At 35.2% G+C, this 71,094-nt stretch overlaps 4 protein-coding genes across 5 annotated transcripts; 2 read left to right on the forward strand and 2 right to left on the reverse strand.

The window, feature by feature from the left end:
- Window positions 1-28,452: 28,452 nt before the first annotated feature.
- On the forward strand, window positions 28,453-32,281 carry LOC133852422 (uncharacterized). Its single transcript, XM_062289180.1, has 5 exons — window positions 28,453-28,567; window positions 29,781-30,254; window positions 30,359-30,442; window positions 30,580-30,651; window positions 31,786-32,281. Exons 1-5 carry the CDS (start codon window positions 28,520-28,522, stop codon window positions 31,984-31,986), a joined length of 879 nt encoding a protein of 292 aa, XP_062145164.1. The 5' UTR covers window positions 28,453-28,519; the 3' UTR covers window positions 31,987-32,281.
- A 797-nt stretch (window positions 32,282-33,078) lies between these two features.
- On the reverse strand, window positions 33,079-35,238 carry LOC133852032 (uncharacterized). 2 transcript variants are annotated; one of them, XM_062288697.1, is made up of 6 exons: window positions 35,140-35,238; window positions 34,819-34,989; window positions 34,602-34,724; window positions 33,866-34,075; window positions 33,604-33,768; window positions 33,079-33,522 (listed from the first exon to the last, which is right to left on the reverse strand). In XM_062288697.1, the coding sequence occupies exons 1-6, from the start codon at window positions 35,182-35,184 to the stop codon at window positions 33,220-33,222; spliced, it is 1,017 nt and encodes a 338-aa protein (XP_062144681.1). In that variant the 5' UTR covers window positions 35,185-35,238; the 3' UTR covers window positions 33,079-33,219. The 2 variants fall into 2 exon arrangements, with proteins under 2 accessions (XP_062144681.1, XP_062144682.1); XM_062288698.1 differs by lacking the exon at window positions 35,140-35,238 and adding an exon at window positions 35,068-35,110.
- A 15,878-nt stretch (window positions 35,239-51,116) lies between these two features.
- Window positions 51,117-54,088, forward strand: LOC133850987 (chloroplast stem-loop binding protein of 41 kDa a, chloroplastic). Its single transcript, XM_062287270.1, has 6 exons — window positions 51,117-51,552; window positions 51,677-51,798; window positions 52,735-52,837; window positions 52,917-53,055; window positions 53,185-53,462; window positions 53,833-54,088. The coding sequence occupies exons 1-6, from the start codon at window positions 51,169-51,171 to the stop codon at window positions 54,013-54,015; spliced, it is 1,209 nt and encodes a 402-aa protein (XP_062143254.1). The 5' UTR covers window positions 51,117-51,168; the 3' UTR covers window positions 54,016-54,088.
- A 1,138-nt stretch (window positions 54,089-55,226) lies between these two features.
- On the reverse strand, window positions 55,227-59,888 carry LOC133852021 (RAN GTPase-activating protein 1). Its single transcript, XM_062288683.1, has 2 exons — window positions 59,695-59,888; window positions 55,227-57,200 (listed from the first exon to the last, which is right to left on the reverse strand). Exon 2 carries the CDS (start codon window positions 57,187-57,189, stop codon window positions 55,570-55,572), a length of 1,620 nt encoding a protein of 539 aa, XP_062144667.1. The 5' UTR covers window positions 57,190-57,200; window positions 59,695-59,888; the 3' UTR covers window positions 55,227-55,569.
- Window positions 59,889-71,094: the final 11,206 nt, after the last annotated feature.

Raw genomic sequence — 71,094 nt, forward strand, 5'->3', positions numbered from 1 at the left:
ACGTATGCGTGAACACTCTTATGGTGACGCTATAATGGGTAGGCCTAGGTGTTGAGTCACTTAGTCTTTTAGAAGAGTCTAGTCTAGTAAGGATGTGTCAGGCTATAGGCGATGTAAGAGAGAGCTTCTTGTAAGAGATAACGACTCAGCTAGAAGATCATGCGTTTGATAGTACATGAGTCCCTTTGGAGTGAGAAGTGAACGTCATCGTCTACGCGTCAATGAAAAAGTACGAGACCAATTCAAGGAGGCGGCCTAACTGCAGCAATGAGGGCGACACCCTAGTGTGGAGACTACCGTCAACCGAGACAACTACTCAAACAACGAGAGATGCTTCCTCTAGGGATGAGACCTATAGATACGAGTTAAAATAATAAAATGTTAATGTGAAACAGACTAAACAAGTGAATGACTAAAAATGATAAATCTTAAGATGTCTTAGTTTAATAAATCATGAATTGAAGAACAGTTTTAAAACAAGCAGTTAAGTTAAGAATGAATACTTAATAAGGTTTAAGAGCTAAACTAAAATACTTTTAAAACACGATTTCTAACACAAGAATTAGTTTAAAAGTTAGAAGTTCAAATACATTTTGTGTGTAAGACGTGAAGTTCAATACAGGTGACTATTGAAATAAAAGGGATAGTTTAAAGAATAACTCTTAGTAAAATTGTAAGTGTCGAATAACATTGTTGGAGATAGGTTCAATGGTTAGGAAAGAGTTATTTGATGACGTACACTTTGATAAAATAATGGTGCCATAAGCATATTTTCGATGGTAAAACCAACATATTTAGAGAAAATATATGTTTTGAAGGCATTGATGACGGTAGAATAGTTCGAAATTAATGGATCGAATCAATAGTATGATGAGGATAAGCCACCAGTCATGAATAAGAGCAAGATGAGGCATAATAATGTTAGGTTAAGCATGACAAATTCAATGGTATACCTATTTGAGGATGGTAGTACCTATGATTAAATGAGAAATAGGTCATAATATCATATGTGGATAAGTGAATTTTTGAATATTGAGAGACACTTAGTAAGCTCACACGAGATCTTTGATGGCATGAAGGTCATAGTTGATGGCAATTGGAGATGTTCCAATATGATTTTAGAAATTATAAGGAGAATGATAGAGGAGATACAAGTGAAACAATTAAATTGTTTATTGAGGTAGCTTACGGAATAAGTTTCATAGTTAAAGTTTGAGGATAGTTTGCCACAATGACTAAGAGTTTGAAGTACTAAGGATAAATTAAAGTATATGGTAAGAAGAAATGAGAATGATTCGCTTTTAGATATAGTTGGATAATAAGTTTTGAACTAAGGAGGGGAGACTTAGTAAACTGACTTGGACTTATGATGAGCATTTGCAAAGAAGACACAAGTGATGATAGTTAAATCGTATGTAGTAAAGTGATGTACGAATTAAAGTGATTGATGATTATAGAGGACGAAGTAGGGATTGCCAAGTGTAAAGCTTAGTTATGACTTTGAAGTTGAAGATTGAATGCTTATTACAAATTATCTTTGAGAACTATAAGGGTAACTCATGTAAGCATGTGAGATCAAAAGAATTGTTTGCAATTTCGATGACGAAATTTTATAAGGAGGGGAGGATGTAAAGACCAAGAAAATAAATATGTAACTTAGCAAATTAATAAATATAATTTATTAATTAGATGGGACCAATAGTTAGATTTTAAGTAACAATATTTATATTATCAACGTATAAATGATTTTAGATAAAATAATGGAATTAAAAAAAATAAAAATATTTCTAATGGGTCTTTAGAAAATAATAATACATAATTAATCTCATTAGTAAGATGTAGTTGAATAAATAATTAATTACATTAATAAAAGTGTGGTTTAAATATATGTGGGGTCAAATATTAATTATCAAAAGATAAGATTTTTAAATTAGTGGGTCCTACTGTAATTTATATAAGCTAGAGGTTTTAAAAATAAAAGTAATCTCCCTTTGCCACATGTCATAGCCTGATTGGCTGTGGAAGATTTCATCATCTCTTCCCATCCGCTCACAACTTGCTACGTGTCACCTTATCTTTTCTCTTTTTCTTTTTCTTCCCCTTTTTACCTTTTGATTGAGTCTCTTCCCTCTCTCATTCTTTTTCCTTCCTTTTCTTCTTTCTCCCTCTCCTCTCTATTCTGCACAGCCCCCCTTGTTCAATGCACGGCCTGACCCCCACCTCTCCATTTCTCCTTCCTTCTTCCATCACACAGCACCCGAACCCCTCTATTTTCTTCCTTCTCTTCTTCCCTTCGTCTTCCTCCTCTCTTCACTCGCTGTCACACACACCCAGCCGGGAGAGAGATGAATAGAGAGAGAGAGCTACTGAGAGTGAAAACCTGTGAGTGTGGAAGTGATTTTTTGGCCTTTGGAGGAGCGGTTTGGAGCTGGGTGGTCGGACCACCATCATAGCGTGGAGGCAGCGGCTGGCATAGTGGATTCCGACCTTGTTTTGGTGAGATCCTCTTTCCCCTTGTCTTCGATTTGCTTGGATTTCCATTGATTTTCTGTAGAAACTGATTGGGTTGATTTTCGAGGGATGAAATTTGGTATTGTTAGGGCTTTGATTTGGATTTTGTTTGAGAAGAAAATCTAGGGTTTTATGGAGATGGATTTTTGGGGTCCTCTTATGGGTTATACTGAATGGATTTCTCAGAGTGTGATTTGGTCTATGCTTTTGGGTTGAAACTGAAAATGGAGGGTGATTTTTCTAGTGTTGGCCGAATAATGTGTGCCTCTTAATGATTTCGGTTTGTGAGGGTATTTTTGTGCTTTAATGATTTTAAATCAGATTTTGACTCTGTATTTTAGGGTTATGTTTGATGAGTTTCTTAGAATTTGATTTTGATTATGTTTTTGGGTTGAATCCGAAAATGGGTATAGATTGAATGGGTTTCCTTTGTTAATTGTGTTGTGCCATTTCAAGACGATTTTTGGTGGATTAATATTAGTTACATTCCCTTGAATTTTCTATTGTGTAAATAGCCAAATGTGAATAGAAGCTAAGTTAGGATTGCGCTTGTATGTTGACGGATAGCCATAGATATTAAAGGTTTAATTTTTGAGGGGTTGTTTATGGGCTTTGAGTTGCTGTCCCTAGGCTGGACCGTGTGGATTTTCTATTAAGATTATGCTAGATGCATGAGTGTGATTGTTATTGAGATTTTGATTAAGTTTTGCGGGGTTTCGGTTTTGGAATGTTTGTAAAGGATTTTTGAGTTTCATGTGTTGGGTTGATTATGAATTGGTGTAAGGCAGGTGCGGAGGGATGTATAACGTTGGCCCCCCCCAAAAATTTCAGAGCCTTTAAAATATTATTTATTTAATTTCCTTTTAGGGTTAAGCAGCTATGGCCAGGGCAAAATAGAATTTAGGCCCCCCCCCCCCCCCAAGAAAAAAATTTACTCTACTAACTACTGCTATAATTTTTTTTTCTTTTTTTTTTTAAAAAAAAAAATTATTAAAAACCCAACAAGTCCACAACAACACGCAGCAGATATTAAACTTAAAAAAAAAAAAAAAAAAAAAAAAAAAAAAAAAAAAACCTTCGTAGACACAGTAGAAAAAAAATAAAAAATCAGTAGTCAGCATATCTTCTACAACACGACAACCCAATGTCAATAAAAAGGCGCACTGCACAAGCGAAAAAGGGGGCAAAATTTATTTTACAACTCTCAAATTTCCCTCAAACCCTCAATCTCACATTCAATACCAAAACATGTCAAAAAAAAAAAAAATTCAACCCCAAGAAAAAAAAAAAACGCAATGTTTGAAAATACTGAGAAGCAAGAGAATTGAGAAGAATGACTTTGGAAATACCACGATCTGGCTGTGCATCCACCGTCGTCATTCATCACTCATCAAGCATCGTGAGTTATCTGCTCTCACTACTATGTAGGCACTAAATCTCTAATATAATTTTGCTTTGAAATTTAGGACTTTTCTAAGAGAAAAATCCATAAGTGACCATAAGACTCTAAGAGAATGAGAAGATTAGAAAAATGTGGGAAAAGCCGAGTTGGAGTGGGGGTTGAGGAGAAAAACACCATTTTTTTTTTTTTTTTTGCTGTGTTGTGTTTCACAGTTTCAGACTTGCCATGAGACTTGAGATGAAGAGTGAGGATTGATTTTGAGGCCCAGATAAGCAGAGGCAGTGACTGTGAGGGAGTCGGAGGCGTGAGAACCGTGAGGTTGAAGAGAGTCTAGAGAGTACTGATAAGTCTGATAGCTTGATTAGTGGTAAGAAAGGACAGCTACTGAGCCACAGGACTCAAATCTCAATATTCAAGATTCCAAACACCAGTTACTTTTTTTTTAAAAAAAAAAAAAAATTAGAAGATGGGGGAGTGGGACCATGGGTACTGGGGAGAGAATTTGAAATACGAGGAATGTGGATTAATCTGGAAGGTCCTAGATTCTGAGAAAATGGCCAGATGGGGCGTGGGACCATGGCCATTGGAGTATGATTTCTTTTTTCTTTTTCTTTTTTTTTTTCCTTTTTTGTTGTTGTGTGTTTTATTTAATATGTTAAGATGAATTAGGTGTTCAGCAATTTCTAGATTATTCTTTACAAGTTTGAAACTTGATTGGAGTTTTAATTTTAGATGGAAAAAATTTATCCAAATTAAATTGGACTTTTTTTTAATTATTTTATTAAATTAATATTTGTCTTTAATTTGTTTTATTGTATTTCATCATTTCTTCTTCTAATTTATTATTTATTTTTATTGATTTGCAGCATTCAACTAGCATATTATTATCTTTAATTCCTAATAAAAAAGATTTGCTTTCGAGATTATATGATGCTACTATATTTTTCAAATTTGATATGAAAAATGAATTTTGGAAAATTCAAATAGATGAAAATGATAGAAATAAAACTGTTTTTACAGTTCCATTTGGACACTCGAATGGAATGTCATGCCGTTTAGACTAAAAAATGCTTCCAGTGAATTCCAAAATATTATGAATGATATTTTAACTCCTTTCACTAATTTCTCCATTATTTACATTGATGATGTTTTAATCTTTTTCCAAATCTTTGAACAATATTGGAAACATCTACTCACATTTGTTCAAATCATAAAAAATAATGGATAGTAGTCTCACATACTAAAATTAATTTATTTCAGAATAATATTTGTTTTATTAGCCATAATATATTTCAAAATATCATTACTCCCATAAATAGATCTCTCCAATTTGCAGATAAATTTCTTGATGAATTAAAGACAAGAATCAATTACAAAGATTTCTAGGAAGCTTAAATTATATTTCTGATTATTATGAAAATCTTAGAACCATATGTAAACCTCTTTATCAGCGATTACAAAAGAATCCTCCTCCTTGTCTACTCAACATACAAATATTGTTAGGCAAGTTAAGCCATAACCAAATAAACCTAAAAAAAACCCTCTACAATCCACATATTTGCTATAGACATCAAAAGCTCCATCAAGCACTTAACAGAGGGTCGGTGCCCTTCCAAATTCCATCACAGCCAAACCAAACAACTTAAACAAAAATATTTATTATTTAATAAAGAAAAAAAAAACTGAAACATCAAACAAGAATACCTCTTCTAGTCTTCTCCACCCCTCTCCTTCAAATCCTAACCGTTTTGTTAGCCGACCCATACCCACCAAATTCGCCTATCACCACTTCTAGATTTACCATCTTTCTCCGACACAAGAAGCGACCATTTGACCGATCACTGCATCGGAAATTTCAAGGACGGAGTAACGGAGCCAACAGACCCATCGCCCAGCCAGCACAATATCGCTTTGTAAGTTCTCAAATCTGAAATCCCAAAAAAAAAAAAAAAAAATCATTTTGTAAAAAAAAAAAAAAAACCATCTTTCTCCGACACAAGAAGCGACCATTCGACCGATCACTGCACCGGAAATTTCAGGGACGGAGTCACGGAGCCAACAGACCCATCGCCCAGCCAGCACAATATCACTTTGTAAGTTCTCAAATCTGAAATCCCAAAAAAAAAAAAAAAAAAAAAAAAAAAAAAAAAAAGAAGAAGAAGAAGAAGAAGAAGAAAGAAAACTGAACGTGAAGTCTGAAGAGGAAGACAAGAAGAGTTTACAAATTTAGAAAAGTCTAGACTAGAGAAAGAGGATAAGTCAAGGAAAGGTAAGGAAGTCAAAAAGTGTAATTGTATAATAATATAATTTGTATTTGCTTTTTAAGCTTTTCTCCATCTACTACGGTAGTACAGTGAACGGATGGACAACAGGACAAGCAAAGCAAGTCATGTATAAATATAATTTGTCCTTCAAAAAAAAAAAAGAAAAAGAAAAAAAAGTCATGTATAATTTGTATTTGTCTTTTCAGTTTTTCTCCATCTGCACCGATGGACAACTAGACAAGCAAGTCAAAGAATTAGGAGAATTAGGACAAGTGTCTGCATTGCTCAGATAATTTAGTTACTCCAAAAATTTTAAATCTCACATCCACAGTAAAAGAATCAGGAGAAACCAAAAGTTCAAAACCGCTACTTTTACCGTGTGAAGTTGATAACATTGAGAGTGGGACTGATTATTTGTGTCATTTGTGAGATTAATTTGTGTTATTGATAAATTATAATAATGTTTAAAGTTGGGGATCGGAAAAGTGGTCCAAGTAGAGTTAATAGGTTAATTAAAAAGAAAAAATTGGTAAGGGTGAGAATTATTAAATAACTTAAATAGTTTGTTTAATGATTATTGAATGCCTTGTTGACGATTTTATTATTAATATTATTTTTAGTTTTTACTTTACAATATTATAAAATTTTGATTTTGGAAATTGTTGATTTAATTTGATTTTTACGACATAGAACAACAATTAATTCGCAACACAGGCTTGTTCATGTCGCTAATACTGCGGCACCAACCCTACAAAAGGGTATATATTTTGTATTGTCTCAACAAAAGTTAGCCATTGAAAATATTCGAGGGTAAGGATATGGCAGTGCAAGTAACATGCGTAGTGAGTGGAATGGGTTGCAAGCTTTGATTTCAAATGATTGTCCATATGCCTACTACATTCATTGTTTCGCACATCGTTTGCAATTGGCATTAGTGGCGGCATCAAAAGAAGTTTTCTTGTTCATCAATTTTTCACTAATTTGAATTCTATTGTCAATATTGTTTGTGCCTCATGCAATCGATTTGAAGAATTGCGGATTTCTCAAACTACTGAAATTGCTTACCTGATGGAAATTAATGAGATTGAGAGTGGAAGGGGACTTAATCAAATTAGTACTTTACAATGGGCTGGAGATACTCGTTGGAGTTCTCACTTGAGATCAGTTTTCTAACTTGATCAAAATTTTTAGTCCAGCTTGTGAAGTTATTCTTAAAATCATTAATGTGGGAACTACTTCTTCCCAATGAGCAGAAGCAGATTCAGTTTATCAGGTAATGACTTCATTTGAATTTGTCTTCATATTGCATCTCATGAAAGAAACGGTGCAGATTACTGATCATCTATGTCAAGAATTGCAATCAAAATCTCATGACATTTTAAGTGCCATGAATCTTGTTTCATCAACTAAAGCATATATCCAACAATATAGAGATGATAAATGAGATGATTTACTTACCAATGTGAAGTCATTTTGCGAGAAACGCAATATAGATGTCCCAGAAATGAATGCCCGTTATGTTGAGAGGCGAGGTCGAGCTCGCCATCAAGAAGCCGACTTTACAATTGAGCAACATTATCGAGTGGATATTTTTTGTGTCTCTATAGATTCTCAATTGCAAGAATTAAATCGCCGATTTAGTGAACATGCAGTGGAGTTGCTTATTCTCGGCTCAGCTCTTGATCCTCGAGCCGCACGTGAATCTTTTAGAATTGATGATATTTGTCAGTTGGTAAACAAGTTTTATCCGCAAGATTTTACTGATCTTGAAAAAGAACAGTTGGAAATAGAACTTAACCATTATAAGCTTAATGTAGTTCAACATTCGAGTTTCCAAGCACTGTCAAATATTTTTGAATTGTGCCAATGGTTGGTTAGTACTAGAAAATCAGCTATCTACCAACTTGTTTTTCGAGTTATTATACTTGTGCTTACTCTTCCCGTTTCTACCGCAGCTGCAGAACGAGTATTTTCAGCCATGAATATTGTCAAAACTAGGGTTCGCAACAAAATTGAAGATGAGTTTCTGACGGATTCTTTAATGGTGTACATCGAAAGAGAAGTTGCTGCTACAATTAGCATAGATTCAATCATAGATGATTTTCGGGATTCAAAAAAACGGCGGGTTCCATTTTAATTGGTGTTTTGGATGAAATTTGATGTATTATGAAACCCTTATTTTCTATAATTACTTTTGTTTAATATATATATTTTTTTGGTTCAAAAATGCCTTGGCCCCTGCTCAAAATACTTTCTGGCTCCATCCTTGTATGGAGGTATTCTTAAACAAAAAATTTCAGATTCAATAGATTCCAAAGAACAATTAGGTCGTTATCATTCTGGCATATGGAATACTGCACAACAAAATTATAGTATTATCAAAAAAAAGATTTTAGCTATTGTATTATGCATTCATAAATTTTAAGATGATCTTTTAAATCAAGAATTTATTGTCTGTGTTGATTGTAAAAGTGCAAAAGATGTTTTACAAAAGGATGTTAAAAATATAACTTCTAAACAAATATTTGCCAGATGGCAAGCAATTTTAAGTTCTTTTGATTTCAAAATTGAATATATAAATGGAGAATCAAATAGTGTTCCTGATTTCTTAACCCGTGAATTTTTATAGGGAAAATGAGTAAGCCAGACAGATCAAAAATTCAGAATCATGGCAATTATGCCATGAATAAGTCATTTTCTCAAACCCCTATAATGATGTTGAATTATAAACACAAGAAGACAAAATACTTTCGGCAAGAATTGGCTGACAAGGAATCATCAGCATTGGCCGACAAGAATCATCTGCATTATCACGCCGACAGAAAATGACGAAATACGCAAACATAGGCCAAAGGCATCAGAATTGTTACTATTTATGTACTGTTCACCCGTGAATTATTTTATGTTTCTTGTAAGCTTATATAAAGGCATCATAATGTAAAAAGAAGGTAGAGCGATTTTCAGCAAAAACACTCAAGCCTTCGACAACTCCTTTGTGTTCCCTTTTCTCTGTGTATCCAATCCCTCAAGCTTATAACAATTTCTCTTTTTCTCAATAAAATCTTTCAAGTAAGTTTGTTTTCATAAAAATGTTTATATGTTCATCTCGATTTCCATTGTATGCATCTCCTTTATTATATGTTGAATTAGAAGTATATTTATTTGTTTATCCTTCAAGAATTTCTACTCATGTCTCTGAATTATTCTACTATTGATTTAATTTCAGTATTATTATTTTGCATCTCAACATTTTACATTCATCTCCATTATTTCTTTATCATTTTCTTTATTATCACTTAGGTCGGTTTATGGTATTAGAGCAAGTTCTCTTAGAGAAAGGGTTCAGTGTTTGCAATAATACTCAAAGTATAAATCATCAGTCCAAACTGCTAGCGTTGGTCATCTTGAGCCCGTTGGTCAGCCCGTTATTGCCAAGAAAGCTTTTAGGGTGGTCCCGGCAGTGGTCTCGATAGAGTTTGAAACTGATTATTAAAAACTTAGAGTTTTAGTGTAAACAATGAGTTCAATCTTTAGGAGCTCTTTCTATAAATCACATATGCCTTCTTCTTCTCATAATAGTGACAATGTCATAAATAATGAAGAAATTAATATCATGAATCAAGAACGAAATTTGCAAGAATGGAATCTACCTTTAGTCCCTACAAGACATATTTACAAACAATCTACTTTCTCAAATATGTCTTTCCTTTTGAATTATACTATTAACACACCTCATCTTCATCATCTGATAATTGAGATAATGTTTCCAACAAATGCTTTATGAATTATTGCTTAGAACTGGATGGGGCTATCTTAGCCTGATTAATGCTTTTCTTTTAAAAAAACTGATTTGATGCTAAAAATTGATCTGTACATAATCCGATAATTTTTGTAATAATATCATCATAGGTGTACCTATCTCACCACTTGACCACAATAGTGCGGAAAATATATTTAATATTATTGTTAGGGGACTGGAGAGTATACACATTATTATCTGGGGGAAAAGAAATTATAATCTTAGGACATGATCCAAGGAATACTAAAATGAATGAAGAAAAAAAGTTTAGGGGAAAAGTTGCTAAAACGAGATGGAGAGGGATGATTTTTTGAGTATTCCAGGAATGTTTTGCAGAGAGGAGGAGGCAAAATACTAGTTTCAACTTCGAAAAGCTTCCACCAATGATCAAACCATAATGGTAATGAACTAATGATCGGATTGCATGGATTTTATCAAAGGTAAAAAACCAAGAATGTTGGTAACGATTATTCTTGAGGAAGAAGGTGTTACACCAAGTTTTCTGATAATCCAAATAATTATAAGTATGAGGAATGAAGGGTTGAGAAAATTGTTTTCCTTGCCAATGGTTATAACTCTATTAGACTGGAGAAATAACATTTTTAATTGTGTATTTAGAAAAGGCAATTCTTTTATATATATAGTATAAGCATATAAGTAAATGATATAAGTATATTCAATAATTTATGTTATAAGTATATAATATATACTTATAACACTATTACACTAAACAACCCATCTCGTGTTGTCATTATCTCACACGGACATTTAGTGTTAACACTAAATATCTTATAGTTAAAATATTAAGAATATAGTCATGTAGTGTATAATTATTTATAATTAACTAGTCCCCCATGAGTAACTTAATCAGCTGGGACCATGCCTTATGAAGCGAAGGTCACTAGTTCAAATCTACCCTCCCCCTCTTGTGTGGACATGTCAAAAAAATATATATTTATAATTAACTAGTGTATTATATGTATTTAGGGCTGTAAACGAGCCAGCCGGGCTCGAGGTCCTGCTCGATACCCGCTCGGTTAAACCCGATCTGAACTCGAGCTCGGCACTATTGAAACCCACTCGATTAGTTAGTGATACATGCTCGACTCGCCTGACATAACTCAATGGAAACTCTTGAGCTCAACCCTCTCAACTCGCCCAGTTCGATTGCCCAACTAGTTAGCTCGATATATATATATATATATATATATATATTGAGAGAGAGAGAGAGAGAGAGAGAGAGATAAATAGGTATTTATATAAGTTACTTAATATTTGTATATTTGTATATTATCATATTTCATTACTTCTTATTTATTATAGATAATCTCATATCATATGATATTATTATTTTTTAATTCATAAGTTATAAGTATAATATTATAACTATATAATGTCACACAAGTATATATACAACTTCATATGAATAGTATATATATATGGTTAGTTAGTTCCTTGATGTATGTATGAATATATGTAAGTACAATGACAATGTGATTTGTATATTGTTAAATTAAGTGATTAGTATTGAAGAAACCAATAATTTAGCATTGGGCCATATGATCATATGATTTATATAAGTATCACACGATCATATGATATAACATTTTATCATTATATTATATCATATGCATATATTAATATGATCATATATGTGATCCAAGGTTTATCATTAGACTCTCAAAAATCTTTAGATCACATAATTCATAATTCATAACTCATAAGTACTATAATATTATAGGTGCAGAATGTAACAATAGTATAATGTATACAAATTTATATTAGGGATAATTGCACCATTGGTCCCTAGGGTTGGCCTAAATTACAAATCACTCATTGTGGTACAAAAAGTTCATGGAGGGTCCCTGTAGTAAACTATAATTATGAATCACTCCCTGAACCATTTTTCCGTCCACCAAGTTAATAGATTTTGTTAGTTTGTTATGTCATACATAATAGGAAACCAACACGTGGCCACCCCAGGCTTAGGGAAGGCCATGCGTCACCCCACCCCCCCCCCCCCCCCCCCCCAGACGTGGCCGAGCCACCCCCGGCAACCACCCCTTTGTAATTTTCTATTTTTTAAAAAAAAATAAAATAATTTTTAAGTTTTATTTATTTATATTTTTTTTATTGTAATGGACACGTGTCGATTTCTTATTGGGTATGACGCGACAAACTAACGGAATCTGTTAACTTGGTGGACAAAAACGGGTTCAGGGAGTGATTTGTAATTTAGGCCAACTTCATGGACCAATGGTACAATTATCCCTTCATATTAATACCATATATAGTTTCTTAATGTACGTATGAATGTATGTAAGTGCAATAATGACATTGTGATTTACATAATATAAAAAAAATGTGAATATAATACAACTTAATCATTAATCATTAATTCATTATCATAAGTATTAATATATTGAATAAATACATTATAATAACTTAGTTAATATATGCTAGATTAGATAACATAGAATATAAGTAATAAGAGAGTTAGTTAATATGTAATTATGTTGCTTGTTAGTGTGTGACATTATATACAAACTATTATAGTTTAACATTAACATTAATGTATATGATATTAACTAATATTATTAGACTACTAGTTACTATGTTATATATAAACTAACTAGTTATATAGTTCATAAACTACCATATTATTTAATTAATTAATGTATATCAAGTAAATATAATTAATTATAGGTTACTCAATATTTATATGTATATTATTTATATTATTATATATGTGTGTGTTATATATTACTATTAATATACTAACATATTAACTAAGTTAATATATATTAAGTTACTAACTATTAAGGCTTATTAATTTACTAAGTATAATTTTTTATTTTTTTTATTTATAATTTTTTTTATGGTAAGTTGTTACAAAGGCTTTTTTTTTTTTTGATAGAAATTGCAACTTCATTGATCATTATAAAGGACCTTGCTTAGCAAGGACAATAGATAGGATACAAGGAGGGATTTCCTCGACCCAAACCCGATCTAGACTGGACCTCAAGGCAGTTTTTGTCATGTCATGCGCAACTTTGTTAACACTTCTACGGATGTGAAGTACCTTAAAAGATTGGAACTCCTACAACTGAATCCTGGCATCTTCAATCACGTTCCCATGCAAGCTCCAAGTAAGGGCTTCAATTCGAAGAGCAGAAACCACCAGTGAAGAGTCCCCTTCAAAAACCACTTGTGGGAAACCCAACTCCCTACACAATGTGACTGCCCTTCTAGCTGCCACTGCCTCCACTGTTGTCAGGTCAGTGATATGAGGGGTGACCTCAGCTAGTGCAACCAAAACCCTCCCATCGTTATTGCGCACCACCACTCCCATTCCCATCGTTACAAAGGCTTATTAAGTTAATTATGGCCTATAGGTTACTTTGATTATATATATATATAAGTTAATACTTAATATTTTCGTATTAGTTAAAAATTGTGATATGTTAGATTTATATGTTATTAGTGAATATGCTACACTTACTAATTTATATGTTACTATTTATTAGTTGGTCTGTTTACTAGCTAATATTTATAACATGTTAGACTTATATGTCACTAGTTACTAATTATAATATGTTAAATTTACATGTTACAAGTTATCATGTATACCATTTATATGCTAGTACTAAACTACTAGTTATTATGTTACTAGTCAATATAAATCATCTAACTTACATAGTTGTTTTTAATTTTTAATTTAAATTCATTTTATCTAAAAAAATTAATTAATTTAAAAAACTGATTATATAAATAAATATATATATATTATAAAAATAAAATAAAAAATTGATGACAATGCCACAACCACGTGGGTGGCTGTAGCTGAATGAGGATATCTTCTCCCTCTGTCACACAAAGTCTAGAAGACTATAAGTCTACAAAGGTAAGACATGCATTTTTTACTCATTCTCTTCATTGACACTAAGGCTGGCAATTTTGACACGACACGACAACCCGACACGAATACGACACGAAATTAGCGGGTTTGGGTCTACCTTAAACGGGTTTGGGTCATAAACGGGTCTACCCGTTTATCTCAGTTAAACGGGTCGTGTCACGGGTCACCCGCGCCAGACACGATTACTCTTTTTTTTTTTTTTTTTTTTTTTTTTTTTTTCTTTTTTTATTTATAATTATATATATATATATATATATATATATATTTTAAAAAAAAAAAAAAAAAAAAAAAGAAGAAGGAGAAATGGGAATATGGGATTAGACCGATTAGTCTAACTGCCTGACTCTGATCAATAATTCAATATCTTCTTTTCTCTCTCTTTTCTTGGTCTTCTGACTCTTCTTTCTTCTTCCTCCTTCGTTTCTTTTTCTTCTTTCCGAGAGACACAACGAGAGACGAGAGAGAGAGATCGAGAAATTGAGAGAGAGAGAGAGAGAGAGTGGGTTGAGAGCTGAGAGATGAGACCGAGAGATCGAGGGAGACCGGAGGAAGGAGAGACCCGATCGTGGAGGATCCGACCAGCGGGTCGACGGCGACGATTCTGGCGAAGCAAAGCTGATTTTCGGTGATTTCTCCGGTGGATTTTCTGGGAAAAATCCTGAAAGTGAGTAATTTTGTGAATTTAGTGTTATCCTGTGATGATTAGTTGGATTGACAGCTTGGGTGTTATTGATTTGAACTTATGTTGAAATTTTGTTGTGGGAATCGATTGGGTTTGGTTTTAGTACTTGGAAGTTAGAAGAGTGTTTGATTTTGGTTCTGTTGCTTGATGATTTTGATTTTGATTTTGTGTTTGAGCTTGAGCTGATTAAGATATTGCTCCGAGAGTTTTTGATTTTGATGATTTTGATTTTGATTCAGTGAATGCTTTCACAGAATCCTAATATATATTTTTTTTATTATTATTTTTTTAAAGGGTTAAACGGGTCGTGTCTACCCGATATGATCCGTTTTGTTAAACGGGTTTCACGGGTCGTGTCGGGTGACCCGTGAAATAACCGTGTCTGAAGCCCCGACCCGTTAACATAAACGGGTCGTGTCTGGGTCTAGCTTAAACGAGTCGCGGGTCTTAACGGGTCGTGTCGGGTACCCGTTTTGCCAGCCCAATTTGACACTGGCACAGTGGCACACATGCTGCGATTTTTAATGCACCTTTCCTCTGCCCAAGACCATTTATTATTCCAAGAATTAATCACAGACATCCATTACTTTTAATCTTTACCGCCACTACTCAAATAACCATAACTTAAGCTTTTCTCCCCATTCTTCTCAACTCTTCTATTCTTTCTTCTCTTCCCCCTTTTTTCTTCCCATTTCCTCCTCTTTCCCTCCCTTTTCTTACTGCTCACGCCTCGTTTGAGGTCTCTATCCGGCTAGAGTCTTCCCTAGCTTTATCACCACCATCCTCCATCTTCACCGATCTCCAGCCGTGGTTCTACCACCATCGATGATTTGTAATAAGTTTTATACTTTCTATATTTATGTTTTCTGCGGTTGAGTTTTGGTCTTTGTGGGAGACCCATTCTCTAGAGATCTTGGTCTGATATTAGTTGTGCCTGTAGGCTGTTCCTCTTCAACCCCTGCGATTTTTTAATTTTTTTTTCTTTAACACTAAACGAGCCCTAATTTTGTCGAGTTGCCCAATTATGGCTTTAACTACTTAACTTTGTTAACTAACTAGTTAATTGGCTTAGTTATATTTATATATAGAGTTAATTAGTTTATATATATATATTAAAAAAAATCAATAAAAGATTAAAATTAATTGGTTATATAACAAGCTCCTATTTATAGGAAAATTATAGTAGATTAGAATAATACAAATAGATTTCAACTGCAATTAGGTGATAGTATTCAATTGTACCTAGGTCACAATCTTCAACTATGGGTACGTGATAGTCTTAAAGTGTAGCTTGGATTCTTGACCTCTTAATATACTCTTAACATCCCAATCAAACTTCATGTGAAAATTTGTGGAATCTTGAGTTTGATTTTTCTTTTTTCTAGTTGGAGACAATAGTGGTCAGAAACCGAGGCCTGAGATGGGGGCCATAAACTCACTAGAGTTGATGGCGGCCAGCGGAAGTGACTGGAGTTGGGCCTTTAACAACAATAATCGAGAATCTTCAAGATAGGCTAACTATAGGCAAAAATGCGAGCCAACAAAGAGCTAAAATAAGGCCAACTATGGGCCTTCAATTGGCTGGGTCTTTAAACAATACCATAAAGGCCAAACTTGGGTTTTTAAATAGGACCATAAAGGCCAAAATTTTGAGCCATCAAATGGCAAAAAATGGGTCTGAGTCAACATGACCAATAATAGACCAAATAATTTGGCCAACTATGAGCCTTAAACGAGTCTAGGTCATAGACAAGACCAGTTTGTCTGTTTGTAAAAAAATGATGGAAAATTTATTATATATCAAACCGTAGTTATTTCATTGGTTCATAACAAAAACCAAATGATTGGGCCAAAAAATGGTCGAAAGATGACCAAATGGGCTAAACATATGCCTCTTGGGTAGTTTCTTTTTCTTCTTCGACTGATTTTTCTTTTCTTTTCTTTCAATTTTTTTTTTTTCCCTTTCATAAGAGAACTAACAAGAACAATAATCACAATAGACAGGAAAATGGACTCTCATGTCTCGTTTTGTTTTCTGATACCATGTGAAAATCAGAAATAAAACGATAGGAGAATAAAGGGAATAAAAATTAAAATATAAAATTTATAGGATTGAAAACTGGCGTTAGCCTGTAGCTCTAATACTATGAAAGATTTGATAATGTAAACATATTTCAACTACAATTAGGTGATACTCATAGTTGTACAATTGGTACAAGTACGACTCCCGTGGGTAGCCCTGCCCTTGTTCTTATGGATGAGGACAGTCCCGGAACACCTTCTTTCATAAATAGTCAAATACCCACACAACATAAACAAGCCAAAAAATTATCTGTTAATCAGTCTGTTGTATAGGACCACTTTAAAAAGGTTGAATCAATTGATAAGGAGAACCTAAAGCTATGTGAAGATATTGCAATAGATTGATAGGGTGTCACTGTCGAAGGCAATGCATTTCACCCATGAATCAAACTACGCAAACTCTCCACTCAAAAAACCAAAATTCCCCAAAAATCAAATTTTGTTGCAGATGTCATTTAAAAAGACAATAGAAGGCACTAGTATCCCCTAAATAGGATATGTGAAGTATGATCCAAACCGTGTAAGGCGTTTGCTTGTTCAGTATTTCATCTTATGTGGGTTGCCTTTTAGTCATGTAGAGATTGAGGGGTTTTAAATTATTTGTTAATGGATTGGAATCTATGTTCAATGTGCCTAGTCGTGTTACTATACAAAGAGATTGTATGAAATTATACGGGGAAGAGCAGCTTTAGTTGAAGGCTTCGTTGAGCGGTCAAAGGGTTTGCCTCACTACTAATACATGGACATCACTACAAAATTTGAATTACATGTATGTTAGTGCTCATTTTATAGATTATGATTGGATATTGCATAAGAAAATCATTAAGTTTTGCCTAGTTCCCAATCATAAGGGTGACACCATTGGAAGAGTGTTTGAGAATACAATGCTAGATTGGGGGATTGATCATATCTTCATAATTCAGTTGATAATGCATTGTCTAATGATGTAGGTATTGGTTATATGAAAAGGAGGATAAGGGATAAAAATTCAACTATTTTGGGTGGCAAGTTTCTTCACATGCGATGTCCTGCTCATATTTTGAATCTAGTAGTAAATGATGGCTTGAAAGAGTTAGAGGACTCTATTTGTAATGTTAGAAACGCAGTGAGATGTGAGGTCTTCACCGTTGAGGATGGTAAGGTTTAAGAGATGTATAGAGCGGCAAATTATTCAAAGTAAGAAAATGGTGTGTCTAGATGTTCCCACTAGATGGAATTCAACATAGTTGATATTGAACATCATTGAAAAGTACCAAAGAGCATTTGAGCTATTAGGGGAGGATGAGGATCAGTTAGTTGTTCCTGGATTTCTTGATTGGGAAAATGTTAGGGCATTTGTGAAGTATTTGAAAACTTTTTATAACGCCACATTGATCATTTCTGGTTCAAATTATGTCACCTCCAGTTTATATTTCATGCAACTTTGTATCATTCAAAATGCCTTGAATGATGGGTGTCTCAATTCAGATCCCATATTGAGTGTCGTGGCCATTAGTATGAGAAGTACGAGGGGAGTATGGATAAGATCAACTTAATGTTATATATTGCTTTTGTTGTTGACTCGCGCTACAAGATGAAGATTTTGGTGTGGTGGTTGAAAAGGTGCAATGAGCCACAATGGGCGGATAAAATAGAGACAAAGGTTAAAAACCTTATAAATCAACACGTTGAGGAAGATAATGATTTGGAATGTAAGTCGGAGGTGGATAGGTATTTGTTGGATGGGTGTGAAGTAACAACAATGGACTTTAATGTTTTAGGTTGGTGGAAAATTTATGCATCCAAATATCCTATCCTTGCAGCGATAGCCCGCGATGTATTGGCTATGCCCATTTCCACTGTTTTCTCTGAGTCTGCCTTTAGCACTAGGAGATGTATATTGGATTTATTCAGGAGTTCATTGTCTTCACTTACCGCTGAAGCGTTGATTTGCACATAAAATTGGATAAGAAACAACCCGATTGACATTCAGAAGTTTGAGGAATTTGTGGAAAGCTACAATGAACAAGGTAAATGTTTATAAATTAGTTGAAACTTTTCATATGTGCAATTATTATTTATGAAACTTACTTTTCAATTAATTAAAGCTTCTTTTTTCTCTGACGGTGGAAAAGATTCGATGGCCCGATGAGGCTCTGCTAGGGTCAAGGTTGTTGTGTCTCCTTTCAGCCGTCGGGTAGGAGTTTTTCTGGTTCCTTGCCTTCTTTCATAACTCTTCTGCGTAGGAGGAGAATGATAGAGGGTGGTGGAAATGTTTTGGGGGGCCTTCCGCTGTCTGAAGGGGAACAAAAGGGCCTCGAGATCGTGGAGACATCTACACAGGAACTTTGTAACAAGAGGAACAAGTGTTTGGTGGGAAGGTTGGGGGTGCCAAAAAAGCTTAACAATGAGGCTTTTAAAAGCATTCTTTTACGCATCTGGAGACCAGCCGAAAAAATGAATTGTAAAGAGATACAAACAATCTATGGTTGTTCAGGTTCTCTGAGGAGGGCAATAAACAGAGTGTCTTGGCTAGACGACCATGGTCATATGACAGGACCCTATTGATTCTCAATGAGTTTGATGGGAAAATTTCACCATCCCTGATGGATTTTTCTTTGTCCCCAATTTGGGTACAGATCCATGACATGCCATTTGGTTGCATGAACCATGCTGTGGGCTCTCAGATTGGAAATTCAATGGGGAAGGTGGAAGACGTGGCTGTAGCAGAGGATGATGTGGGTTGGGGTTGATACCTTTGAGTCCGGGTGGCGATAAACCTCTTTCAACCTCTTGAACGAGGACGGACGTTGCTTATCTTTGGAAACTATTGTTGGGTCTCATTCAAATGTGAGAAACTGCTTGTTTTTTGCTTTCGTTGTGGGAGAATCATCCATGGTCCAAAAGGTTGTGCTGAACAATTGGTGAGAAAGTTGAGCCATGAGGAGGGTATGGAGGGCTGGGGTTTATGGTTGAGGCAGATGAACCAACCAGGGGTCCGGTTTACCCAGAGAGATCGAGAGCTTCCCGGTCGCCGTCTTCGGCAGCATCTGTACACATGAGGGGTGCGGCCAAGCGGTGGGAAGATCCTCCAGGTAAGGAAAGCCGACATCAAGGCGAGGAATCGAGAGCTAGTTCGATACGGCTATCAAACTCAAATTCGGATCCCCTGATTTATCGAAGCAGGGAGGATACGGGTTTAGCTGACGATGGAAATAGGGAGAGAATCAAGGAGCATACAAAATGGAAACTCAACGCTAACTTTGGAAGAGGCTCTTTTGAGCTAGAGAATAGAGGGATTGTGGATTCTTAGAAAAGAGGACACGTGGGTCCTAAGGAGATGGGCCAAAAGAAGGGGGATGAAACTCGAAGTAAACGTACTATGGGCCCAATCCACAACAGATTACAAAAGGTTGATGTCTCCCACTTGGGCTCCCGCCATTTCAGCTTAGTAATTGACAAATTTGTTTCTCTCGATCATTCCAGAGTTACAACTGAGATAAAGAAGAAACAACAGCCTGAAGGTTCTGAAAATGACAAGGACGACCGGAAGAGCGGAGACAATAATTTGAAGTTCTAGAAGCGGGTTGCTCGGGAAACTACAAGCGACGCTACGAGGGTGGCTCTCTCACCCTCTTGAAGTGCAGATAAGAACCCATCAACTTTTGACATGTCACTACAAAAATACTGACAATTGGACGCGTGTCTACAGTACCGGTTACTGTAAACACGCGTCTAATTTGACACGTGTCTTATGAGACACGTGTCTAATTGTACAGCCGCCACAATTGGACACGTGTATTTACTACACGTGTCCAAAATACACGTGTCCAATTGGACACGTGTAGTAAATACACATGTCCAATTTGACCCGTGTATTTAATACGCGTGTCCAATTGGACACGTGTATTAAATACACGTGTCAAACTGTTATTTTTTTAAATATAATTTTTTTTTATTAAATAAAATTTCAACAATTGGACACGCGTATTCCAATTGGACACGTGTATTAAATACACGTGTCAAAATGTTATTTTTTTCCAAATATAATTTTTTTTTTATTAAATAGAATTTCAACAATTGGACACGCGTATTTAAAACGCGTGTCCAATTGGACACGTGTATTAAATACACGTGTCAAAATGTTATTTTTTTCTAAATATAATTTTTTTTTAATTAAATAGATTTTTAACAATTGGGGACGTGTATTTAAATACACGTCCCGGATTGGTGTAGGTAGGCGCGCGGGAATCATCCCGCACCCACCTGATGAGCATTGTTAATTTAAGTTTCAAAAAGGAAAAAAAAAAAAAATTTTATACACTCTCGTTCGCTCTCTCTCTCTCTCTGCGCGCTCTCACTATTCTTTCTCTCTCTCTCACTGTATCACTCTCTCTCACTCTCTGTATCGCTCTCTGCTGTATCGCTCTCTCTCACTCTCTCTGTACCACCGGCCAGCTTCCCGACCATCGCTCTCTCTGTCTCTGTCTCTCGCCTCTCTGTCTCTGTCTCTCGCTCTCTCTCGCTCTCCTCACTCTCTCGCTCTCTGTCTCTCGATCTCCGTCAACACTGTACCACCGGCCAGCTTCCCAACCACCGCGTGGTCGGCCTTCCCTCCGGCCAGCTTCCCGACCATCGCTCTCTCTGTCTCTGTCTCTCGCTCTATCTCTCTGTCTCTCGCTCTCGTCAACACCAGACCACCGGCCAGTTCTAAGTGGACGACGAGTTGGTTCTGCATGTGTTTCGTATAGCAATATTCAATATTTTTGATTTTGGCAATATTTTAAATAACAGACACAACGTGTATTCTTAACACGTATCAAGAAAAAAAAATATATATATATATATATATACACACACACATTTAGCCACGTGTATGTATACACGTGGCTAACAATTTGGAATTTTTTTAAAAAAAAATCGGTTTGACACGTGTATTGAGATACACGTGTCAAACCGTTTGACACGTGTATTTTCATACACGTGTCAAATTGTGCAGTTCGTGACATGCACATTTGACACGCGTATCACGAGTGTCAAAATGCACGTGTCTAACTGTTTGACACGTGTACGACACTGTACACGTGTCAAACTGCACGTGTCAAAATGCATGCATTTTTGTAGTGTGTATGAGTCATTGGTTCCTGGGGCGGAGAATGGAGTGGCGATGTCTGCTTTGCAGCCTCGCCCATCACCATGAATCTAATAAGTTGAAACTGTCGAGGGCTTGAGAATCCTTAGACAGTTCGAGAACTTCACCAAATGGTGAAACTAAAGCATCCCCACTTTTTGTTTCTAATTGAGACAAAAGTGAAATCTAGTCGGTTACAATGGTTGAGAAATACACTGGGTTTTGCTGGGTTGTTAACAGTAGATCCGGTGGGTAGAAGTGGAGGTTTAGCCCCTTTTTGGAAGGATATGCATTATGCTGAGCTCCTGAGTTATTCACAGCAGCACATCAATGTGAAAGTCCAAGCTTTTGGGTCGGGTGCTCCTTGGGTTTTATCAGGTTTTTACAGTCATCCAAAACCTGCCCATCAAGAAGAAGGCTGGAAGTTGTTGTCTTACCTGCGAAGCATTCAGTCTTTGCCTTGTCTGTGCCTGGGTAACTTTAATGAGGTGGTGGATAACTCTGAAAAGGTGGGAGGTAATTCAAAAACCGAGCAACATATGAGGGGATTTAGAGCAATGATGCAGGATTGCAATTTTTGGGACTTGGGTTACGAAGGGCTGAAATTCACGTGGAGCAACAAACAGAGCATGAGAGCTTTTGTGAAAGAAAGATTGGACAGGGGGCTGGCCATTCTTGATTGGTGTGCTTTCTTCTCAAATGCAGGTATCGAAGTGGAGCCTTCATATTGCTCTGACCATTATCCTTTGTGGCTTCGGTTGGATAGAGACTTCTGGTTTAAATCGAGGATTTTTCGTTATGAGGCTAGTTGGAGTATCTCTAAAGAGTGAAATGAAGTTATCAAAAAGGCATGGGATATGGAGATTTAGGGAAAAACAGGACTGGAGGGTGCCAAAACTAAGCTTAAAAATTGTGAAAAGGCTTTGGTTGATTAGGGCAAAAATAAACAGAATCTCCAACAAACTTTAAAGCTCATGAACCAGAGGCTTGACCAGTTGCAAAAAGGAGAACATTCAGGTAATTTGGAGGAAATCTCTCTTCTCAAAGGGGAGATCAACACTTTATTGGAGATGAAAGATTTACGGTGGAGACAAAAGGCCAAACGTAATTGGTACAAGGCAGGTGATCGGAATTCCCAATTTTTTCACGCCTGGGCCAACCAACGTCGTCAACAGAATTATATTGGTTCCATTTTGGACCAAGAAGGGCAACTCTAGACCCAATAGGATGATATTGGGAACGCATTTATAAAGTTCTACCAGAATCTCTTTTCATCTTCTAGAGTAATGGGGATCGAAGAGTGTACTGCCACTATGTTAGCCCGAGTTCCTCCAGGTATGAACGATTTGCTACTGGCACCGTTCTCTCTGGATGAAGTCGACCAAGCTCTAGCTCAGATACAGCCATTGAAGTCTCCAGGACCTGATGGTTTCGGTGTTTGCTTTTATTAGAAACACTGGGACACCGAAGGGGTTGAGATTAGAAAATCTGTTTTGGATTTTCTTAATTTCGATGTTTTTTATCCTGGTATTAACATGACTTATATTACTCTGATCCCGACACTCACACCAGCCTTTTCGGTTAGTGAGTTTAGGCCAATTAGTCTATGTAATGTCATTTATAAGTTGATTGTAAAGGTGCTTGCCAATAAATTAAAACGGGTTTTGCCTGTGCTAATCTCTCCTTCTCAGAGCGCTTTTGTTCTAGGTCGACTAATCACAAATAATGTTTTAGTTGCCTATGAAGCGCTTCACACGATGGCAACCAAGATGAAAGGTAAAAAAGGTTTCATGGCAATTAAACTAGACATGAGCAAAAAGTATGATAGAGTGGAATGGAAGTTCTTGGAGGCAATGATGCGGACTATGGGTTTCCAGAGAGATGGATCCATCTTATTATGACACGTGTCTCAACAGTCTCATATTCGGTGTGTTAGTTTGTAATTGGCTATATTCTGTTCGACAAAATCACTTCTATGTAATGATGCATTTAAACAGGATTTGATTTTTCACGGTGTTGATCAATGGAACTCCGTATGGTCATATTCAGCCGAATAGAAGGATTAGACAAGGGGGCCCTCTTTCCCCTTATCTTTTTCTCCTAGTGGCAGAGGGCTTGAGTTCTTTAATCGTTCAGGCAAAGAATGAAGGAAAAATTACTGGAGTTCCTATCTCGGTTGGGGGAGTTCGGCTAACCCATTTGTTTTTTGCAGATGATAGTCTCCTCTTTAACAAGGCGAACTTTGATGAATGGTGCAACCTACAAAAGGTTCTAGAAACTTATGAGCTAGCTTCGAGGCATAAATTAAATGCTGAGAAGACCTCCATCTGTTTTAGTTTGAACACAGGAAGTGTTTTCAAGACCTTCATTCGTTCTTCCATGGGTATCGGTATCTCTTCCTCCTATGAAAAGTACTTGGGGCTTCCGGCACTAGTAGGTCGATCAAAAATGAAGACTTTCGAGGGGATTCAGCATAGGGTGCAGAAGAAGATGGATGGACGGAAGGAAGGAAAAATTTCTGTCCCAGGCAGGAAAAGAAATTCTGCTCAAAGCGGTGGTCTAGGCAATCCCAACGTACAGTATGAGTGTTTTCTAACTTCTTAAGATATTATGTTTCAGCCTTAACAAGATGATGAGTCGATTCTGATGGGGTGGAGCGGTGGACAAAAAATGTGTGGCATGGATAAGTTAGGACAAACTTGGAGTCTCAAAGATGCAAGGAGGGATGGGGTTCCAGGATTTGGAGATTTTCAATCGAGCATTGCTTGCAAAGCAAGGTTGGAGATTAATAAAATTCCCAAGTTCCCTGGTGGCTAGGATAATGAGGGGTAAATACTATCCTAATGGGGATTTTCTATCGGCTTAGTTGGGAAGTTGGCCTTCATATGCTTGGTGTAGCATATTCCAAGCGAGGGGGTGGTGGAAAATGGGCTGGGATGGCGGGTGGGGGATGGTGCTAAGGTACGTGTTTGGAAAGATAAATGGCTTCTGCCGAATTTTTCTTCCCTCACGTACTTCCCTCACCATAGGTTGGATGTGGAATCGAAGGTGTGTGATCTTATTGACAGGACCATGAATTGGTGGAATACCAAGCTCATCCAGGAGGTGTTCACTCAAGAGGAAGCTGCCCGTATTTTAAGTGTTATCCCTAGCCCTCTCTAAGGCCCAGACTCTTTGATTTGGCGTGGTACACCTCATGGGATGTTCACCATCCAAAGTGCGTACTTCATGGAACAAGGTAGATGCACTTAGGGCAGGGGAGAGAGTTCCACTATTGGGGATAAAGAGCTGTTTTGGAAGGAGATATGGAGGCTACATGCTCCTGCTAGGGTTAAAAATTTTGTTTGGAAGGTGGGAAATGATTTGCTCCCAACAAAGGAGAAATTGTACCAAAAACATATTACCCAAGACCCCATTTGTCCTCTCTGCTGAGGGAAACGGAAGATGTGTTCCATATTCTTTGGAGATGTCCCTCTTCCATGGCAGTGTGGCAAGAGTGTGGAAAGAAAATTCAGAAGCTTACGGTTAGGGAGGTGGATGGGCAAAGCCTATTGAAATTTTTGATGCTAAAACTGGAGGGAGAGGACCTGCTGTTTGCTCTTATCATCACAAGATCCCTTTGGCTTAGGCGTAACGCGGTGGTCTTTGGTCGTGAATTCACTGCACCCGCAAGCTTGGTGGTTGAAGTTCAAGTAATGATGAGAGATTTCTTGCAAGCTACGGTTATAGAGGGGAAACTGTATGGTCTGAAGACTAGTCCAGTAGTTAGGTGGGTTCCTCCCCCTTGTGGTTTTGCGAAAATAAATTGGGATGCGGCTCTAGATCCCGAGTAGCAACGAACTGGAATTGGGGTTATTATCCGTGATGTCGAGGGTAAGTTTATAGTGACTCAGGCCAAGTTATTTCCCTCTCTAATGGACCCTACGGTGGCCGAAGCGCTGGGAGCTTGGATTGCAGTGAAATTTGGATGTGAGTTGGGCTTCACTCAAGTGCACCTAGAAGGCGATTCTTTGAATGTGGTGAACGCTTTGAAGAAGACGGGACCTTGTTGCACTAGTTTTGGTCATCTCATTGAGGATACTAGGCTATGGTTACAGAGACTAGATCCTTTTTGTATTTACCATGTGAGACGAGACGTGATGCTAATCTTGTTGCTCATAGGGTGGCTAAGTTAACTATTTCCCAATTACCGAATGAGGTGTGGTTAGAGGATTGCCCCTCTTTTCTACAAGATGTAATTTTTGCTTAGCTAGACTTTTTCTGGCTTATTAATGATATTCTCCTATACTCAAAAAAAAAACAAAAAAACAAAAAAAAAAACTAAAGCTTCTTCTTCCAGTGTAGATGACACTCAGTCAAGTACCGAAGCTCCTTTATCTAGAAGTTTGTTAATAATGAAAGTTATTGTTTTTCGAATTGTCATCACATTTTACTTACAAATTTACAATACATTTGTCATTATATTTCACATATTATTTGACTCCATGATTTGTATTTGTAAGGGTGTTGATTTGGCTTCATGTTGTGCTGTAGATTCGTTGTCATCCAGTTATCAAGATCCATTCTTAAATATGTTGGTGTTTTTTGCTTTTGGATTGAATTTCAAGTTGTAATGTACTAATGTTTGGATTTGTAATGTTTTGGTTTTTTATTTGTATTTTGATTTGTAATGTTTTGGATTTGTATTTGGTTATTTGGATTTGTAATGTTTTTTATTTGTATTTTTTTAATTGATATTTTGGATTTGTATTTAGATTTGTTAATTTTGTACTAATGTTTTGGATTTATATCTGGAAAAACCGGCCTAAAGGTCAAAAAATTATTATTATTATTATTATTATTTTTAAAAGAATTAAAACCAGCCTAAATATCAACCCAAAGCTGGACCAAAATTGGCCCAAAGCCCACATTAAAAGCGGTTTTCAAACTGTCGATTATAAACATTAGTGGTTATAAAAATAATCGTTAACTGCCTAAGCAGAACAATTATGGTTGTTAAAATTCAATAACTGCATTAGGTGGTTGCGGTTAGCGGTTTTAGCCAATATCTACTAACCGTAACCTTCTGGACAACCCTACGTTTGATAACAGTCTTTTTTCCCATTTTTTTTTCTCTAAAAAAAAGTCAAACTCATTTTTTTCATGTTACTAAACAATTTTCTTCGCCTTTCTCTGACAAGAAAATTCAAAACTCCATTTACTTTTATATCATATTAAGCAATTCTTTTTTTAAAAAGAAAAATATATCTTTTTTTTTTTCACATTACTAAATAACTTTCTTCACTTTTTTTCTAACAATAAAAATTCAAAACTCTTTTCATATTTTTATTATATCAATCAATTTTTATTATTATTTCAATTTTTTTTGTTAAAAAAAAAAAAAAATAGAATGCTTTGCCAAACACACTCATTGTTTGTCAGAGACCGACATGAATCAACTCAACAACCGAAAAAGAGTAGAAGTTTGATCTACTAAGGGCCCAATTTGTAGTGCAGTAGAGGAAGATGATACGGGCCAGCCCACATAGCAGACATGGGCCTTTTTCATCTTTAACCAGTCAAATCCAAATCCAGTCCAAGCCCACTTGAACTCTATTATTTTTCCAATGCACGAAAACGACATAATATAATCCTTGTACGACGCCCCTAAACGCCATAATTTTTAGTCTCGCTTAAGGGAACAAGTATCCTGATTTGCTGCATACTTTTCTTGAAAGGTACTTTATGTTTTTCTTAGTTGTAATGTGAAATAAAATTAAAAATAATTTTGAGTATTTTATAAGTGTTTTTTGTGTTAAATTATTTGTTATTTTTTGGGCAAATGATATTTATAAATTTTTTTTTTTTTTTTTTACAAATTTTGTTTGTATATTCACATTTGATATGTGATTCATGCATATGAAAATCATTTCACATGCATGGATCCCACACTAAATATGAATATACGTACAAAAAAGTGTGTACAAATATCATGTCCTCTTAATGTAAAAACAATCTTAACAAATACTAAACAACTATTAACAAAGGTATTTACAATATAATAATAATAATAATAATAATAATAATAATAATTAAAAAAGGAGGTTGAAGTTCATTGGATTAGGGTCCTTTACGGTTTCAAATAAATTTTAGATTCTCAAATTATGTGAAGTAAGGTCGTTTTTTACATCAAACAACGTAAAAAATGTTACATATTAAAGATATTATATGTTATCGAGACAATAAAAAAAAAATTCATTCCAAAAGATTTTTGAATAGACACTTATTTTTTATTTGTTCAAAGTTTTTATACAATATAAAGTATAAAAATTTGATAAAAGTATACTCAATTCTGATCGTTTAATATGTCATATTTTTAACCTATAGCATTTTTATACTGTTCTACGTATGAAATGATTTAAATTCATGTAATTTGAGGCTCTACAACAAAATTGTGAAATTTCCTGATCTGTTCATTTTTTATTTTGTTTTTGTAGATATTCTGATCTGTTCATTAACACGAAAAAGAAACTGTACGGGCATTGGGCACTTGACCAAGACAAATTCACTTCCCGAGATACTCCTCTGATACGGAATGCCTACGTGTATTTTCAAATGACGTAACTACCCCTGCCTCTCTGCAAAAGCAAGCCCTTTTTTTTTTATTCTGCAAGGAGGATTTAAAGCTCAAAACTTTGAAAGGAAAATATATACAGTTTATTGTTTTGGTCTCTGAGGGAGTGAGGGCTGTCTCTTTGAAAAAAAGAGAAAATGGGTCGGAAGCCAAGTGCTGCAAAGATTGGAAAAAGGGTTCGCATGGTACAAGTACCATTTCTATGTGATCATAGTTGATGCTGTGTGTGTGTTGCTTTGAAAACTTTCCTATGCTCTGTTTTTTTTTTAGAGCCATTTTGTGTTTTTGAGTATCATATGGGTTCATTTGTTCTTTATTCTGTTTTTCTTTCATGTTGCTCTGATCATTATTCTTATGCCAATGGTTTAGTTCTTGTTTTCTTTTAGTTTAATCATGTGTTGGTTTCTGCTACATGTTGTTGTTTTTTTTTTTTTTTTTTTTTTTTTTGCATTTTTCTCTCAGTATTATTTGATTGTTGTGTGTTACTTTTAAAGGCAATGGAATGGATTTAGTCTATTAATAAATAAAGAGTTAAAGATGGATAAGGGTTTTTGAGAACTACAGAGGAAGGGAAGGGCGAGGTTTCTGAGTTGTCTCTGTTTGGAATCATATATTTTGGTTACAAAGGCCCTTTTTTTTTTTTTTTTTCTAAAAAGAGAAAAAATTCTTTGGGTGGGTATTCATGGCTGTGTTTGGTTATATGTATGACAGTGGACAACTTTGACTAAACCGAAATAGGTTTTTTTTCTTGGCTTTGTTCGTAATCATTTGACTTCATCTTGTCGATGACATTTTTTGCTTTTGGGGTTTATTTTGTTAGTAAGCATCGCAAGTACAAGCAAAAGGGTGGTTAGGTTTTTTATTTTTTATTTATTATTATTATTTTAACAATGGAAGTTCAGGTTTAATTTTTGATCATTAAAAGGAGCATGGTATGATTTTAAGCTTGTTTCCTGATCATCCAAGGAGAAAGTACCTCTCAAAGGAATAGTTTTTTTTTTTTGTCCAAGAAGAACAACATCCTGGCTAGTTTTAGATGAAGAATGATTTTTCTTTTTTGGATAACTAGATGAATGGCTTTTCATGATTTCTCAATAACTTAAGTGTCTGGGATTATTGATAGTTTATCATCCTGCCATAATATCATGATAAATTACTAATTGTCCCAAAAGCTTAGTTGATTGAAAGGATATATCATATATATATATATATATATATATATATATATATATATATATATATATATATATATATATATATTACTTAAAAAACATTCTAGCACATCACTGATGCCATTAACTGTCATATAAGGGACTATTGTTGTCTGGGAAGTTTGGGAATATAGATTGTGGAATTTTACTTCATCTACTAATTAGTCTTTATTTTTGTTATTCAAAGCATGAAAACAAAAATCAATCCTTGGAAAGAGTGGAATCACAGCCTGGAAACACAATTCCTTCCCTGAAGAGAGTGGAAAACCAGCCTAAAAGTGTGAATCCTTCATTGGAAAGTGTGGAATTGCAGCCCAAAACCATAAGCCCTTCCTTGGTGAGAGCAAATACACAGTCTAAACGGCAAGCAGAGTCTGTCAAACCATCAAATCCAATGAAGAGAATGAGACACCGCTCTGGTGTTAGGCGATCAGATCGTATAAAAAGTGCAGTTATGCCTGCTCAAAACTCGGATATTGAGCCTATGATTGAAGAGATAACTCTCAGCGAAAGTGAGAAAGAGGATGACTTCCCTGCTCAGAGGGAGCAAAATCTGCCTGAGCCAGCAAACTTGGGTGAAAAGAACATTGAAGAAAAAATTAACCATATTGTACAACGATTGGAAAAACAAGAGAAGGCCATGGAAGCATTGAAGTCGGAGGTACTGAATAATTTTTGTTGAAATTGTAAATTGTAAATTTGTCATTGCACATCTTTGTAGTTATATGACTTCTGCAAATGGAATTGTCAATGATGTCAAAGCAGGTAACCAAGAAGTCTTTCTTGAGTGGAAGTCCATCTAGGGTGGATATCAAATACAAGAACTTGTATATAGACTCCCAAAAGAAGGTTTTGGTTACATGTGACCTTGTAAAGCATCTGTTCTTTGTTTTTATATCCTTATTTGTTATTTCATTTTCTCCCCTTATGTTTTTGTTTGTCTTCCCCCCCCCCCCCCCCCCCCCCCCCCCCCCCCCCATATGCAGATTGAGTCCTTAACAGAAGAAAATAAACAACTCAGAATGAAGCTGGAAACTGCTCTTTGCAAAGTTGAAGCAGTATGTCTCAGTGATCCTTTCTATATCACTCTTTTTTTTTCTATTTTTTTTCTTGGCTTGTTCAACTATGTTGCTTTGTCTTATTGTTGCAAAAGCTGTTGTACAGTTGCTTCTTATTGGTGTACTTGGTTACTCTGTTGTGAATATAAGCCTGAACCATCAGCCAGTTACTATCACCAGATAATGCATTTATGTTCCTTACAAGGTTAACAAAAGTGAAATAAGAACTATTTAAATTTGTCTTTTCTTACTTCAACGTTATGATTGTTCTGATGGTGAGCACTACTAGAGTGGTCCTGTGGAATGAGTTGTTAATATAAATCTTGTTTGTAGACATCTGGAGAATATTAGAATTGGGGGTTTTGATAGTTTATTCTTCATGTCATTGTCTTCTACACATTCTGTTATAGGCCAAACCCATTGATTTAAATGGATATAGATGGCCTTGAAATAAAATATTTTTTTTAATAAGTTTTTGGACTTCCCAGGAGGTGGATGGCCTTGAAATATAATAGCAATATAAAAGAATAGAAGCTTTCCAGTTATGGAAGCTCATAAAAGTTGATCGGGATTTAGTTCGTTTACTTTTTTTTTTTCCCACCATAAACTTCTGCATATCAAGACTTTTGCATTGAAGCTGAAGTAACTACGTTCGAAGTAACAGAAAGAAAGACAACAGTTGGATAGGTATGGAAATTTGCCATATGGAGAAGAGGACCTATAGCTTAGAAAGATTTTTTTTATTTTTTATTTTTTATTTTCAGGTGTTTGTGGATTTTGGATTTTTAAGGACCTGTTTTATATAGTCTTCTAATTCTGATATCGTTGTTCAAAAGGTTTACATGATCTGTTCGCATTTAGGGATGATTTTTATACACTTAAAGTTCTATTCACATATCAACAATAACACATGTGACTTGAATGTGGGCATAATTTGATGCATGCATTGTCGGGTTTGTGTCTGCAGTTTCTTTTTGTGATAGACAACGATAAAGATTTTCTACATGCTACTTGTTAAGTTCTTTTCATGGTAAAAGGTACTTGTATTGGGCATTAAAAGGGATGATCCTTACATTATACATATGCTGATGATTTGACCTTTTTTTGTCTTTTTTCTTCGTTGTTTGCTTGTAGTATCAGAATGGCAATCATGTTTTCTCTGAAATGATGGAGAAATTGAAGGATGTCATCTTGATCTCAAATCTGACAAAAGCTACCGAAACGGCAGTTAATTTATCGTCCCGAGCATTACACAATGCTTCTTCTCCAGGTGATGTTCTTGGATCCAATGGTTCCGCAGCAAAGAGAAAGAAACCCACAGTCATCCGAAAGTAAAAAGAACTGAAACTCGCTGCAAAATGTGGGTGGTTTTGCTAATCTTTGGAGTCAAATCCTTATGCTTGAATCTAGGGCTGTCTTGTTTTGTCATCTTTTGTTTTAAGTAGCTTGGATAAACTTGTAACAAAATATGTGTGGATGGATGGTACTAGTTTGTTTCAGCTTCAACCTGCAGGTGTTTATGATGTTTAAGTAATTTGGAGCACATTTCAATTTTGTTGCTTTAAGATCATAGTAACATTGGTGTAGGTCCTTACCACCTCAAGATCAAGAACACTATAGGCAACTACCTGGTCTGTGATCAAATCATCAAATGGTTTCTTTAAAGTTTTACCAATTCTTAAAAAGTTATCCACGCATTGGATGAGTGGGGCTTTGTCGAGAAAAAGGAAAAGTTGGCCATTCTGGGATGATAACATTTCTTATTCTGGCCATGTGAGAAATTCAAAACTTAGTTGTTGGGTATTGTGGATTGTTTGACTATCATCTTCGGTTGCACAAAACACTGAAAAATATGGAAAATATTTTTCAAAATATATTTTACGCCAAATCAAATGGATTCTTAGTTCCTTAGAAAAATCATCACTGTGTTCCTCCCAATTGGCTTCTTATTCGTAGTATGGTATTCAGAACATACGAAAGAATCAACTATGGGAGCTGTTACTCATATACACTGATATCATTTACAAAATTCAAATGTAAAATACACAATCTTGCCTTTGATACACTCTGCTATCATTGTCTTGTATTTGAGTTTGAGTTGCTAAGCTCTTATCTGCAACGTTATCATGCTTTGAAACGTGCTCTTGGTTGCTAATCTTTTTCAAAGAATCGGCCCCTTTCCTGCTCAGGTTCTCCGTTTAAGGAGTTTTAACTTTAAATGATGACATGGGATGCCAACTAATTGGTGACTGTGCTACTTTGACATGTGTTGGCTTCTAGTTGGGTAATGTGGTAGGAGAGAAGTTAGAAAATTAATAGAAGGCAGATGAAATGATCTATTTGATAACAATTCGAATTTTAAAGAGCAAATTGGATAACCTTTGAACTTTAGAGACGGTAAATGGAACATTTTTCCCATTAATCAAGTGGAATAAAAAAAATTTATTTATTTATTATTATATGAATACAAACAAATTTGCATCACTGCTACCAACGAAGGCATCAAAATTTAGATTTGAAATAAGACTCAATTCCAAATGCAGATGATAAAAATGATACAAATTTGCATCACTGCCCTTCCTTCTCCTCCTGATGGCACTCCTCGAGAGAGGTGGTGGAGAAGCTAAAATGATCATCAGCTCCAGGCGTCTGAAAAACTTCATCATTTGGCTCTTCTCTTATCGGTGGTGGTGGAGACGAGAAGTCTAAGCACATTCCCTGTAAGAATTCATATGATGCAGAGAGATCTTGGGAGGTCAGTTGGTGGTACTCTACAAGTTGGTTAAGGCACTGGTTTTCCCTTACTAAATTTGCATTTTCATTAGCTAATCTGGATTTCTCCGCCAGCAGTGCCTCCAATTGAAGCCTCACCTGCCCAGACACCACACATTTCACAAGATTAATCATATATATATGATGGTAGAGAATGGAAGAAATAAGACAGACTCCTACCAGATCATCTTCCTCAGGCCTTATCCCTTTAGCAAATCCATCACGGAGCCTCCTATTCTCCTCTTCAAGCAGAGTGCAACGCTCTTGCATAAAACATAAGTCCGACTTTATTAACTTCAGTTCTCTAGCAAGCGAACCCGCTTTTGATGCCATGGAAATGGCAAGCTGTTAACAAAAAAAAAAAAAAAAAATAGAATTCAAAGAAGATTCATAATAATCTTAGTACTTTAAAGTAGGAGAGTGAAGAGAAATGTGAACCGACGTTTTTGGCTTTTTTCAGCTTCCCATCTTTTAGGCTTTGCTCGTTTGCCTTCTGGGAATCGTCTTCGTTATCCTCTGAAGAATGACTAGTATGATCAAACTTCCTTTTCACTCCTTGCTTTTCTGATTCCTCTTCTTTACTATCTGAGTTCTTCAGATTGCTTTGGAATATTTCAGTCAATGTGGGCGGTTTAGCAAGATCTCTAGCTCCCTGTAAACGTAGAAGGCTAAATTCAACGACATCTGATTTCCAGTTTGTATAGTTTAGACATATCAAAACGAATCCCAATATAATCAAAATTTGGTAGCTTAGACAACTCATCTCTTTAATTTGAAAAACTTACAGATTCACTCTGTTTATGATCCTGATCCAGATACGTGAACTAATCATGTCAATGAAAACTTCCTTTTCACTTTTATATTTGTAGTAGGAACTCCTGATTATTGCTTTCTATGTAACTTGAAAGATTTAACCAAAATTCTAGAACCCATGTTTATAAATCCTTAGAGAGTTATCCCTAAGGGTTGACTTGAGTGGGTCTCATGAAGCAATGTTCAATCCCTCTTGAGTTCAAATAATTCTTTGAAGCCACACCCGTGGGAAAAGCTTAAGCTATATCCAACCCGTGTATAGGGCGTGCTTTGCATAGCGTCCCCGGATCTCGCCCGGGATACCCATTATTAAAAAAAGAAAAATAAAATAAAAAATCTTTAGAGAGTCCAAGAGCTTGATATACCTGAAGGGCATTGTCTAGATTGTTGGAAAGCAGAGAGAGAGTGTGGGAAACGGAGTCGAACCCTCTCATCAGAAGCAACGAGTCTTCCTTCAATCGCTTAGCTCGGTCCGATTCTCCAGCAATCTACAAAGAATCCCACAAGCCAATCAATCCAAAACTCTCCGGCCAGCAAAGAATAACAAAGAATTCAATCAAAGAGCTGAATACAAACACTCACCAAATGGGTGGGTACAGAGGGCTCACTTGGCATGCTGCTTTGACGATTCTCAAGAAGCGTGTCTGTCCGGCTGCGTAGCGCACTCCAGAAGCGCTTATCTGAAGAGGGGCTGAACAGAGGAGACGAACCCATGAAGCTTGGTTCAGCCGAACCCATGAAGCTTGAGCCCTCCTATAATCAAGTTCAAGAAATCTCATCAAATAGGACCATAGAGAGAGAGATCTTCAAAAAAGAAAAAGAAATACCCACCCCAGAAAGCTGAAGAAACAGAGAAAAGAAAAAAAGAAAAAAGGGGAGGAGATCGAATAAGAAGAAAGATACCTGTTTGAGGTGGGGAGGTGATGGTGTGTCCACTGAGGCTGCCATGCGAGAGAGAGAGAGAGAGAGAGATGTAACGGCTAGTTTTTAAAGGAACTTTAGGGGATGAGTGATTTTAAATATGGATATACTGTTTCAGCTAACGTTCTAAAATCTGAGTAGGACTTGGCTTGGTCCGCTCCTTTGTGATCCATAAAGTGGGACTGCTTTTCAACGCGCCAAGTGGGGACCGATTTAGATCCAACGGCTGTAATTTTCCACGAATTACCAGGTTTCGGTCAACAGTAATTAGTGCCCACAGTTAAATTGATTTAACTGCTTTAATTTTGTCACCAATATTTATATTTGTGGCCCTTAGATAATGGCTTTGTGAACTGTCTAATTAAGAGCTTTATAATAAAGTCCTGCTTTGATTTTGGGCAGACGCGCCACTTTGACTAAGCTTTGTCACTAATTTTCCACCTAGGAATTAGGTATGAATATTATTATTATTATTATTATTATTTTAAGGGAAATTGAAATGTTATTGAGTATTTGAAATAAGTTGTTCAGCATTTACAATTCCCACGAGACAGTTAGGATAAGAGTCAATCCAAACTTTGTTTAACCGCTTTAAACTAACAAGTTTCGGAAAATGATGGGCAACTCCGTTCCCCACTCTCCGTACATAACCACCGGCGAAGCCACATAGAGCCTTGGGGCTCACCCCAAGGCTCAAGGATTTCTCAAGAAAAAAAAAAATAAATTAAATAAATTAAAATTAAAATTAAAATTTAAAAAAAAAATTAAAATTAAAATTTTACCCCTAATTTTTTTTTTTTTCCAAATTTCCCTCCCCAATTTTTTTTATTTTTATTTTTTTTCAATCCTCCCCCCAAAAGTTGGGAGGCTGGCTCCGCCTATGTACATAACTCCCACGAAAGAAAACCCTTTAGAATTGCATCCAGAATAAGAGTTCCAAACTTACTCATACTCCCATCAGCTATGCCCAAAGCTAGAACAACTTCCTGATCGTCGCCTTCCAACTTAATAGATGGAAACCTCATACATCTTCCAAGTTCTGCACCAAGCCAAGCACCAAGAGCTTCTGGAGCTGTTGGGTCCATAAGATATTTCTGAGCATAATACATAGAAGCTCGCACCATGCTCAAGTGATCGCGGGCGATGATACCCACCCCCATCACTTTCAGTGTCCAATTGAGTTGCGTCCCAATTTACCTCTATTCTGCCAAGTAATGGTACAGACTACAAGGTATGGAGTTGATCAGGTGTGAATATTATTGATTTCATTGAAGGTGATCTTTCACCGTTTATCTTTTTACACAAATTTTTCATTTTATTTTATTTTATTTTATTTTTTTTTTGGTACAGGAAATAACCAAAACTCTATTAGTAAAAACCAACAGTGTTCTGAACAGTCAAGCTTATGAAAAATATTAAGAACCAAACTTTGTCTCACTGCAAAAAGTATAAGACTCTTTTAAGAACTGAATTCCAATATAAGTATGACTCTCAAGTGTTAGTAAATTAATGTTAGAATAAGTACTAAATTCAAATATTATCAGGAAAGAAAAATGAAATATTCCACAAAATATTGAGTATATACTTGTAAGTGTAAAAAAAAAAAAAGAAAAGAAAAAAAAAAGAGTTTTATGTTGAAGAAAAGACGTCACAATTGTGCATGGGCGGAGTCAAAAATTTTCATGGGCAGGTTTCAGCGGCCAAAAAAAATTATTTGTACGGGCCAGTAGAATAAATTTTTAGTTTTAGCTATTTTTTTTTTTTTTTTTTTTTTTTTTTTTTTTTTTTTTTTACATTTGAGGGGGGAGGCCATGGCCTATACCCTCGCCCCCCCCCCCCCAAATCTATCCCTGCAAGTGTGAGTTCATTAGTATAATACAGTTGGGTCTAAATTCATAAATTTGCTTTTAAATTGAACGGTGTTCCAATATATTATATTATAGTTACAGAAAGATTTTCCAAGTGCATCACGACCTAAATTTGAGTGGATTGTTTTTCTATGTTTTTGGATAATGAATTATTCCATCCTCATTTCTATATCAAATTCTACGGTTTAATTTATACTGCTTGACTCACTTTGTTTTAAAATTAAAACCAATCACAATAATTTGGGGCCAAATTTTGAAACCGTGACTATAAGGTCCTATGGTCACTCCCCTGTAATCCCTTTCCTTAATTCAAATAAATAAAAAATAATAATTAAAAAAAAGAAGAAGAAGAAGAAGAAGAAAAGAAAAGAAAGAATGGCCATTTGCCTACACTCAATGAACGCATGGCAGTTTTCTAATTTTTCTAACTAGTTATTGCAAGCTAAAGGAAGATGGAGAGTATTTAGAGAAAAATCCAGCAAGAGTCCTTAAATGAGTCTATTTCACAAGGAGGCATAGGCAAGTAAGGAGTATAATGATTTTAGTAGATCCGAAGAGAGATTTTTAAGCTGAAATCCTGTTACCAATGGCTTAATTCAAGTGATCAGAGGGTTCTTCTTTAGAACATTGAGAAATCTTCCTGCAGAAAATGAAATTATTTCAATGTGTAAAGAGGATGGGATGAGAATTGACCATTTTATAGAAGATGGAAAAGAAATTGTAGGTATTTTTAGAGATTGCTTAGTGCCTTTTCTGTTAATGCTCAAATTAACCTTGAGACCCTAAAAATGATCATTCCAAGGCATCTTACCCAAGTCTATTATGATAAATATATAAAAGCAGTGGCCGAGGAAGAGATTGAAGTCATCATTTTCTCCCTAAATGACAGCAAGGCTTCAGGCTACGTCTGGATGGATGCTAGTGATAGGTAATACTGCATGCCTTTTAATAGGCCCTCGCCTGCCCTCCAAGCCCATGAATCATGGGCCTACCCCCAACAACCTTCGGTCCGCCAACCCTCGATCTATGGAAGTTTCGAGCGACCTCCCAAGTGTCACATTAGTCGACAGATGTTTTACCAAGGGATGATCCTCAAAGAAGACTGTCGGCCTATTGCCAACGATATAAGCCTCGAGATGCGCCAGGGGTCAATGGCTCTGCCTCTGTACCTCTGGTTGATGCACCTATTTTTGGGAGCCGATCCTTAAAAGGCAAGTTATTGACTATATGAACCCTCACACCATATAAGGGGGAGATCCTTCAAGAGAATACTGGAAAGGAAAGACATCTCCAAGAATCAGCCACATTCCCCATTGAGGTTCTACCTCTTTGTACTTTCCTTGGTGGAACCATTGCCTTATTGACTATAAGAACCCAATATGAACCCTCACACCATATAAGGGGGAGATCCTTCAAGAGGATACTAAATAGGATTATAGGAAAGACATCTCCAAGAATCAGTCACATTCCCCATTAAGGTTCTGCCTTTTTGTACTTTACTTGATGGAACCATTGCCTTATTGACTATATGAACCCAATATGAACCCTCACACCATATAAGGGGGAGATCCTTCAAGAGGATACTGGAAAGGAAAGACATCTCCAAGAATCAGCCACATTCCCCATTAAGGTTCTGCCTTTTTGTACTTTCCTTGATGGAACCATTGCCTTATTGGTAACCGCACTATAAAGAGGGACATAGACCCTAGGTTAAAGGTACACTCAATACATCCTTTTTCTAGGACTTTCTACCCCATCTATACAAAGAAAATTTTACTAACTTAGGCGTCGGAGTGTCCCACCGGTATCTTCGACGAGTCACCCTTTGCTCCTTTGCTTTGCATGTACCCTAGGCTAGGTAAAGAGGCATCAATTATATTGTATCACCATATGCAATGCTCTCTTTTTTAAGAAAGCATAGGACATTGTAGAGAGTGAGGTGGTGAAAGCGATAGTCTTTTTTCAATATTATGTGCCAATTGAAAGAGGGAAATACTACTGCTATCGCATTGATCCCTAAAGTACTGAACTCAACTAAGTTAAAAGGACTTTAGACCCATTTTATGTTGTAGCACCATATACAAATGTATTATCAAACTTATTCCCAACAAAATTAAGCCCTTGCTACCATATATAGTTGGAAAACAACAAACAACTTTTAGGGAGGGAAAAAGAATAAATGATAATGTGGTGCTTGCTCAGGAGCTATTAAGGAATTACCACATAGATCATGTGCTACTCAGTGTGCTTTTAAGTTCGACTTAAAGAAGGCTATATGATATACTCATATGGAATGTTGGCTTTGTTGATTGGATAGGTGGATCAAGATATGTATTGTCACTACTAGATTCTCTATCTTTATAAATGGGGAGTTGAATGACGTTTTTCGTGGGGGATAAAGATTTGAAAACAAGGGGGACACTATGCTTTGTAGATGACCTTCTTATCGACTTATCTTATGTAAAGGTGGAATGAACTCAATCAAAAAAGTCACTCAATGTGTCATATGTTAGGGTTATCTCCTAACCCTAATAAGAGCCGTGTTCATTGAATGTTGCAGAAATATTAAGGATGAAATATTACATATTCTTGTATACACTATTGGGTCCCTTCCAATTAAATACCCAAGTCGCAACGCCACTAAAATTAATTAATTAGTAATGAACCTAGAGTGTCACCACTAAACCATAACCGAGATTAAAGCAACATAAATTCTTTTTCTTTTTCTTTTTTTAAAACTATCAACACAAATCATTACAACTAGAGCATCTACCGAGTAATGATCACATTAATTATAATAATTACATAATATTTTTCATTGCAACACAATAGATCTATGTTATATCTTAATACTCATAATCATCTTAAATTGTCTAGTCTGTAACTTCACCCAAAGGCACTAATTACCGCGAGTGGCCTATGATATTTCATAATGGGTCCTCAAACAATATAGGGTCAATAATCTCACTCCAAGCAGCCGCATCTACCTTGAAATATTCCTTGCTTAAATCTCAATATTGGCTTCTCTGTAAACTAGATTATTTTACAGGTGAAAAAAATTAAAAACGATAAGTTCATGATTTAGTGAGTAAATCACGCGTGAAACACAGTTATGCAATGAAGAACCCAATCATTTTGAAATATAAAAGTAAAATCACACATGCAACAATATATCTTAATATGCAAAGATAGAAAATCATGTCGATGCACAAGTATGCAAAATATATATAATTAGGGATAAATGTACTTTGGCCCACTCAACTAACAACCATTTTTTATTTACCCCATGAGCTGACATATGCGATACTTAGATACATCAAACTACTATTTTGTTACAATTAAGCCCATCTGTTAGGGTTTACCATTAGAGAGGATGGAAAAACCATATTTAACAAAATTCTTCCAAAACTAGCATCATTTTGACCATTGAAAAATCAATTTTACCCATTATATTTATTAATCAATAAAAAAAGCCTAAATTAAAAAATTAAAAAAAAAAATGGAAGAAGAAGAAGAAGAAAAAAAAAGAAGCAAGTGGAATTGGGGGGTGGCTAAGACACCCCTAGCCACCATGGGGGTGGTTGCGAGCTATCCCCATATTGGTTGGGGGTGGCTCGTGAGCCACCCTAGCCCATTGGGTGTGGGGTGGTTTGCCCACCCAAACTCAAGGTCCCTTTTTTTCTCCTTTCTTTTTTTTTTTTTTTTTTTTATTTTATTTGGTTGCTTTAAAAATTTTCTATTATTATTTTGGATTTAATTCGTTTTTTAATTTTTATTATTTTGGTTTTAAAGAAATGATGGGTATTATAGGAAGAATGATATAAAAGTGGTTATGTACATGAGCACTTTTCCATCCAAACAAACGGTAGCCTCTCACAGAGTAGCTTAAATGCAACAAATTGTTAGTTTGATGTATCTAAGGTAGGGCTGTCAAAACAGGTTGACCCGACCTCTTTGACCCGCCAACACGTTAAGGGTCAACCCTGACACGACCTATTTAGATAAAAGGGTCAAATTCTTAAACCCTAACGCGACCCTGCTAAATAACAGGTTGACACGACCCGACTCGTTTAACTCGTTTATTAATAAAGTTTATAAAAATAAAAATAAAAACACAAATTTAAACTAAAAATAAAAAATAAAAAATCATATTATTTCATAGTTGAAATATAAAATATTGAGTTATTTTACTGTTTACTTATTTTGGTTCAACTTCTAAGTTCGAAAACTTGAAAAAAAAAAAAAAAAAAAAAAAAAAAAAAAAAAAAAAAAAATCTCCGCTAATTTTTTTTAGCATTTGCCTTTTTTGTTCAAGTTCTAACTCAATAAAAGAAAAAGACTAGTTTTGTTTTTTGTGAGATTTTTTTTTAGTTTAGTTTTTACTCTTTAAACAGTGAGAGAAAGAGAGAGGTAACATGATTGTTTATATTTAATTTTTAATGTTGAAAAAAAATGTTTAAGTATACGGGTTAAACAGATCGACCCACGGGTCAAGCAGGTTGACTCTGTAACGACCATTTTATTAAATGAGTCTAACGGGTCAACCCTTTTATGACTCAAACCCTTTTAAGCTTAATCATAATCCTTTAACTTCGTGTCAGGTTTGCAGGTCGTGTCAAAAATTGCCAACCCTAATCTAAAGGCATGTTTGGGTAACACATTTTTCTTTTATTATTTTTGAAATACATGTTTGAGTTATTTTGCTAAATTTGAATTCTACTCAAGTTTTATTTGACTTTTTTCAATTTTATCTCAGATTTTCTAAACCATCCAAACATAATTTCAAAAAATAAATTTTTTCAGTATTAGCAATTTTGAATATAGTAAAGAATAGTTGAATATAATACAAAAAAATCGCACACCCAAACATGCCCTAAGTGTTACATCTGTCAATCCATAGGCTTTGTTAGTTGAGGGAGCTAAAGTATGTTGGAACCATATAATTATAACACAAGTCATAACTCTTTTCACAATGTCCTATCCGTACCCTTTCCCCTTCATGGTAGGGTTTGTGCATCTCACGGACATATGGTACAACTACGATACCCCAATGGCGTACATAGGCAACCACCATTAGTCGTTCGACCAAGTTCGACTTCAGGTGATCTACACAACTAGTATTGTCGTAGGGTGTGACCCCACCCTTTGGGTGATTGCACCAATAACAAACTAGGCCATAGGGTCAGTTTGTATAGTCTAGTATGCACATGTGTAATGCCCTAAAAATTAAATAATCATATTTACTTAAGTTGGAGTGTTACTCGCAGTGTCATCAACCAATTAACTGGTAATTAGTTGAATTTACTACGCTATACTAATAATCAGAGTATAGTGTAGCGGAAAGTGGAATAAATTGATCTAAGACTTCTAACAATAAACCTTCAAGACAATATCATGTATCATCAATCATAGACTCAAAGCTTCCAAACAGATATTACTATAGAATAACAGTCAACTACTAATTACCCAACTTGACAATACGAGCCATTCGCTTAGCATCTTCATCCTAACAGAATTCTCACTCTACTGCTTGACAACCTGCTAATATGCAAAACACCAAAGTATTTTACTGTGGAAGAGAATTAAATGCGTAAGTCCACGACTTGGTAAGCAAATTCTTACAAAACCAATTATGCACCGAGCCTTAATTGACAAATCATAATCTTGAAATATTACAATAATTTTTCACAAATATAATGTGTATTGTCTCCGTTATTAAGCTATTAAAATGTAGTTTGTTTTGAAGAAGTGATGAGGCATAATTTCAATAACAATAACTGATATTTTAATGCATGGAAATCATGCTATATATATTTATAGACACACACACACACACACATTTAATCATAGTTATCCTACATATGGTCTATCAAAGCCCTTATCCCCTACTTATTATAGTTGGTGTTGTCTTGAGCAACCTGTAATATAATACCAGTGCCTTAGATATTGTACGCATACCTTCATATACTAGTAGTTCGACCTCAGGTGGCATACACTGCTAGCAAAGTTGTAACCGTGACCACATCCGTACATGGTGCACCCATCACAAAACAACAATTGGATCCAAGGCCAAGGATAAAAGTAAATGTCTATAACCATAGGGTCAAGCTTGTATAATAGTAAGCCATTGGCCATAATACCGCACGTATCGGTGTACCATGCCATACGATGCAAATATTGTTAATTTACTTTTAGAAAATCATACATAGGCATTTGTCCATTTGAAGCAATCTAAACATGTTATAAAATCAGTAGGCTCAAGACATTTCATTTTGAAGAATAAATCATGCTTAGTCTGCTGATATATTGCACATTAAATTGAAACCAATTTCGTAAGCATTTACTTATCTCAAACGCTCATTCATAGACTCAGATATCTTGGACTCCCACTATGGTGAAACATACCCCAATATTAAACATAATGTCATGAGAATTCTAACCCATGCACGTAAAAACTTTAATAACAACTTAGGTATGCTACTCTATCATTAATTACATAATTATCCATTTCTGGTCAGTGTCGAACATTTGGTATCAAGGTTTAATCACTCAATCAGTAAGGGTCGAATGTTCAGTCAAATTCAACGAACGTTCAAAGGGTACCAGAATGCATGAAAGATTCAAAACTTCTACCCATTGCGTATCAAACCAAAACCAAAGCTTCTAATAACCTTTTAAAAATATGTATAAACATATCAATGTGATAAAACATGAAAATCATAAATAAACTCTTGTCTTTTAAAGAAAAACTAATTTATTCTTAAGTGATAGATCATAAACTCAAGCATGGCATGCTAGAACAAAAATAAATGCTTGAGAAATCATAAGGTTAATATAATAATAATGCAAAACAAATTGAAAAACAAGAGTTACCTCAAAAAGGGTAGTATCACACAACAAACCACTTTCTCTCTCTATGAATTCTCTCTCCTATTAGGTTTAAGGCTCCTTTGAAACTCATAAACAAAGGGTGAAGGTTTGAAGGTTGTAGTGAGTGTTTTATAGGCGTGAGAAATGGATAAGATTGACTGAGGTGGATAAAGTGCTTTTCCGACATGTTTGAAAGTTGGTGTCGTACTTCGAACGTTCGTGGAAACGACACTGACCAAAAATAAGAATGTAAAATACAAAGACGTACATTTTATGTACAAAGGCGTACATTTTACTATAAATTCAGGCTCACAACATTAAATCATAAAATGTTTCATGACAATACAAAGACATACATTTTATATCAAAATAAGCATGCAAAAAAATAATTTTTTAGAGTTTCACGTGAGTTTACTTACCTTGGTCGTAATATCTCCTCAAAGTCTCATTTGAAAGTTTTGATTTCTTTTTCTGTGAAATATACTATATTAGTAGGTCCACTTAGCTATGGCCCTAACCCTAGTCCTTAAAATGCTATTTTCGGCATTCTACCTCAAGGCCGATTGATCACCCCTAGACGGCCTAGAACGGTGCCCGAGTAATGATCAATTAGTGTTGTACAGTCAACACAATACACAACAGTTGATCAATCGACAATGAACAATGATCGATCAATACATTGTTCATCATCTTCAACCTTCGAAAAATCCCTTTTTTTCATTCGATAAGACCTCTAAAGCCCCTATAACTCAAAAAGATGCTCCATTTTTCATTCCTAGCATTGATTAACGTCTAAAGTCCGAACCTTTTTGCATCTCAAGCATAAAGTTTCTAATTTTACACTCTCGCCATTAATATCTCACGAAAAGCTTCGTTTCAAACCCATACCTACATCTTACAGAGTCTAAGACTCATCTTTAGTCTCTTTTGTCCGTTTAAAATGATTCGACGTAAAGGTATAGTTTTTTCACATAAAGCTTAAACATTTTCTTGATTTTTTATACCCACAACTACCCATAACACTAAAAACATACACAATAACACATACAGAGCAAACCTTATGAAAAAAGGCAGTAGCTTAAGATTGAAAATACAAGTTTGGTTAAGGTTTTACCTTGTGGGGCTTTAATCTCTCCAAAACTCAAGAAAAGCCTCTCCTTTCTTCCTCCCTCTCTTCTTCCCCCCTCTCTCTCTCTCTCTCTCTCTCTCTCTCTCTCTCGTCTTTTCTATAGCTATAGCCAATCAAATGGTTGCTAGGACTCCTTAAATAACCCCCAAATGTTTCTCCAAGTTGTGAACTTATTCAAATTGCATTCTACCAGTCACTAATTGATCGCCTCTAAGACTAATTGATTGCTAGGGTTTCAACTTAATGCCGACGTGCCTTCGTGCCATAATGATCAATCGCTAGGGTTTTGACGACACAACAATGCATCACTCAAATTGGGGTGATCGATTGGTAGGGTTAAGATCGATCAATCACTAAAACCATCGATAGATTGGTCCAAAACCAAAATTTACCCTACATGTCATCTAAGCCTATTTTGCCTAAATTTCCTTTCATTATTTGTTCCTTAATAATCCTTAAACCCTTATTAAGGTTTTTCTTAGCCCTAGTTTAGAACAAGACATTACACAAGTATTCCGATTATTTCCTTCATACTCAAGGTTTCAGAGTGAAAGGATTTGGTGGATAAGATTATTGTCAAAGCAAAAAGATTGTACTTGTAGAATGCTATCTTATGCAGGAATATTGTAATTATGAAGACCAATCTATCTAGTCATGCTGAGTGTGGATGTGCCTTATTCAGAACAAGAACTTTTAGGAGATGAGAATTTTGGATGTTTGTTAATGGGTTTGTGTTACATGCTTATGTAATGTAGAATGAGAACTTAAAAGAATGATAGATACGGTAGGATTTTCGAGGAATCCTAGACCTCCTATGAGCAATTAGATGTGCTCTGAACTCACAAACACAAGGTTTGATAATTTACTTGATTGATTACTTTTATTCAATAACAAAGCAGTATTTAAAAGAATAATAGAAAATAGAGTCCCACAAGAAATAGAACTTCCATTTGACTCATAACTTAACAATCTAACCTGCTGACAACAGAATCCTAACAAAAGATAAAAGAGATAAACCTAATCATATCCAAATAAAACATAAAAAGATAAACATGAGACATCTACCCACACAACAATAATAAACTAATAAAACAACCAGTAAAGCAATAAAACACTACTAAACTGAATAACCTAATAGATAACACTTCCTAATAGACCCAATACCTAACAATGACTACACATGTAACACTCCACCCCTCTTTGAATAGACCTTGTCCTCAAGGTCTAAGAAATCTTGAAATCTCAAGAAGTGGATTTGAGCTTAGAGATGTCTTGAACTTGGAGTCTTGAATATGTTACTTATCTTCAAACCAGTAGCCGGATTCTTTTATTCTTTTCTTTTTACTTTTTAAAGAAACAATGGAGTACCATAAAGAGTCCCACGAGAACAAACTTCAAGGTGGACTACAACTCAACTACTAACAAAAGAAATGTATTCCTACTAACACTAAATACTGACACAAGACTTAGAATTAAAACATAACTCATATATGTTGCTGTAAACAACTCCTACCTAAATACAAATACTAAACACCCATCTATAACTAAAGCAACAAAGGAGATAACAACTAATAATAATAATAAAATACTAACAGATAATATTTCGTAATAGACCCACTACCTAACAATGACTATACACGTAACATTGTCTTTATCCTCAAGGATAAAATAAGAAATTTAGCTTTTTCATTGGCTTTCTAGGCAAGCATTCACTTAGTGGATTTAATCTCCTCTGTGTAAACGACAGTACCTAGTGGTAGCTGGGTGAATGGATTTGTATCCCAAGTTGCTTCACGATTAGTGTGGCTCCATGATGATACAATCGTCGTTTCCATGCATTAATGATAACCCAAGGTGGCGACGCATCACAGTGGGATGGCTAGACTTGTGTCGTTTTGGTCAAGAACAGCAGTTTGGCCACTGGTGGGTGTTGGCTGATTGAATGGCGCAGATGGATTTTCGGTTGTGAAACTTTGACGTAGTAGTGGGGGTGCAAGCTGATCTGTGGTGGTTGCAAGGAACACTATGCTATTTGTTGACACTCACGCTGAAAACAACTCTTGATTCTAGCAAACGCCTTATCCAAAATTTTCATTTTTTTTTTGGATCTCTTGAAAGGTATCGTGGATCTCTTGAAAGGTATCGTCAACGCGTTGATATAGATGATGATCATCCATAGCTTAAAGCTATGGGTTATGGAAAGTTGACTCTAATACCACTTTGCTACTTGCTTACATAACGTAGGATGATAACTTAACAAGATTGATAGATATGGTAAGATTTTCAAGGAAACCCAGACCTCCTATGAGCAATTAGAGGTGCTCTGAACTCACAAACACAAGGTTTGATAATTTATTTGATTGATTACTTTTATTCAATATTAAAGCAATATTTAAAAGAACAGAATATAATAGAAAATAGAGTCACACATGAAATAGAACTTCCATTTGACTCATAACTCAACAACCTAACCTGCTGACAACAGACTCCTAAAAAAAGATAAAAGAGATAAACCTAATCATATCCAAATAAAACATAAAAAGATAAACATGAGGCATCTACCCACACAACAATAGTAAACTAATAATACAACTAATGAACTGAACAACTAGTAAAGCAATAAAACACTACTGAACTAAATAACTTAATAGGTAACACTTCCTAACAAATCCAATGCCTAACATAGACTACACACATAACAGTTTGGAGGAAGATCTTCAAATTGAGATAAATTGCTTAGGAGAAGGCTAAATACCTAGTTGGTGATAGTCCATCCATTTGTTTCCTTATGGTATGAAAACTAGCATCCTATTAGTCGGTCCTTAATGTGCAAATCTGGTGAGAGGATAATATCCTTTTGCTATTAGAAAATGAAGCGAAGGTTAAGGCTATCATTGAGGGTTATAATTGGAGATGGTCATTTGCTCAATCCCTAGTTTGGTTGGACGTTTAGAGAGCTCTTCAAACTATTTCAAGTCTAAAATGACAAGAATAGATAGAATGAAATGTTCTTGATAGAGAGTGCCTAAGAAGGCATCTGACCTAGAGACCCAACCATGGATTGGCACAAAATTTTCTAGCATGTTAGTATGATCCCTAGGCATGTTTGATCCTGTGGCTTGGTATATATTCGAGACAGATTGAATATATACCAAATAAACTACATGATTATGGCATCATCTGAGAGATTTATTGTGTTCTTTGTTAACAAAATATCATAAATTTTAAACATTTGTTTGTTTTAAATGAAATTTGTCTCGGGTTTATAGGAGATGAGAGAAAAGTTTGTGTCGGATGACTTAAAATTTAAAGGGAAGTCTATCCTTAGTGTTATCTATAATCTTATATTTGTGGCTATTATATATGTAATTTGGAGAAAAATGAATACATTCACCAAGAGCTCATGTATTGGGTGAGGGAAAAAGTTAAAGCCTTTCATGGTTTAGAATATTCTTAAGAAAATAGGTAATTCCTACGATCTAAGGATATCATGGAGGATGTACTTCGGCTTGATTCGCTAGATTGCTTGCATTGTTGCTATGTTGATTTGGTGAGGGAATTCTCTTAGTCTCCCTCCCTTTTTGGGATGGCTTGTTTTGTATTTCTCCAAGATATGACCTTGTTTTGGTGAGGGAACTCTCTTAGTCTCCCTCCCTTTTTGGAATGGCATGTTTTGTATTTCTGTAAGTATGACCTTGTTCTCATGGACGAAACTAAGAATTTTTATGGAAGATGCCCAAAGTATAAATGAAGAATATATTAAATTAATATACATATAGTGTTAACAAAATATAAATAAAAGAAAAGATATAAAATAATTGTTTCTTAATATATTGCAATTTTCAATTTAATCACCTATCAAATTGAAACTTGACGTTCTTAATAATTGTTTATTCTTCTTTCCTCTTTTCTTTTTTGCACATATTTTTTGACAGGCCTAAAAACTAGGAACACATGAAAAATAATGGGTCTCATATTTAGTGATAGCTATAAGAACCCAAAAATAATTTGTAGAGTGGTAAAACCATAGAAGTAATTACTCACAAATTTCGGTTAATTAGTTGGAAATTTGTCGATTGCTAAAGGAAATCTTTAGTAAAAAGAAATTTCAAAAGAAGGGTGTTGGATCCAGAAAGACCCACCATTTGCACGTTTGGACTGAGCCTTCTCCAGAACTCGCAAAAGAGGAAGATGGCTTATCAGCAGGCTGGTCCTTTGACTATTGGCACTCCGATATTCAAATAAGTCTTTACTGAGCTATAAGGGGAGAAAATTGAGAGAGTAAAGGTGAGGGGGCTCCTCTCAGGGAAGGAGTCCCTTTTTGGTATGTAGAGAAAAATGAATGACCCACCTGAGTGTGGAGGAGATGAGACCTTATATGTCCTCTTGAATCCTTCTTCAGGCTTTTGTAGCAGCTTGCCTTCCATTTGGCTATCGGGCCTCTCTTGGGCCATAGTAACAGTAGGTCTTGTATTCGATTAGATCTTGAGTCTTCTTGATATGCTTAAGTGGGTCTAGGCCAGGCCTCTTGAAAACCCATGTAGTCCTTGCACGGGTCAGAGACCCCTTGAGTTTGAATTGGATCTCCTAAACCAGTGACCCAAAGGGACCCCAAGCTAGGCCCAGGTGAGTTGAATCTAGACCCAAACAAATCTGTTTTTGATTGTGCCCTTATTAAATTACTTATGTTTTCATAATTACTTATCTTACCAAAAAAAATATATATTTCTTATAGGTTATTAAACTTGATAAAATGATATTTATTTTAATTTAATTTGAATAATTTTAGATACACGAAATTAAAGATGCGTACGTATCCTTAGTAATCTAAACGTTTTCCAGAAGTTATTAATAATTTAATAGTTTAAAACTCATGGGTAATGTAATAGGCATATTGTGTAATGAATATATAAATTACCTATATAATCTACTCAATATACAGCAGGAGGAACAAAACTTTTTTGGTGTTCAATCTTCCACTCAACTCGTTTTCCTTAGCATATGAAGTGTTTTTTTAGCCGACATTCTTCCCCCCCCCCCCCCCCCCCCCCCCTTTTTTTGGAGGGGGTATGTTTGCATGCTATGAACATGTTGCATTTGTAGGATAAGACGAAATAATTTTATTTTTTTTTGGGCATGTTTGCATGCTATAAACATGTTGCATTTGTAGGTAAGACTCCGTTATTTCAGTGTAAAATGTTTTCAGCTGAAATTATTTTGAAAAAAATTATTTCCGCTAAAAATATTTTTTTACGTTTGGCTTGTATGGAATCAAAAAAAAAAATATTTCTTATACTTTCATTCATCAAATTAACCTATAAATATCACATAAAAATATTAATATAACTTAAAAAAAATGTATTTATATAAAACAACTAAAAAAATAACCAAAAAATTATGTGTAATTAAAATATACACATTGACTAACAATGATCATATATTTTCATATAATTTGAGAAGTAGTGAGCAAGAAAGAGAGAGACGACGAAGAGGAGTTGCAAAGGAAAATAATGTGAGAATAGAAGGCCTTCGAGGGTGAGTTTGAGATCCAGTGCAATTCTCTGCCCACCTTATTTGTAATTTAGGCAGGCAATTGTGAGATGGTGTTTGAGGAGTCCACTTGGGCGGACAAATGTTCAAGCAAGCCAAGATTTACTCGGGCAGGTAGGCCTCATCAGGGATGCTCTCACAATTGCCTGCTTAAGGGTATGGGAGAGCGGCATAAAACTGGTTACGTAAATGCGAAGCATAAACCTTCGTCTTATGAATGTTATTTTCTTTGGTCAACTGAAAATATTTTCAAGATGTACGCTACGTCAAACACTCAAAAAAAAATAAAATAAAATAAAATTTCAGAAAATATTTTATGCCTAAGCAAACCGGCTTAAGAGAAGCTACTTTTTTTCTCTTCCCCCCCCCCCCCAAAAAAATAAAAATAAAAATAAAAAATAAAAAATAAAAAGAAAAAAAGAAAAAAACAATTTTCCTAGGGTACAATGGTGTAAATGTCCAAGTTACCCGGGAAATTAACTGTCAGGGAAAGGAAGGTTGAACCCATCGAAGAGGCCGTTAGCTTTATCTAGTACCAAAAAAACTGCTGGTTCTCATACAACCAAAGCTGATCACACCAAAATTCAACAGTCAATGGCCACTCTTGCTACCTCAGCCTCTCTCCTCCTCTCCTCTCCACCCTCCAAATTATCTCCGCCTTCTCTTTCGTCTATTCCACGCCTCTCTCTCACTTCTTTCTCTCACTCCACTGCTCTCTCTTCCTCGCTCTCCATTTCTCCTTCTTTTCTCACATACCCCACAAGTTCTAAACGCTCTGCTCTCTCTGCCCTGAGCGTCAGGGCTAGTGCTGCAGAAAAGAAGAAGGTGCTCATAGTTAATACTAACAGTGGTGGGCATGCTGTTATTGGGTTCTATTTCGCAAAAGAGCTTCTGGGTTCCGGCCATGAGGTCACTATATTGACTGTTGGTGAAGAGGGCTCCGACAAGATGAAGAAGCCTCCATTCAACAGATTCTCAGTTAAAATTCCCTCTTTTCATTAATCACTTATATTGGGCTTTTGGTGATTTGTAATGGGTATTTTGAATTTCTTTGATTTACAATTAATGGAACGTACTTTTGTGTTATCTCAAAACTTTTCAGGAAATTGTGAGTGCCGGAGGCCGGACGGTGTGGGGGGACCCAGCGGACGTTGGGAAGGTTGTCGGAGGGGCAGCATTTGATGTTGTGTTGGACAACAATGGGAAGGACCTGGATACTGTGAGGTTTGTTGCTTTGATTGTCGAAAATTAATCTTGAATCATATAATTATGGTATAGCTATCCTACTTAATTGAAGCTGGAATATTTTGATGGGCACTATGCCTTCTAGAAGTGAATGGGCATTAATAAAGGAGACAGTGATTATGGTTGTTTGTTTGGGGCCTAAAAGAAAGCTAGTATATATATAGTACGCTAGACTTCTCACATTTTGAATTCCAGTTTTGACAAACGATAGTCAGTTTATAGAAGAGGATGATTTGAAGCTAAAGCAAATGATTTTTAAGATGCTATACGAATTTGATAATAGGACTTAGATCGTTGAATGGGGTGACAGGAAATGACATACAAGAAGTGCTGCATGTACTTTCAAATGCTTACTTCATAATGTGACAATGAAAATCATCATTGAATTTTGAACGGGTTAATAATGGCAATTTTCACTACCACGTTAGAGAATAAGCATTTTGAAGCACATGGAGCATTCCTCGTGACATTATACTGAGCTATATCATTGGCAAAGCTACAGAATTTTATACCATCGTAGAGTTTTGAAGACAGGGAACCGGGAGTTTTTGAAGGAGCATATATAATATGAGTAACTCAAGCATAATCTTATTTATTTACTTCAGGTGTAAAAGAAATGGCTGCATATCTTTTTAACTTATCTTATTTATTTACTTCAGGAATTAATTCTCTAGATTACCTTACTGCAATATAAGCACTAATGCCCCATTTTTTATGCCTCTTTTGACTCCCTCTGTGCAGTAGGGCAAGTTTGTTTATGGTGGTAGTTCAGTAACATTTATTCGTACTAATAATATGGAGGACTGCACAAATAATTGGAACCAAACATAGTATCGAAAATGGAACAAAAGAAAATAAGCTATATTTATAGGCAGTCAGTGAGCTATTTATTCTAACATCATTCTTCACACATAGGCCTGTGATAGATTGGGCCAAGAGTTCTGGTGTCAAGCAATTTCTATTCATCAGCAGCGCTGGGATCTATAAGCCAACTGATGAGCCTCCTCATGTTGAAGGGGTAAGTTGTGTAGTTATATTATAATCTCCATAGCATACGTGGATTTTCTCCATTGAATAAGAATCTTCACCTACAACAGGATGTGGTTAAAGCTGATGCTGGTCATGTTGGAGTAGAGAAATACATTGCAGAGGTTTTTGGTGTTTGGGCAATATTCCGTCCACAATACATGATTGGATCTGGCAACAATAAAGATTGTGAGGAATGGTTCTTTGATCGTAAGTGTATAATAACCTCAAGAACTTTTCAAGTTATTCATACATATACCCTTGGCTTAGTGATCAAGATTCCTGACATTATTGCTTGGAAATTACATGAACTCCTATTTGCTGACTCACTCGATGCAGGAATTGTTCGGGACAGACCAGTTCCTATCCCTGGCTCTGGAATGCAACTCACAAACATCTCTCATGTCAGGGACTTGTCCTCTATGCTTACTCTAGCTGTTGAGAAACCAGACGCTGCATCTTGTAACATTTTCAACTCTGTAAGTGACCGTGCAGTGACTCTGGATGGAATGGCCAAACTATGTGCTCAAGCTGCTGGTCGCCCTGTCAACATTGTTCATTATGATCCAAAAGCTGTTGGAATTGATGCAAAAAAGGCTTTTCCTTTCCGGAACATGGTAATAACTCGTCTTCTTCCTGCAATTTACTTGAAGTTTGGAGTGAATGATGGAGGCAATGTTTAAACTCAAGACTTCTACTCTGATACTATGTTGAATTACCATTTAACCTAAAAGCTTAAACTGATAGAAAATGGTAGACCTAATCATTTAAATTGTATTCTAACATGCCTCTACCCATTAATAAAAGTCACTCGAGATATTTCCAAGAGCATATTTAGGGGCTTAGATAACACCATAATGATGAACAAGTTCTGAAAAAATCAGAGAAAGATCAAACATACAGAATGTTTAGAATGTTGGGGCCTGACTTTTACGTCTGATTCTGCTTCAACTGTGAGACAACTTACATAATTCATGTACTGTGCAGCACTTCTATGCAGAACCAAGAGCTGCCAAAGACATTTTGGGTTGGAGTGGGACTACAAACCTTCCAGGAGACTTGAAGGAGCGGTTTGATGAGTATGTAAGGATTGGAAGAGACAAGAAACCCATGAAATTTGAGGTAGATGATAAGATATTAGAGTCGCTTAAAGTACCAGTGGCTGTATGATCAATCAAACTGTAACTATATCTATCCATTTTACAAGGCTATTATATATGAGATGCCTATTTTTCTCTCTCTATTTATTCCTACTGTGCGTCAAGAATCAATGTGTTCAATTTTTGAAGTCAAGAAAATGTAGCATGGAATTTTTGGATTGGATTATAGGTAGCCAAACATAATGTAATGCAGGCAGCTCATGGTATTTCTGGGTACACCCATCATATAGCAGCAAGATTTACTGAAGAAGGTTAGGGAAAATTACTTATATGGTATTTGGGATTTGCAGTTGTACCAAACTAATCCCTTTTGAGTACCAAAAGTAACCTGGAGATTCTTGAGTTAAGCCAAGTGTCTAAATGGTCCTGTCATTAACCGTTTGACTAAAACTGTTAGATGCACAAGTGGATCCATGTCACTACTAATCTCCAATTCACACGTGGCATAATTGATGACTCATATATGCTGTCAATGTAAAATTATAGCTAAACCCCCAAATGAAAAACTAAACTTAAAAAAAACAAAAAAACAAAAAAACAAAAAAACAAAAAAAAAAAAAAAGGGGGTCACCCCTCACAACTATCCCTCACCTGGTGAGGGTCGGCTTGCTGCCCCCAACCTTGCATGGGGCTGTGACGCAAGAAGCGAGACACGAAATATTAGTCTACCTAGTTTTATTTAGGTTTTATTAATTAACTGGTTTATTAGTATTTTAGTTTAATATTTTATTTAATTTTTAAAAGTCAATAGTGTTTTTGGTAATTTAATAAATAGTTTTGCTCTAGATTATTTTCGGTAATAATAAATAGGTGTTGCCCTAAATTATTTTGGGGCAAGTCAATGAATAAGTGTTAGCCTATCTCCAATAAGACAGACCTGATGGAATTAAAAATAAATAAATAAATAAAAATGAAGTATCAATTCTCCTCTCTCATTCTCATTCCCTTTTTCTCTCTCTCTCTCTCCCTCTTTCTTCCCCACCATAACTTCTCTCTTTTCCCCATTTCTCTTTCCTGGCCTCTCCCCCCCCTTTTTTTTATTCTAGTTTGATTTATTTATTTAGGGTAAAACAATAATTTTACAATGTCAGCAAGTGTGACTCATTAGTTATTGACACGTCAATCAACGATTAGTGTAGCAAGAATCCATGTGTGTATCTAACGATTTCCGTCAATCGGCAAACAAAAACTACTTTGAACAGTTAACTTACCCAAGGAATCTTTTAAGATATTTTTGGTATCCAACTAAGCATAACATGGATGAGCATTGGCCGCAATTCGGTCCAATCCCGATATCCATAACACACAGCCCAAAAGGATACAACTTTTCTCAGGAATATTAAAAACTAATTCATAGGCTAGGGGCAAAGGGGTGTTCTCAATCATGGAAGTCTCCAACATAACCTACAACAGATAGATCCATTACACGCACCCAACTAATGCAGCTAGACTAACTAGCTATTACAGAAACATACTTGTTAAACCAAAAATCAAAGAGTCTAGATAAAGTTCAAATCAGATCAATCCATGGCAGTTGGCTACTGCCTTGAAGCATGAGACAGCTCTATTCATCCTGCTTGATTTCAAGGTTCTTGAGTTGTGATTCCAATTCATTCTCACTATCAGCATTATCATCTTCAGCCTCCTCGTCAAGATCTTCTCCTTCAGGGTCGTTCTCATCCAAAGGCCCAAGCATATGAGGGGAATTCTTAAATATATCCTTAACCTCATCAATCCCTTCATCAGATATATAATTGGAGTCGATATTTAGCAACTTAAATCCAGGTTTGTGCACAACAGCCTGTGCCAGGACCCTTGCCCCAGCCCTTCTAATTGAATTTGCGCTCAGGTCAACTTCGTTTAATTGGCCATGGCCCACTTCCAATGCCTTGCTGATTACAATTGCACCTTCATCCTTCAGCTCATTCTCACCCAAGCTTAACTTGGTGAGAAATTGTTTTGCTGCTATACAGGCTGCTAAAGTAGCAGCAGCTTTGGCAGTGATGTCATTTCCGGCCATTTCCAGAACTTCAAGAGAAGGTGCAGAATCCTTTAGAGAATTGGCGAGGGCTTCTGCCCCCTCATCCTCCAAGTTAAGGTAACTAAGATAAATCTCAGTAAGATCTGTAAAGACTGGTATAGCCTTACTCAGAGCAACTCCAGCTTCAACGCCAAACATGTTGTCACGCAAATCAAGCTTTTTTAGATGGCTGCAAATCCCTAGTGCTTCAGCTAAGGCAACTCCCCCTTCAGAGGCTATCCTTGTAGAAGAACACCGGAAATCCTCCAATGCTGGAGAACGCTTCACAATCTCAGATATAGCAAGTGCACCTTCATCTCCAGTCATGTTATTATGAAACTGAAGAACCCTAAGCTTCTCAGTGGAAGGAATTAGCTCACAAACTGCTCTTGCAGCTTCCTCTGAGATACCATCATTCATCAAATAAAGCTCCTCCAAATTCTTCTGTGACCTTAGGAGTGATGTGAATGCCCTGACACCCTTTTCACCCATGGCATTGTTTGAAAGGTCCAGATATCTCAAAACACAACCTTCCAGGGCTGAAGAGAATATGTTCATGACCTTCAGAGCATCTTCCTCCGACCGTCCTGCAATAAAATCTGATAGGTCAACTTCTGTCAATTGATCCTCAAGGGATATCAGAATGGGCTCAACAACACGAGCGGCATCCAAGCCAAAACTTCTATTACTGAAACAAATCTTAGTATACGAGTTTGGTTTCCTTAGTGGTTTTAGAAGCTCCTCGGCCTCCTCTGCTTCAAGAAAAGCCCTGCGACCTCCAGATATATCAAAGATTGTATCATTAGCAGCAGTAGCTTTCTCAGATATAATATCTCCATCGTCCTTTACTCTGGGGCCTCTTTTAAGAACTTCCAGCATAAGCTTACTCGATTCTTTGGCATAAATTTGCACAGCAGAACTCCCATCACCATCTGGCTCCTTCTCAAAGTGCTGGCTTGCAGCTGCGAAAGCAATATCTTCTATATGCTTGGCATCCTCCTCTGCCTCTTCTTTACTCAACAGGCCATACTTCCTGGAGAAAATGGATGGAGTCGTAAGATTCTTGATCATTCGATCTACAAGCATTAGCCTTGTACTCTGGCTAGGGGGCCATAATTTGATAGACAATGGGCGGTGTTGGAAAGTCTGTATTGCAGAATCCATGCCAAAGTAGCCTGGAACATTGTAATTAAGTCATTAACATATAACAAAACTAAAGTATAATAATACCCTTGGGGAGGGGAGAACATTTATTTGAACTAGGTTATAAATACAGCCAAACAGATTGCTTAACCTACATAAAACATTTCTGGCTCTGTGGCATAATTACCCGACTAGTTTAAGCAATCAAGTAAAACCTTTGACAAAATTCTCAACTATTTAAACTCAAACTCCAATTTCGTCAACACAAGTGAAACTCAAATTTTCATTTGACAAAGCATCAATTACTAGGATGCACATAACAGCATCGAAAAAAGTATATATATATAACATTAAGGGTGTGTTCATGAAAAACACACCATTCTGAGGTGAAGTTCTCAAAGATATGAAATAAAAGAACAAGCAAAAATCAAAATTGCACAATCAACTATATTTTTTTTTTTTGATAAGTATTTGCACAATCAACTATATTAAGGTGTGATTATTCCAAGAAAAAAAAAATCAACTATATTAAGCGTCCCACTATTGTTGTGTAGATAGTGATGGTGTTGGTGGCAGTAAAGGCTACTGTGGCAGTTACAGCAATGGCAATGATGGTGGTGTGTGCCTATCACTGTATTGGCCATGGTGTTCACAGCAACAGCAGCAACTATAATGCTAGCACTGATGCCAATGATACAATTTGTAGTAGTAAAGGAAATGACATGTATGGTTCTTGTAACATATACCAATGTACAACGGTGGTGAAAGCAGCAAAGCAACATTTGTGTCACTAAAGGAAATGAAATCCATGGTGGTGAGAGAAGCATGGCAAGGAGGTGGTGGGGTGAAAACAACTTTTTCTTGTGTATCAACAAAAGTACATCCAATATTAAATACCAAACATATGCTTTTCCTTTTTCTGTTATATTTCCATTTTCTAGGTATAAAAGAAGGCACACTAAAGGTGCTAAAACTGCACTGCCCAGATAATTTATATGCAGACCATAAAAGTTCATATGCCCCTACAGAAGAGTACTCCCAATGTAAATTTGGACATGTAAGGCCATATGTTACAGGTGGTGCTCCTGTTGGATCTATTAGGACTCTTAGAATGAGTTCGCAAAAAGAAAAATGCTTAGAATAAGCAAGAGAGAAAATTATTAACGCTATGCCATGCCATCCAGATTAACAACTCTTTGTACTTTATATGGCATAGCATCCAGATTAACTAGTCTTTGTACTTGATATAGATGTTAGAAGATTATCAAATCAGTTATCTCCTCCACAATCAAACCAGTCTAGATATATGCCCTAAAGATAAGAGCTTATACATCTATAGCATCCAAATACCATATAAGGAGAAAATCAACAGATATTTCAAAGGAAGTGGTTCTTAACAAACTCAAGGGTCCAAAACTTAAAATCACATGCAATTCTCTGAAAAGTGTATATATTGCACAGACAAAGAAAATTGACGCTAGAAAACAAACAGATTTACAAGTCCCTTGTAGTAAAGTTTTTTTTTTTTGAATGCCTTTACATTCTTCTGAAATCTGATACTACTGATTTAAACAAATTAAGACACAGATCACAATATCACAACTACCTACATCAAAGTAAATTGCATACAGAATATGTTTGTTAAGTTTTGACTTCCAAAAATTAACACTTTATTTCATTTAAGTTAACTCATATCGTGCAACTTAAAAATCTTTATCCTCTCATGCCCCAAATACTGAAATATAAAAATTCAAGTTCCTTTCCCCTCTGAACATTTTCTAAGCATCCATATCGAATCATCGATCACAATGTCTAATCAAAACAACATCTTAGAACTCCAATTCAACATTGTTGTAAAATCAATTAACGTATCCAGTTAATGAAAATGAACCCTCACTAATCATAGGGGAAATGACATGCATAGATCTAGAAGAAGAAGAAAAAAAAGCCTTGGTCTGGTTCTGGACAAATTGTATTAAGAAAGAAACGAAAATTGAAACCTTATAGGAAATTGCTCATTCATTAACAATAAAATAAAAAGTGAAACCTTATAAGAAATCAAATTTACTAACATAATTCAAAACTTCCTCCCCCACCAACCAAAGCAACAAGGCCAGGAACAAAAAAACATAGAGAACAGCAAGAATTTTCAAGTAATCAAGCACTGCACAAAACCCTACGAGAAAGAAAATATTTGACAGCATACGAATACAAATCACAGGAAATCCACGACTTCTTTTGCACGAATATTTCAGTTTGGCATCCAAGAAAACGCAAGAAAAGAAGAAAAGAAAACTCGAAGCTTTAGAAACGGCGGAGTCAAGCCCCAACCTGCCAGTTCCATAAGATCCCAAGCATCTACTTAATTTTCCTGTGTATTCTAAGCAACCAAACAAACAGCAATACACAATCAAGGAAATGGAGGACAGAGGAACAGACTCCGCGGCAGCGCCCGGACTGAAAAGAGAATCATCCGAAACTGTAAACCCTAGAAGTGAAAGAGTAATAGAGAAGAGCAAAAGGCACCTTATTGTTCTCCTGTTTGTTTCTCGGGAAACTTTCTGAGGCTTTTTTGAGTGTGTATGTGGCGAAAGAGTAATGAATGGCAATGGAATCAGTGATAAGAGAAAAAATCAAAGAGAGTGAGTGTGGGAATTGGAGGGAAATGATGAAAACCTAATCTAACTTTAAAATAATGGGAGCCAAGCGTAGGCTTTCCGCATTCTCCTCGCAAAATGACCGAAACGTCCCAAAACTTTCGTCTTATTTACATTCTTGGTCATGATTGCTAAAACTGACATACTGTGGTTTGGACCATCGTGGGCCGGATTGGATTGGGTTGGGCCTTGAATACTAGACCGACCTGAGCCCATTGCTACTTTTAGCTTACCCTTGTTAGCCCGTCTTCCTAAAAATATGGCCTTTCAACCAAAACTCACAAAAGTAATATTACTATTCACACTTATTTCATACCGGTTGACGTATGAAATCGATATAATAAATGGCAGAAGTGGACAAGCGGTTGCGATTGGCAGTTATTTATTGCTTCTTACCGCCAATCGCAACCACCTTAGGCAGTTATCAAATTTTCGTAACAACAACCAATCGTCTGAAGCGGTTAGCAGTTTTAAAATAACCGTCGGTTATCGGTTATTAAAACTCATAAACGCTTTTTAAAAATTGGCATTTTGTGTCTATTTTAGTGTTTTGTGCCTTTTTTGAGCCTCTTTTAGGGTATATTTTATATGGTTGTGTGCCTTTTTAAATAATTAGAAAGTTTCAAAATGTAATAAAGCTCAAAAATATTATTATTATGAATAAAAATCAATTTCATTAAACTCAAGACGAAAATCCTATATCAAACACACCAAAACGACATCGTTTTGTATATTACTATTATGTTTTATATATATAAAAGGGTAAAAGGTTAGCGGTTATTAACCACATTCACCTATCTCTAAATCCACTAACCGCCTCGCCCTAGGCGGTTGGCGATTTTTTTCATCCTCTTATAAAAAGTGGTTATGTGGTTAGCGGTTAACGATTTTTGGTGGTTGATGGTTATTGGGCGGTTAATAACCACCCGCGTGTACAACCCCTAATAAATAGGTGTAAAGAGTAACATTACTCAACCCACAAATGAAGAAAAATGGTAGATTATTTACAACTCTTTTACAATTTGTTAAGACTTATCATCTGCATGCATGTGATTAGAAAGGCATTAATTATTATTGTTTTTTAATTACTGAGGTGGTTCCAAATTGCTCTCAAATTAAATCCTAAATTGATCTCTAAAGTAATGATTATAACTTATAAGGTGGTGAGGATTAAGCCTGAAGTTGAGAATTTTCAATGGGGTTGGTGTGTATAGATTGAATACCAATTGTTGGAGAATGGTGGACGTTCCAATTGTTGATCCCATTCAATATTCATTGTTTTGTGAAAGGTGTGTGTCTATTCAGAAGGCCAAATAGAGACTTTTGTGAATATATCATGGCTTCAAGAGTAAGCAAAGCACTCTTTATTCTTAACGTCTAAATCATTTAACAATTAACTAAAAAAAAAAAATTATTTAACAATTAACATGGAAATCACTTTTGATAAGAATATTTTAAGACAAAATTTAAAGAGTTTTTAGGTGGATCCGAAGTACTACTACTGTACTTGCACATGTTGCGTGGTGGGGTTTCCACCTCATTGTTTATCTTCTTTATTTTTCGGCCACGGAAACACCCTACTTTCATTTGCCATATTTTTATAACATGGCCCAAACAATGATGATTTTTTCACCCCTAGATCGTAACGCTTCAAGAAATTAATTAACTGGTAATTAGTTCCTCAATACGCCTCTCAGCCCCGTCTAATTTTCTCAAATAATAAGACCAAAAAATCTCTACTCTTCAAAATAGAATACTACGTAACGGAAACATATGATTTTATTTCATTATTAATAATTACAATCAGACCGTCTATTAAGAATCATCATATTAACTTAAATTATACTATTCATATGATCGCTATAAAATATTAAATCTAAACCTTAATACACAAACATAACTCAAAACTTTAAGTCTGTTACGTTACACAAAAATATTAATTACCATGAGTAACCAACAAAAACAATCTCGCAATAACTCTCCATGCATTTATTAGATTTCTATCATTACTCCAAACAGCCGCAACTATCTCAAAGTCTTTCTCGAATCCAACCTTTAAAAGTAGTCTAACTATAAAACAACACATGTTTTATAAGTAGAAAAGTTACAAGCGTAACTCCACGACTTAGTGAGTAATAATAATACATACACATGGTCCAATTTTTTTTTAAAACAAATAAAAAATAAAAAAAGCCTAAAAATAAAAAAACAATGTACCATTTATGATACTTATTGAAATTACAAAGGGTACATTATGAAATTTATAAAATCACAAGGGATATACAATTGAAAACCGATGTACTATTTGTGATACTGAATGAAACCACATGGGACAAAACATGAAATTAATAAAACCACATGGGTTTCAAAGTTACATAATTCACATACATATGTCAAACTACAAGTCAGCGCTAACATGGTGCTAGGAGACAGGTGTCGCAATATTACACCGACATGTGTTGGATGACATGGCAATCCGTTAGTTTTGAACAGAAAAATGGACGGAGGTATCATTTCCGTATTTTTTCATAACACAAATATCTCTTACGAAAAAAAAATAAATAAATAAAATTGAAACCACTATAGGCAATTAGGCATTTAACCCTAATAATAACAATAAAAAACCTAAACCTACCAACCACCGTAACCGCATGGATATAGAATGATAAAAAAGACAAAGGGTACGTACATGCATCTGGTTTTATGTAGCCTTGTCCTATTTAAACTTGAACATAATTAGTTTAAATTTCCCCAATTAACCTAATTATAAATGGGATGACGGCCGTATTAAGATTAAGCAGGTTTAATTATGGGCTAATTTTGATGTTGTCGGAACCGACACTTTGCCAACTGTACCCTACCTTACCTTAGATGACCTGGTTCTACGGTATGTAACATGCCAACAACACTATAAATTATACTTGTGCTTCACTTGTCCCCTCTCCAGTTCAACTTTCAACCAGTTGCCTAAAATGCTTTGTTCCCACATCGATAAGATGTCACCTAATCAATAAATATTAAACATTTAATCATGCCGCCTGCCGCCTGCCGCCTGCCGCTTGCCATTTAAATTGATACAAATATATAATCAGCACTAATTCAATTCACGTTGCGTTTTCTCAACACCGACATTCGTTGAATTTGGCAGATATACGTTTACAATTTTTATACAATTTCAATAATTTTTTTATATTAAAAAAAAAATTAATTATTGGATATATAGAACCCACGTATACAAAAACAGATTCACCGATTAATATGAAGAAAAAAATTGTTAAATTTGTACATAAGTTGTACAAAGGTTATAAACATATCATATACATTTCTTATACATCTGTATAAGAGAAATGATATTTTTATATCTCTTATATATCTCTTGTACATCTCATTTTTAAATTCACTTTTAAATTTATAGGACTCACATTAGATCCTACATATTTAATAGTATATTTAAAACTTAGTTGAATGAAAATATATAAAAAAAAAAAAAATGTATACAAAATGTAAATGTATCATTATATTTTATATTGTTCATAAATAGTAGATTACATTTTTCTTACCACATGTCATTGGTCCACCTCACACCAAGTATGTCTTCATCGTTTTAGAGTCTGGTTGTATTTGTGATTTCAAAAAATGCGATTTAAAAAGAGCAATTTTAAAATGTATAATTTGAAAATGGAATTTTTAAAAACGCAACTAAGCGTTTGACAAAATCGCAATTTGGCATTTAAAATTGCAAGTTAGCCTTTAAAATTTCTTTTTTTTTTTTTTTAAAAAAAAAAAAAAAAAAAAAAAAAAAAAAAAAAACCATTTGCCTGCGATTTGAAAAATAGTTTTCTGCATTTTCAAATCGCAATTTTTTAAAAATGCAATTCTCAAACGATTCATTTTCTGCGATTTGGTTTAAAATCGCACTTTTTGTCTACGAAATCGCAATCTCAAACGCACCCTAGTTAGTTACAAGAGACTTTTTATTTATTTATTTTTATTTTCTTTGGTAGTTGTGATGAAATTTTTGAAAGGGATATTCAAAAGTTGAAATTAAAGTGGCATTTTCCTTTTGCAATTGATAGAAGTATCCTTTAGCTCATTTTTTTTTTTTTTTTTTTTTTTTTGGAACAAAGCTGATAATCTTTCATTGATAAAAAATTGATCCCATAATGGGATCTAGGGACACAAACGGTCCCTAAGTACATCATGCAAAATAACATTTGGAATATCTTCCAACCATGCCAAATCGATAACCTTAGAGGGAGCTTCTTTCGATAGAGCATGAGCTATCTTATTAGAGTCTCTTCTCACATGAACCATCAAAGCCTGTCCTAATCCTTGAATTTCTGCTTGGATCCCATCCACAAATTGTCCTGCTATTGACAAATTTGGGCCTGCAACATTCACTTCATCCACTATTTGCTTTGCATCTCCTTCTACAATCACATTTAAATAAAATAAAATAAAAAAAAAACTGAACTTCTTTGCGAAAAAGCACCGCTTCTAAAGCAGCTATCGCCTCCGCAACCTTCGGCGCACCCATTGCCAATTTAGTCACTGCCCGTGCACCCAAGAAATCTCCATTGTAGTCTGTAACCACTATTCCAATTTGTATATAATTCTCCTTAATATTCAATGAAGCGTCCCAATTTACCTTTACAAAACCATAAGGTGGAGGTTGCCATCCGTGTATAGATTGGTGGGGCTCACCATGGCTAGCATGGCTAGTTATCACCACTTCATCCTTCAAATTACATCTCTAGAAGTCATCCAAGGAGTCCACGAAATCCTTATAAACCTGCTGAGGATGAGTGAAAATATTCTCAAAAATGTACTTATTCCTTCTAGGCCATATGCTTCGAGAGAGAACAGCCATAAGTCCCATCTCAGCCTTAGTGAATCGATCCATACACTACAAAAATCAGTGTGATTTCCCACGTTCATTTTGACACGTGTACAGTGTCGTACACGTGTCAAACAGTTTGACACGTTCATTTTGACACGCATGAGACGCGTGTCAAATGTGCATATCACTAACTGCACAATTTGACACGTGTATTGGAATACACGTGTCAAAACGGTTTGACACGAGTATTCCAAATACACGTGTCAAAACGGTTTGACACGAGTATTGGAATACACGTGTCAAATTGACACGTGTATTCCAATACACGTGTTAAAACAGTTTGACACGAGTATATCAATACACGTGTCAAATTTGACACGTGTCTTACAATACACGTGTCAAACCATTTTGACACGTGTATTACAATACACGTGTCAAAGAGAATTTTTTTTAAAAAAAAAAAATCCAAATCGAATTTTTTATTTAAATAAAATTTAAATTTAATTATTTAATTGTATTTTTAATTAAATTAAAAATGCAATTAAATAATTAAATAAAAATTTTAATTAAATAAAAAACTGAATTTGGATTTTTTCTTTTAAATTTAATTTTGTTATTGTTTTTTAAAATTTATTTGGGTTAATTTTTTTTTTCAAGTTTTATAATTTCCGACCACAAATAACGCAATATTTATTTTACCCAAAAACAGCACAAAATCATATTACACAAACCAATAGTTAATAACATATTCGTTAACAAGCAAATATTTACGAACAAAAAATAATTACACAAAATATCTACAAATCTGAAAGGCATCTGCGAATCACGAGGTACCGTCCCAGGCGTGTTCTCGCCAACCGGCGTTTGCTACGCAATGAATGGTGTAGCAGGCGAAGGTGTAGCGACAGTGGAGTGCTGGCTCAGCTGTCGTCCAACAGACGACAACGTACCAACCATTGTCGAATTACCTGCAAATAATATAGACAATTAAAGTATATAATATTACTTGCAAAATTAAAGGGGTAATGAAAACAAATTGAAATTAATTTCGTCCTATACACAATATAAATCATACCTGCAGATGCACTACTAACAGACGACGTACTACCTACGTGTGCAGGTGAAGACTGAGTACCAAGACATGGTGCTGATACTCCCATGGAGGACATGAAGACCTCAAACTGTCGCATGCGCTGCTCTATGCCGTTGAACTGTTGCACGCGCTGCTCCAACCGGTCATTCCTCGCTCGCTCAGCCTGTAGCTCCACTTGGATCTCTTCCATCTTCCGAGACTGTTCGGCCCAATCCCGAGACATGCCCTGAGATGGTCCCCCCTGTGACCGAGGCCTATATGAGAAACATGTCCCCCGAACAGGTGTGACGTTCTGCCCAACCTGCCGAACCCTCCCTGCATACTCAGGCCTCCCAACCGCCTGTTCGTAAGCGTCGTTCGGTGCCCAACGCACCGTGTCTACGGAGACGCTTTGCGTGGCGGCTGGATCATTGGATAAACTCTGCGTCATCCTCTCTTGTACGTCGTCAACATGAAAAAGTCATATATTGAATAATGACATATCACACATAATTTAAAAATATTAGTAAATTAAATCAGTAGCATACGCATAGGATCCGTGTACGTTCGTTCACGTAAGTGCCGTCCTTCCTTGTGTGGGTCTTCACGAACGACACAGCGCGAGTGGGGGGCGTGCCAGATGTACATGTCTGTCGTCATGCAGTTGACATATATAACAAACAGATAGCGATAAAAATAGTATAAAGAAAAAGAAAAACAATTACCAACAAATATTAAAAACATAAACATATATATTTTCATACCTCCTCGTGATTAAATCTGGCATAACTTTTAGATCCTGCACAATGGGGAAGGTCATTCTGCTCCCGCAGCCTCTTCATCCGTTCAGAGGTTGCCTACGCATTGAACATGAAAATAAAAATGTAAGCATTGACACACTTAAATTAAAACTAAAATTAAATGAACTGTTATTAAAAAATAGTTGACATTTTTTTGGCCTACATACGATTTTATGCTCATTGCACCAATCTCTCAGCAGGAACTCTACATCTGCTGCATCATACTCCTCAAAAAAATTGTCCGGCATTCTCGCACGGATACTCTCGGGCGTGTCACCGTCTCTAATACATAGTTTGGTTTTGAACCTCGACTTCCACGAGCGGTGCTTACGGCCAATATCATTCCACGCCTCTTGTTGTGCCCTACGCGCGTCTACTGATACAGGTAGATAGAACTCCTCTTGCACATTCAATCAAAGCATTATAGGTTTAAAAACTTTAAGAAAAACATTAATCTCAAGTTTAATTCAAATAAATAATTAAAGTAAAACAAGGCCACCATGTCAAAATCGCGTTATATTAGTTGGACTACATTTTAATGGCAAGCGCAAACAAAAGTTCTTTAGCCCGAAAATATAAAATAAGACAAATTTGTAAAATAATCTTGTAAAAGTGGAAGGTCCCCATATGAAACATTTAGGAATTAATGTATCCGTGCGTCAAACACTCATGCGAGTGTGCAGTAATTTTATAGAGACGGTAGTTTTATCTTTGAGAAAAGTGTATATATTTCTTTCAAATTGCTTTTTTGGTTTTTTAGAGACTCTCAAATCATTACTTAATTGACAATGTCCTTTTTAAATTATTAAAAAATTGTCAATATCCCCTAAACTGACAAAAATACAAAATTGACCTTAAAATTTTTTCAATAAAACAAAATTACCCATATAAATTAAAAAAAAAAATTAATTTTTTATAAAACTTGTTATTTTATAAAATTTTAATTTTAAAAAAATGAAAACTTGTTTTTTTATCTTTTAATTTTTAAATTTGGTCACCCTTGATTTTTCTGTTTTTTTTTTTTTTGGTTTCTTTTTGTTTGAATTTTTAGTTTTTATTTTTTTATTTTTTTTATTAAGCTTATTTTTGTCATTGAGAGGATATCGACAGTATTTTAGTAATTTGGAAATAATATTATCCAAATTAAATTCACTATTAGATTTAAGTAAGAAGGAGCTGCCGAAGAGTAGTCCCGGTGGAGAGAGAGAGAGAGAGAGAGAGCTAGAGAGAGATATATAGATCTGGATCCGGTGTATATATATATCCGTGAGAGAGAGCGAGAGAGAGAGAGAGAGAGAGAGAGAGAGTCGGTGAGAGAGAGAGATGCTCGTGCGCCGACGATCACCACGCCGGTCGGCTGAGCTCGACGTACGGGGAGAGAGAGAGAGTGAGAGAGAGAGAGAGAGAACGTAAGAGAAATGGGTAGCTTCTTCTCTATAATATATATATATATATATATATATATATATATACATAAATTATTATAGAAAATAATATAATAATTTAAAAAATCAAAAATTTGAAAAACGTGCGTTGGTGTTGGCCAGGTGGCGCGCGGGAGAAGTCCCGCGCGCCAGACGTGGAAAAACAATTGGACACGTGTACAGAGTACACGTGTCCAATTGAAATACACGTCTCCAATTGTAGTTTTTTTTTAATAAAAAAATATATTATAATTATATATAAAATAATATATGAATAAATATATATATAATTTATTCAAGTAAATACAAATACAAACCCATGCAGCCCTAAATGTATGTACCGTACATATAACTAAACCCTAAGCGCTAAAACTAAACTGTAAACTATAAATTAAAACTCTAACACTAAGTATATATACTAAAATTAAACTCTAACACTAAGTATATATACTATATTAAACCCTAAATAAAAAATAAAAACTAAAACCTAACCAAAAAATTAAACTCTAACCCCAAGTAGCTAGACTATATATAGCTATAAACTATAATCATGAGGGTACGTACTATATCTAGTCATAAACCCTAACCCTAATCCTCTATCCAAAAGTATATACTATATATAAATATAGCTATAAAACTAAACCCTAAGTAAATGTACTATATATATAGCTATAAATCATAATCCTAAGTATATGTACTATATATATCGGAACAATCTAATTTTGAACTGCTCATGATTTAATATATATATATTTAAAAGTGTACAATAATGACACGTGAAAAATATATTGACATTATTATTCATAAAATGTAAAATCAATTAAATTATAACCCATAGCTTTAAGTGTATATATTATATATACCTATACACCCTCAAACCCTAACCCTAATTAAGTGTATATGCTATATATAGCGATAAACCTTAACCCTAAGTATATATACTATATATAGCTATAAACCCTAACCCTAAGTGTATATACTATATATATATCGATAAACCCTAACCCTAAGTATATATACTATATATAGCTATAAATCCTAATTTTAAGTGTATATACTATATTTACATTTTATGAATAATAATGTCAATATATTTTTCACGTGTCATTATTGTACACTTTTAAATATATATTAATCATAAGTATATATACTATATATAGCTATAAACTATAATCATGAGGGTACGTACTATATCTAGTCATAAACCCTAACCCTAATCCTCTATCCAAAAGTATATACTATATATATATATAGCTATAAAACTAAACCCTAAGTAAATGTACTATATATATAGCTATAAATCATAATCCTAAGTATATGTACTATATATATCGGAACAATCTAATTTTGAACTGCTCGTGATTTAATATATATATTTAAAAGTGTACAATAATAACACATGAAAAATATATTGACATTATTATTCATAAAATGTAAAATCAATTAAATTATAACCCATAGCTTTAAGTGTATATATTATATATACCTATACACCATAAACCCTTAACCCTAAGTGTATATACTATATACAGCGATAAATCTTAACCCTAGGTATATATACTATATATAGCTATAAACCCTAACCCTAAGTGTATATACTATATATAGCGATAAACCCTAACCCTAAGTATGTATACTATATAGAGCTATAAATCCTAAGTTTAAGTGTATATACTATATATATCGGAACAATCTAATTTTGAACTGCTCATGATTTAATATATATATATATATATATTTAAAAGTGTACAATAATGACACGTGAAAAATATATTGACATTATTATTCATTAAATGTAAAATCAATTAAATTATAACCCATAGCCCTAAGTGTATATATTATATATACCTATAAACCCTAAAACCCAAACCCTAAGTGTATATACTATATATATATCGATAAACCATAATCCTAAGTATATATACTATATATAGGTATAAACCCTAACCCTAAGTGTATATACTATATATAGCTATAAACCCTAACCCTAAGTGTATGTACTATATATAGCCATAAACCCTAAATGTATGTACTATATAAGGGACTAAACTATAAGTATTTAATTCATTATGTAGCGCAGAACTCTTAAAATAATTGCATTTACTATATATAGCAATAAATAGCAAGGTTACTGTATATAGTTTCTAAACCGTTTACATGCATGCATATCTATATATATAGTATTAATTATAGGTTTTTTAACTTTGTTATGTTTAATTTTTTTTTTTTTTTTGGTTTCTAAACGTAGATGGTGTACAAAACTAAACCCTAATTTGAACTATTTGGTTTAATTAGATATATAGCACCAAATTTGTTAAATTATGCATATAGTACAATATGTAAATTAGGTTAGGGTTTACGTACTTATTAGTATACAATATATATATATAAATAAGGAACCTAAAAAGTATAAATTCCAAGCATAGAATTTACATATAACATATAGCTTTCAAACCTAATTTTATGTGTATAAGTTATGTACACCGTATTTTCAAAGATTTTCAAAGATAAGGAGTTTTTTTTTTTTTTTTTTTTTTTTTTTTTTTTTTTTTTAAAAAATTAACACAACACAATATTTTTGTTTTTAATATATATTTGGCAAAAAAAACAGTTTGACACGCGTATTAAATACGCGTGTCCAAATTACACATGTCCATTTGGACACGCGTATTTAATACTCGTGTCCAAATGGACACGTGTATTATTACATGTGTCCAATTGGACACGCGTATTAAATACGCGCGTCCATTTGGACACGTGTAATAATACACGTGTCCATTTGGACACGAGTATTTAATACGCGTGTCCAATTGGACACGTGTATTAAATATGCGTGTCCAAATGGACACGTGTATTTAATACACGTGTCAATTTGTAGCGGTTGTACAATTAGACACGTGTCTAATTGGACGCGTGTCTACAGTAACCGGTACTGTAGACACGCATCCAAATGTCACTATTTTTGTAGTGATACAATACTCCACCAGCTGCAAAAAATGTCTCCCATAAAGGCACATTTCTGGAAAAGCACAGGACCCCTTCCCCATACATCTTGTGCAACCGGACATCTCCAAATAGCATGTAGACCCGATTCTGATTCTCTTATGTAGCAGGACACAAACAATCTTCCACA

This window comes from Alnus glutinosa, chromosome 12, assembly GCF_958979055.1.
Source record: "Alnus glutinosa chromosome 12, dhAlnGlut1.1, whole genome shotgun sequence".
In the NCBI taxonomy this organism is placed as follows: domain Eukaryota; kingdom Viridiplantae; phylum Streptophyta; class Magnoliopsida; order Fagales; family Betulaceae; genus Alnus; species Alnus glutinosa.

What these genes read in the sequence shown, in the direction of transcription:
- LOC133852422 (XM_062289180.1), top strand. Translation starts at nt 28,520, where the DNA reads ATGGGTCGGAAGCCAAGTGCTGCAAAGATTGGAAAAAGGGTTCGCATG. An exon ending in TGGAAGCATTGAAGTCGGAG is followed by an intron (nt 30,255 to 30,358) that starts GTACTGAATAAT and finishes ATGTCAAAGCAG; the next exon opens with GTAACCAAGAAGTCTTTCTT. An exon ending in ATATAGACTCCCAAAAGAAG is followed by an intron (nt 30,443 to 30,579) that starts GTTTTGGTTACA and finishes CCCCATATGCAG; the next exon opens with ATTGAGTCCTTAACAGAAGA.
- LOC133852032 (XM_062288697.1), bottom strand. Translation starts at nt 35,184, where the DNA reads ATGGCAGCCTCAGTGGACACACCATCACCTCCCCACCTCAAACAG. An exon ending in CACCTCCCCACCTCAAACAG is followed by an intron (nt 34,990 to 35,139) that starts GTATCTTTCTTC and finishes ACTTGATTATAG; the next exon opens with GAGGGCTCAAGCTTCATGGG. An exon ending in CCTCTGTACCCACCCATTTG is followed by an intron (nt 34,725 to 34,818) that starts GTGAGTGTTTGT and finishes GATTCTTTGTAG; the next exon opens with ATTGCTGGAGAATCGGACCG.
- LOC133850987 (XM_062287270.1), top strand. Translation starts at nt 51,169, where the DNA reads ATGGCCACTCTTGCTACCTCAGCCTCTCTCCTCCTCTCCTCTCCACCC. An exon ending in TGAGGAATGGTTCTTTGATC is followed by an intron (nt 53,056 to 53,184) that starts GTAAGTGTATAA and finishes CACTCGATGCAG; the next exon opens with GAATTGTTCGGGACAGACCA. An exon ending in CTTTTCCTTTCCGGAACATG is followed by an intron (nt 53,463 to 53,832) that starts GTAATAACTCGT and finishes TGTACTGTGCAG; the next exon opens with CACTTCTATGCAGAACCAAG.
- LOC133852021 (XM_062288683.1), bottom strand. Translation starts at nt 57,189, where the DNA reads ATGGATTCTGCAATACAGACTTTCCAACACCGCCCATTGTCTATCAAA.